The sequence below is a fragment of the Arvicola amphibius genome, chromosome 17, assembly GCF_903992535.2.
Source record: "Arvicola amphibius chromosome 17, mArvAmp1.2, whole genome shotgun sequence".
Taxonomy (NCBI): Eukaryota; Metazoa; Chordata; class Mammalia; order Rodentia; family Cricetidae; genus Arvicola; species Arvicola amphibius.
The window spans coordinates 24701703-24772949 of NC_052063.2; the positions used below are offsets into that span (position 1 = coordinate 24701703).

General features: G+C 43.4%; 2 protein-coding genes and 1 non-coding gene across 6 annotated transcripts; all 3 read left to right on the forward strand.

The window, feature by feature from the left end:
• The first annotated feature begins 20695 nt into the window (after positions 1-20695).
• Positions 20696-44751, forward strand: Nap1l1 (nucleosome assembly protein 1 like 1). 4 transcript variants are annotated; one of them, XM_038314807.2, is made up of 16 exons: positions 20696-20852; positions 28021-28057; positions 31997-32082; positions 33016-33118; positions 37877-38018; positions 38224-38304; positions 39079-39207; positions 39964-40035; positions 40625-40764; positions 41098-41243; positions 41343-41362; positions 41968-42090; positions 42518-42547; positions 43054-43104; positions 43731-43799; positions 44628-44751. In XM_038314807.2, exons 2-15 carry the CDS (start codon positions 28041-28043, stop codon positions 43764-43766), a joined length of 1176 nt encoding a protein of 391 aa, XP_038170735.1. In that variant the 5' UTR covers positions 20696-20852; positions 28021-28040; the 3' UTR covers positions 43767-43799; positions 44628-44751. The 4 variants fall into 4 exon arrangements, with proteins under 4 accessions (XP_038170735.1, XP_038170734.1, XP_038170736.1 ...); XM_038314806.2 differs by having other exon boundaries at positions 43731-44751; XM_038314808.1 differs by lacking the exons at positions 43054-43104; positions 43731-43799; positions 44628-44751 and adding an exon at positions 42778-42873.
• LOC119803767 lies at positions 28213-28354 on the forward strand. The gene has a single exon (XR_005283721.1). It is a non-coding gene; the product is annotated as a small nucleolar RNA SNORA48 (small nucleolar RNA).
• A 6671-nt stretch (positions 44752-51422) lies between the features above and the next one.
• Phlda1 (pleckstrin homology like domain family A member 1) lies at positions 51423-53574 on the forward strand. Its single transcript, XM_038314965.1, has 2 exons — positions 51423-52652; positions 53051-53574. The coding sequence occupies exon 1, from the start codon at positions 51423-51425 to the stop codon at positions 52623-52625; it is 1203 nt and encodes a 400-aa protein (XP_038170893.1). The 3' UTR covers positions 52626-52652; positions 53051-53574.
• The last annotated feature ends 17673 nt before the right edge of the window (positions 53575-71247 follow it).

Genomic DNA, 71247 nt, shown 5'->3' on the forward strand with positions numbered 1-71247 from the left:
AAGCTGGGAGAGTGAGAACTTGGCTAATATACTCAGGGCCCTGGATTCATTCTCCAGTACCAGTTTAAAAAATTTTAAAGAGGAGAGAAAGAAGGAAGAAAGGAAGGGTGAGAGGGAGGGAAGGAGGGAGGAAAGGATGAATAGTGGAGAATGAGAGAAAAGAGAGAAACCCAGAACTTATATGGGGAGATTCAACATTAAGGCTGGCCTGAACTATATAATGAGGCCATCTAATAATAATAATAATTAAAAATGAATAAAATAAATTCTGTTAAATAAATGTATTCGACACCTAGGGAACACACAGCCTTCACAGAATGGGATTCAGTTCAGTTGTTTGCAACCTGAACACTCACCATATAAACTAAGAGTTGCTGCGTGCCCGCATATTTTGTGCCAAACACTTTTTTTTTTTGCTTTAAGATCATAGGATGAATATTATTTAAAATAAGGGCCAGATCATTAAGCCCGTTTACCTAGCATAGGATAAACAGTGCCACAAATTGTGCAAGAAATTCTAACTCTGAGCCGTGGCATCAGCAGGTTCAGTTATGAGAAGGGAGGAGAGGAAGAGCAAAATTTTTTGGTCCCATCTGGCCACCCATTATCTCTGGACCAAATACTACATGGAGCAGGATGCCATATTACATGCTTTGAAGAAGTACTTGGTTTACTCAGCCTAAGTTGGGCCAGTATGTCATTAACCTGTCTTATCTGTTATTTAAAATACATATATATGTAGATATTAATAAATATATTTTATTATTCACCACATATTTTATTATTATATAATATGTTATATATTAATATAATATTAATTAGTAATATAAAATATATTATTTATTATATTTATTAATATCTGCATATTTATATAAATGTCCGAGTCCAGCTTCAGTAGAGCCAAGAAAGACATATAGTATCCCAGTCTCACGAATAGGCAGTTTCCAACATCCAAGATTCACAGGAGTTCAAAGGAAGAGGATAAAATAAAGAGCCTTCGTCTCTGGCTCATGGGGCTCTGTGAAGATGGCCATGGAGAGCAGTTAGTGCTTCCATGTTGATCGACTGATTTGAAATGGGCGTCTCTTTATGTAGCTTTGGCTGCCCTGAAACTCACTGTGTAGACCAGGCTGGTTTCAAACTCACTGAGGTCCTCCTGTCTCTGTCTTCTGATTGTTGGGATTAAAGGCATGCACCGCCATGCCTGACTCTTGAGTCTTTCTTAACTCTTGGGACACTTCTTTCCAAGGTGCTGGATCTATGTTAACCAAACTCCCCTGGATTCCAAGGTGTGTGTGTGTGTGTGTGTGTGTGTGCATGTAACTTTATGTGTACCAGAACCAACCTCCCCTGCAATCCAAGATGTGTGTGTGCCTGTGTGTGTGTACTAGAACCAATCTCCCCTGCATACCAAGTGTGTGTGTGTGTGTGTGTGTGTGTTTTCTTCTCAAGTTGTCTTCTGTGCTGTGTTACTCATGACAAATGCTTTCATTCTTTTGATTTAAAAATTCTATCAGATAGAACCAGAGAGACAGACTTTTGGCCTAAGTTCCATATTCCCTGCCTTGTGGGGCCATCCTGTGTAGACCTGTACTCTCTGTTCAGTACTGTCCTGGCCAGGCTACTCTCTCATGTGACCCATCCTCCAAAGTCCCTTGCCTTGCAGCCTCTCCACTTCAAAACTGCCATTGCCTCAGATGGTAGGATGGAATTTTCCACATGTGCTTTTATTGTCAAGGAGATGTTTCCTAAATCAAATGCATTTCTGGTGGTATTCCAGGCTGACGGATAGATATTAGCAGCACAGGGCAGGCAGGGGAGGCTCCTGGCAACTGAGGAGAAGGGTTGGCCCTCTCTACAGTCAGTCCCTGGAGGCCACAACTCAAAGCTGTTTTGATTCTTGCATCATCTTTCCTTCGCCACTTCTGAACACAAGAGAAACATAACACACACAGCTTCTCTGAGATTCTACAGAACATAAAGGAAGGGGAAGTAAAGGCTATTTTCTGTTATTATAACGCATTACCTAAGACCAAGTCATTTATAAGGCAAAAAAATTTGTTTGGCTTATACATTGAGAGGTTAGGATGTCCAAAAAGATGTATCCTGCATCTGCCCAGACCTGGGCCAGGGCTTCTTGCTGCATCATAATGTGATGGAGATCACACATGGCAATATTAAAGAGGGATGAACTTCATAAACCCCTCACCCATAGCAGCCTTTGACTACCTATGCATCCTCAGGAGGGGAGCAGCCTCACAGTTCCCCTTCCCCAATAAGGTCATGTTGCCAGGAGACCAGATTTTGTACAGGTCTTACTTAGCTAATCACAGTTTCTGAGGGTCCTGGAGTGGAAGGACCCTGTTGTGTCTAGAAGAAAGCATTCCACAACCTGTCTTCCTCTTTTAAAGCCACCCATCCTGCTACTGCATGACTTCACCTCATTATCTCCCAGAAGTTCCACTCCACCCCCCCGAAATCATTAGGATATGAATTTGAAGCTTAACTTGCCAGCATGTGAACTTAGGGGCACAGAGGTCTCCTGTGTGGCTCTTTCTTATTGTGACTGGCCAACGCCCATGTCAGCTGATTTCTGACTGACCCTTAGGAAAATTTACTTCCATTTATCTCGTTTTAGGGCAACTCAAAAGTTGAAAGCAAAGTCTCGAAAAACCAAAAAAAAAAAAAAAAAGAATGATTTCTGCCAATTCTGATTTGTGGACTAGGAACACCGTAATGGTTTTTGTTCTGTCCAGGACAATGGACAAGAGCCTTTGAAGACAGAAAGTGTTGGTTTTTCCTGCTCATCTTTCTGATGTAGGAATTAATCATCTTTAGTGCACACCTTTAATCCTGGCATTCAGGAGGCAGAGGTAGGCAGATCTCTGTGAGTTCAAGTCCAGCCCAGTCTACAAAGTGAGATCTGGTCCAGCTAGAGCTGTTACATAGAGAAACCCTGTCTCAAAAAACAAAAACAAATGAAATTAATCATCTGACAGAGATATGTTAGTCTTGACTTGTTTTACTTGTTAGTCTTCTAAATAGAAAGCTAAAACCTATAAGTCTTTGTGTTCTGTGAATTAATAATTTGTCAATGAATGTCAAAAGCAATGACGTTCAACTCAGTTTCTGTTATCATCATACTAAAACTGATTTGTATGTTTTCCTGGGGACTCTTAAAAATTAGAATTCTGCTGAAAGAAAAACTAGGTGCTCCTTGATAAATAAAAAAAACATATTTATGCCTCTTATTTAACTTTATGCCTTTTTATCATGGACTTATATGACATTATGTGCAGTGAACTATCAGTGCATAGAATTGCCGGATAAATCTATCTACAGTTTTCCTGCAGAGTTCCTTCTTAGTAACTGGCACATTAAGCCAGGCCTATCACCCAGAGAACTAGCACTACTTACTAGTTACCTTTTATAACTCTTAACACTGTGTAATTCTCCTCTGTGTCACCCTCTGAATCACCTAAAGAGCTCTGATGTGCTCTCTACTACCTCAGACCTCACCCTCATCTTGCTGGCCCTGGCAACATTCAACCTTATAATAAAATAATCACACCGTTGAGCAAACAAATGATATCAGTGGGCACCCGAGATAAGTTCATTGTGATAGCTAAGCAATAAATCTGGCATTTTCTTGGCAGCTAAGGCTCCAAGAAAAATCCTACAGGTTCTATGACATCTGTTCTAATGGCTAGTAGGGGGAGAACAAGAGGCAGGAGTAGAAATGACCAGAACTTTATAGAACCAAATACTGTCCAAATGAATTACTTTATGAACTCTTCCTAAAAGTTTATGTGACATTTTACCCATGAGAATGTTTTTGAAGATTAAATTATATACTGTCTGAATATGCTGATAGCAATCAAGTAATATAATGTATATTTTGGTATTGAATTGCGTAAGCTGCTGTCGGATATGGGTTTCAATCCCGCTTTACCAGTCGTATGCTTTGAGCTGGGCATTTTACTTCATTGGAACCTCGGCTTCCCACAGCTGCGGAGTGTGACAGCTTTACTCAATATCTGTAAATATGTGTCAATTAAATGATAATCTCTCAGAGCCTCTAGATCAGGAGTTCTCAGCCTGTGGGTCGCAACCCATTGGGGGTCAAACAACCCTTTCCCGGGGTCGCCTAAGGCCATCGAAAAACCCAGATATTTATATTGCGATTCATAATATTAGCAAAATTACAGTTATGAAGTAGCAAGAAAAATAATTTGATGGGTGGAGGTCATCACACCATGAGGAACTGTATTAAAGGGTCGCAGCATTAGGAAGGTTGAGGACCACTGCGCTAGATAAAAAGTTCTCATTGATGAATAACAAGGACCATTAACTAATAATACTGAAACAAAACTAGGAGAATCCAAAATGATCAAATAAAAATCTAGAGTCCATAACCACAAAACTATTCCTTTTAACCTCAGAGGATTAAGACTACATTTTGTAGGTGACATCTCTTGTGCAATTAATCCAAGTTGTCGGTTTGACAGACTTAGAGACCCAAAAACACTGGTAAAGCACACTTCTAAGTGTAGCTGAGGGTGTTTCCAGAGATTGGTGTAAAAGGCTCAGATGGTATGACAGATTGGAAGGGAGATGTTCACGGTACCACCCTTCCCCCAATGAGCAGTGTCTTCAACGATGCCCTTCTGTGGACATCACTAGGTTCTTCAGCCTTTGAATGTGGTCTTGCAGCATCAGGTCTGCAGTGAGCTTCAGCCTAGACTGGGGCCGCATCATTGCTTCATCTTGTCCCAATGTGAGCAGCAAGTGGTTTTGTCTAGCTCTTCAGCCTGCAGGCAGCCATTGTAGGGTTGTGCAGACCCTGACTGTATAGCCAGTCTAACAAATCTCTTCATGCACATATACATGCACACACGCACGTGCACACACACACGCACACAGATTGAGAGTGTGAGAGAAATTTTCCTCTGGAGACAACTTGACTACTACATTACTTCCTGATATCCAAACCATGGCTTTCTCTTTGACCAACTCCTCCACTTCCTGCATTTATGAGACAAGTTCAGTCAACAAGAAAGGAAGCGATGATGACTCACAACCACCTGCAACTCCAGTTCCAGGGGATCCAATGTTTTTCCTCACCTCTTTGGGCTCCTGTACACACTTGGTGTGCATCCATACACATTCAATGACACACACATTTTTTTTTTAAAGAAGCCAGAGGAGAAGGAAGAGGGGAAGGGAGAGGGGAGTATAACAATATAAAAATAATAAATTTTAAAATGTGCCCAGTGATCCAGTGGTGCTCTCTCTGAGATATCTTAGGCCAGGCGTGTCTGAGGACATTTTCCTGGCTGAGATAGAAGGGGATCATGATATTGAGCCTCAATGCTTAACCTCTTGGCCTTGAAGAAGCAATGCGGGTGGTCCTGCCAAGTCACAGGCGTGATGATGCCAAAGTGCAAAACGTCGGAGTTTATAGACTCCTTCATGCACCTCTCCTCTTGCTCCCCTCTGTAGGCAAAACTGCTCGTGGTTGTTTGTCGTGGACCTTCTGGTAGCAACGCTCCACCTCTAATGTGATAAATTGAGTTTCTCCATTTTTAAAATCTCTTTGTCATTTTTGACTCTGCTACATGTTTTGCGTCTAGGATCAAGTTGGTCAGATCTCTGCCCTGTGCCCTGGACCTCAAAACATTTGTCAAATATGCCATAGTCTTCCGTGGCAAAGGCAAATCTCCCATTGGCTGCTGTGAAGAATAGAATATGACCAGGACAATATGTGGTTATGAGGTGGGTGTGTGGGGTGCCAGCACCCCAGAGTGACCTGTCACTTAGGACATGCCCATGACTAGCAGGTCCCATGGATCTGGGAACTGAATCCAGTCCTGCAAAAGCTGCAAGTGCTCTTAAACACTGATCATCACCTGGCCCCTAACTCTGTTATTTCTTAGGATAACTTTGCTTCCAAAGAGGAACACCATCAGCATGGAAGAATGTTCCCCTTCCTGTTTCCCAAAGCAGGGTAGTATTTATTCTGCTCATTAAATGAAGCGATCCTATAACATTGTCTTAATTACCGTCTGTGGTTTCAAAATGTTTCTGAAACTTGTAGATTATAGAGAAAGCTATTGAAACCCTGATCTGCAAGGACAGACTAAAACAGGTCACATCTCAATACCTTCAAGATTGAGCTTATACAGCTCAGAATAAACAGTGAAGCAATTTTACGTTATGTTTAGTATTTGCAACAGGAACTGAAATCCTAATGCATTGTGGAATAACCTTTTCATACACTATGAAGATGTGTTGTAGCCAGGCGGTGGTGGCACACGCCTTTAATCCCAGCACTTGGGAGGCAGAGGCAGGCAGATCTCTGTAAGTTCGAGGCCAGCCTGGTCTACAAGAGCTAGTTCCAGGATGGGCTCCAAAGCAACAGAGAAACCCTGTCTTGAAAAACTAAAACCAAAACAAAAAAGAAGATGTGTTGCTCTCATTGGTTTATTTTTTTTAATATTTATTTATTTATTATGTATACAATATTCTGTCTGTGTGTATACCTGTAGGTCAGAAGAGGGCACCAGACCCCATTACAGATGGTTGTGAGCCACCATGTGGTTGCTGGGAATTGAACTCAGGACCTTTGGAAGAGCAGGCAATGCTCTTAACCTCTGAGCCATCTCTCCAGCCCCCTCTCATTGGTTTAATAAGAAGCTAAATGGCCAATAGCTAGGCAGGAAGAGGTTAGGTGGGACTCGTGGACAGGGAGAGAACACTGGGATGAAGGAAGGGCAGAGTCGTCAGGAGACACTGGGGAAAGCAAGATAAACATGCCATGCTGAAGAAAGGTACCAAGCTGCATGATAGAATATAGACAAGAAATATGGGTTAAGTTGTAAGAGCTAGTTAATAATAAGCCTAAGCTATCGGTCGAGCATTTATAATTAGCAAGTCTCTATGTGGTTATTTGGGAGTTGTCTGGTGGGGCAGAATATTTCACCTACACTAATGACTAGTGCATTTTTTCTTCAGATACTTAGAACTATTTTTGTTGCCTGTTATATAACTTCATAACAATCTTAACTTCCAGATTTAAATTAGATAAAATTAATAAAATTAGAATTAATTTCAGGTCTTTGCGCAAACTAACTACATTTCAAACATTAGAGAGCCACATGTGGCTAATGGCAACCATCTTGGACAGTATCAATAGGACACTTTCATTGTTGTAGATAATATTATTGTAAAGTACCCTTCTAGAATGGTTACAATATCTGGTTGCCAATCTGGAATGGTTTTTAGCCCCTGACAAAATACTAAGACCCTCCTAAGATTGTGTCGTTGAAGAGAATGACTTATCTAGCTCCCTGTGGAAATTCGAACTGTTTTAATTCCTCCTGCAAATGTCATTTTAAAGGTAACTTTGATATGACAGCTGAGAACAGTCTCTTCCAAAAATAATGTTGTGTTACCTCGGCTTCTTGTAAGGACTCTCAGCTTTTCTCATTAAATCTACACAATAGTCCTGTGGGGGAGGTATTACTTTCAGAATGCAGATGAGAAAAATGAAGATCGGATTGCTGATGAATTTACCTGCCTCAAATACTTTGGCTTCTAGGGAACAGGAATTTAAACTCTCTTCTGCAGAATTCCAAATCTCCTTGAACTTTTGTTTTTGAATTAAGGGTTCATCTATTGTCGCTCTAGTTCGCATCAAACTCACAATCCTCCTGCCTCAGCTTCTTGAATGTCTAGATTATAGGTGTTTGTCACCATAGCTAGGGTGTGTGTGTGTGTGTGTGTGTGTGTGTGTGTGTGTGTGTGTGTGTTACTGGAGATTGAACCTATGGCCTTGTACATGCTAAGTATTTGCCACTGAAGTCTATCTACAGCCTATACCTTCAATCTATAGCCTATTAGTGAAAGTATTAATGTCTCTTATATATGAGCCAATTCTGATATCTGGAACCAGATTCATGCTTAATAGCTATGTGACCTTGGACAAACAATTCATTCTCAGTTTCATGGTCTATACAGTGGGCATGGTGACCGCAGCAGCTACCTGCCTCACAGGGTTTCAGCATTTCCATGTGTGTGCATGAGGATCTGAATCTCAGGGCACTCAGAAGATGCTTGCTCTGATTATTTAAACAACATTCCAAGAAGAGATCGAGAAAACAGCTTTTAGTAGCTTTGACCTTGTTAATAACTTAGTCTGAACAAATACTTTTCTTTATTTTTTAATCTGTTTTAAGATATAAAACAGAGATTGGATAATCAAAATTTTTCTGGTCTGGCTTTCAGCCAGCCTAGGAAGCCTCTGCAAGTAGGCCAAGAGTTGATGCTGCTCCTGGCTCAGCAAAAGCTGGGCATACAGGAGAGGTTACCTTGACTGGCAGCTGCAACACAGTCTGCCTTGTGGCAAACAGAGATGGCAGAGGAAGAGGGTGTAGTGATAACTAACTGGCCTTGCTTGCCTCTGCTCTCTGGCCTCTTGCCAGGGTCTCCTTTGTAGATGATGAGAAAAAAGCAAATGGAAGCTGTTGTGTAATAGAATGTTTGTTTAGGTGGGCTGTGGTGGCGCACACCTTTAATCATAGCACTCAGGAAGTGGAGGCAGGCAGATCTCTGTGAGTTCGAGGCCAGCCTGGTCTAAGAGCAGGTTCCAGGACACCTAGGCCTGTTACACAGAGAAGCCCTGTCTCAAAAACTCAACAAAACAAAACTAAACAAAACAAAACAAGCAAGCAAACAAAAACTCTAACTATATAAAGATGTGTTGCATTTGTTTGTAACTATGAAAAATGTGTTGTCTGCCTACGGCACCTAGTTGGTCTAATAAAAAGCCAAACAGCCAATAGCTAAAGAGGAAGGATAGGCGGGGTTGGTGGACAGAGAGAATAAGAAGGGGGAAGAATCTAGGCTGGACAAAAACAGGATGTCCGTTGAGCATGTCTTACCACTTAGGACAGAAGACTGGATTTATGCCAAGAAGAAAAATGGAGTGTGCATAGGGATGCATATCTGTAGCCTCAGCATGTGGGTAGCTGAGGCAGGAGGATCAGGAGTTCAGTGACTACAGAGTGAAATCAAAGTCAGACTGTGCTGCATGAGAGCCTGCCTCTAAAAGGATAAGCTATGCTGACCTAGGGCCCAGTTCCTAAGGCAGTGGACACACACATGGACACACACACACACACACACACACACACTCTGTCTATGCAATTATTAGTAATAGCCCAACTTCAGAGAGGAAAGAGCCCTGAACCACTTAAGAGGGTGTAGAAAACATCAAGTTCCAACAACAAAGAACTCAAAATATTGCCAATGAAACAAGAATTAGCAGTGATCCTCAGGAGTTGATTATGTGGTTCAGCTCCTAGGATGATCTGTTCAGTGTGGGGCAGGAATGAAAGTCTTCCACATTAGGCCAGTAAAGGAAAGAACAAAGTCAAGGAGTTAGACTCTCCCACTAACATAACACCTGTTGGTTTTATAAATGCAGGTGTCTCTAATGTCAGAAAGACAGATGGAAGAGATGAGTGACAGAAAACTCATTAATTATCACACACCCTCATTTAATCTATTTTTGCTAGATAAGATTTAGGACCAATAAATAAATAAATAAATAGTCACTTCGTTTCCAGTTGTAGACAACACTACCATTTTTTTTTTTAAAAAAAACTGTTTCTACAAATGTACACTCTGAATTGTTCTGTAATTTGTTTATGAAAGAAAACAAGAAGTTTTGGAATATTGGCACGGGCTGGGTATTGAGTCAGTCACTTGGGCAAGGGTCCAGCTCATCTTCCCAACCCTTATGCAAGATCGTTAGCATGTGGCCTACCTTCATGTATGAGCCCAGGAGACCCCTTCTGTGTAGGGAGGATAGCACAGTAGGAAAAAAAAAAAAACCCGCCACATCGATTCCTATCTACCAGCCACACCAGGGCCCTAAGCTACAAATAATAGAAAGTTTGCTTTCAGGGATGTTTGCTTTGAACTTCTGCCAGCATGGGTCCCTTTCTATCCTTTTCAGTTCAAACAGGCCTCTCCCTCCCACCCACCCCCACCCCCACACCACACAGAGAGACACTTTGATGTTGATTTCCACCAGAGTTCCTTGAGGAAGAGTGTCGGGATTTGCAGATTGGCCCCACGTCTGGACTCCATTATGTCGGGGTCCGGTGTCAGCCCAGACCCTAAATTATTTTCTCTCGACCAGACCCCAACATAAACTATCTGTCTGTCTCTGGACCAGCATGGAAGCACAGGAATAAAGACACAACTCACGTGGCTTTATCGCGAGGGAGATTCTCAGTATTCCCTCAGTTCCCTCATGAAGTCCTAAGTTCACATCCTGAAGAATTTCTCCTTCTTTATTCTCCAAACAGCCTTATATATTCAAACATAAACTGAGGGGTAGAATCATTAGTATTCTGTTTCCTAGGAAACCAGGTGAATGGCTTTTAGTCCCATCTAAATCTACCTGTGTCTACAGTCACACGTCTTCCTGCTCTGTATGCTAGCTGTCAGGTAGGCTTGAATTAGCATCTCTATCAAGCATCCTCCAAATTACCAAGAAAGGAGCAAAACAACATCCTGACCTTTTTGTTAGGTTAGCAGCAGGCTGTCTGGAATGTTACTGACCACTTCAGATACTGACTATGGCTATGGAGCCTGGCGGCCATACCATATAGAAGTATGGGCCTACAATCCACTCTCTCTTATTAATTTATCAAAACCTGTGCTTCTGCAACAGGACATATGATCATGCCTGGCTTGGGCAAAGACCTCTTCATTTACCCAAATTTTCCCCTCTGTGGAACAGGCATTCATATAGGCGAGTTCCTGACTTAGGCATCTGGGGAGAAGAAGTGTCAAACCTGTCATTGACTGCTGATATCTGTGAAGAAAAGATTAATGGAGAGAGATACTTTTGGGGCTCTGTGTTTCAGAGCCATACTTTCTTGTCAGGATAAACTATAATGATTTATGAATAATCATGCTCCCAAAGGCTGTAGTCTCCTATTTAAAGGAGAAGAGATCACCTGAGTTGAAAATGCTTTTTCACCTACTTTAGAGCACCTCTTAAATTTTTTACATTGTATCAAAATCTAGAATTCTTTAACATATGCATTAACTCCCAACATTTACAGGTTGTGTCAAACTTTTCTTAGAAGTCGACAGGTCAATATCATAATTTTTAGCATTGTTGGTCAATACCAACGTTTCCAAATATCTTTAGGACAGTGCCATGATTCTCAGCATTATTGGTCAATACCAACTTTTCTCAGCATTTTATATGCAGTTACAAATACCAGGTCAATACCTGTAAGAGTACAATGACATTGCTGCTATCAAATACCAGTTCCAGTCCCCACCGTTGTAGAACCAGGAATGCCCTTGTGCCCTCCTAGTTACACCAAGAACAGGAAAGTTAGAGATTTCATCCCTGATCCCAAGGATGAAATGCCTACAATCCAGATCCAGATGCTGAGGCCATTAAGGGCAAGAGTTCAGTTAATAAGTATAGAGAAATCAGAAAGGTACATTTTAATGGAAAAGAGTAAGACGTCAGGACCTTCCCTTTTGGGAGTGTGTGAGGGGAAGAGGCCCACGGAGTCAGACTAAGACACAAAGGGACACAACTGGGGAACAGTTCAGTGCCCCTTAGGGAAGATTGCTTTTAAATTGTAGTAGTGTGTCTGGTCCCAGCAGAAGTCCTTTGCCCAAGGACAGGCATTTAGATAAGGGTCTCCATTTCCTCAGGGGCTTGAGAAAAGTTCCTGCTTGCTAAAAGCATCCTTTTTCCTTATCTCCTTATCAGGAGGAACCTGTGGGCTGCCTTGAGGCAAGAGAGCTCCTGGTAGGGTTACTGAACCTTTGAGAGCAATAGGGGTGTGGATAGGTCCTGAACTTACAGCTTTTGTCTCAGGAAAAGGGTTTCGATGAAGTTATGGCTGCTTTCCATCCATCCCTGGTGTGGGAGGTCCTTCTGCTTTTGTGTTGCTTTCATTGGTTAATGAATAAAGAAACTGCCTTGGCCTAGATGATAGGGCAGAACTTAGGTAGGTGGAGAGGACTGGACTGAATGTTGGGAGGAAGAAGGACAGAGCCAGAGAGACACCATGGAGCCGCCAGAGAGAGACATGCCTAATCTTTCCCAGTAAGCCACTGCCACGTAGCAATACATAGATTAATAGAAATGGGTTGAACTAAGATGTAAGAGTTAGCCAACAAGAAGTTAGAGCTAATGGGCCAAGCAGTATTTTAATTAATATAGTTTCTGTGTGGCTATTTTGGGTGTAAGCTAGCCTGGTAGCTGGACAAACAAGTGGCCCTCTCCCTGCACATCCCTGAATCTTTTTTTTTTTTTTTTTTTTTGGACCTGGTTTTCCAGAGACAGGGTTTCTCTGTAGCTTTGGAGCCTGTCCTGGAACTAGCTCTTGTAGACCAGGCTGGTCTCGAACTCACAAAGATCTGCCTGCCTCTGCCTCCCAAGTGCTGGGCCACCACTGCCAGGCCCATCCCTGAATCTTTGAGCCTGTTTTCCATCTTGCCTGTGGCTAAACTATTGCTACAGCAGTTGAGTACACAGAGTGTTCCTTTTTTAATAAGTGGCGCGGGCACCACCCCGATTCACCCTCAGATCCAGTCTGTTTCCTCCTTTCCCTCCACAGCTCCACACATTCTCTTTGGGACCTGAACATCCCCCCCTCCCCCACCACCACTGAAGCTGGTCCCTGACATTTCTCTCTTCCCACATGCCCATTACCCACAAGGTCCATCCCAGGGTGCTCATTCCTTCCTCAGCATCTAGGTTATTTAAAGGGATGGCTTTGGGATTGCCAATGGTGAGCTTTATCACCCCAGGTCCCATAGAGTAGCGTAAGTGTTTGTGGGAGAGAGGTGGGGTTGGAGGACACAGAGAAGCGCCTAGCAACCCCCGTTTCTGAAAGGAAGACAGAATGTGTGGACACAGCCCAGTAGGCACCTCTTGAGACCTCCCTACCAGACTGTGGGCTCAACCTCCTCCTTACCACTTATCCAGAGTGGATCCACTGGAGTCCTTCCTGCTCCCTTTCAGTCTCTCTGTCTCTCACTCCCTAAGAACCCCCCGACAATATTTGCACTTCTTAACTAATAATGAGGTTATCACACATGCTTATGTGTTTCAGTACCTGTAAATAATATAATTCAAAGATGCAGGAGATATATCTGAGTTACTGACAGCGGTAGCTGCCCCAAATTCTTCCAGACAGAGTACCATTCTGCACATCATTAGCTTAGGAAAAGAGCAAGATCCAGAATTCAAAGTATAGTTTTTACAGAATGTTTATAGCTTTTGCATTATTGCAAGTGTGTTCACGAGAGCCATCATAAGTTGGATCCTATACTGCTGTCCTTCTCCCACATATACATAGTTGAGAGGAGAGTTCTCCCTGAAGACTATGGTCTAGTACACTATTGAAATTACCTGGCAACAAACCCACTTAGGAGTTTATTAGAGGGGGCGTGTACAGGCCTGGGGAAGACAGTGTGCAGAGAGAGGAAGATGGTGCTTCTGCTTTTAAAAGCTGCCTAGTGCATGCACACAGGGGGTTGACATGGCTACGTCATATGCAGATGATGGGGCTCATGCATGCGTGCAAGGGCTTAGCTGAGTCATACATGGATGATGTAATCCATGCTGCTACACATGGGTCATGCAGTGGCCCTTTAACAACCCTGGGGGCCATTAGGCACTTCTGCCTGAGGGTTTGTCTGCACATGCATGACCCCTAGAACCAGGAAGCATCAGCCTTATGTGGCTAAAATCATTACAACTATGAAAAACAAAAGAGGCATTTCCCACCAAGTGCTCCATAATATATGTTTGCTTTCTTTCTTTCTTCCTTCCCTCCTTTCTTTTTTCCTTCCTTCCTTCCTTCCTTCCTTCCTTCCTTCCTTCCTTCCTTCCTTCCTTTCTTACTTTGGGTTTTGAGACAGCGTTTCTCTGTGTAACAGGTGTCTGGGAACTTGTTTTGTAGACCAGGCTGGCCTTGAACTCACAGAGATCTGCCTGCCTTCCGAGTGCTGGGATTAAAGACTGTGCTCCACCACCATCTGGGTGCTCTATAATTTGTAAGACTTCCTCACTGGATTCGAGGTTGCATGAGAGATTATGAACAGAGCAGTACAAATTCCTCTCCTTCATTTTTAACTTTTCATTCTCCAATTTCACTTGCTAAGGCTTGCCAAGAAGTACCTCCATTACTGAGCCAGGTGATTCTTATAGTTACCCCCTTGGGTTCCTTTTAGCATCTGGAAGCTTCTAAAGATGCCCTGAAAAATGAGGAATGAGAGCAGCAACTGAAATCCAACACTAGAGCAGCTTAAAGAGCATCATTTAGTTCTCAGTCGTGTGACTATCACAAAGATGGCTCAGATCCGCAGGGCCTCCTAGCTCTGCGGGACCACTCAGAAGCCTTCCAGTATGTCTACCACCAGCCTTTGGGACTCAGTTTCCTGCCCTGTTGAAGACTCAGCCACCCAAAACTGGTAGCTCAGAGTAGTGAAGCCTCCAACTATACTCTGAGCTACCAGTTTTGGAGTCTGGCTTGATGCGACACTAAGCATCCTGGGCCCTCACTGGGATTCCTCTTAGACATTCTGTTGTTGCCCGGTGTCATGGAGACCCTGCAGCTTCAGATCTGCAGGACTTGCCCTTCCACCTCTTCTAGCAGTTCACAGATCGGGTGGACATTGGACTGGGTCAACTTATGGACCTGCATGGTAGCTGGGTTGGTCAGCCTGTCACACCAGCTCTCTCCTCATTCTCACTGCCAGGGTGAGCTCTCCAGCACTGCCCAGAGCAGCTCCCTCAATGCCACAGGCAGCAGAGGGCAGGGCCAGGTCTCTTGCTCTTGAATCTTTGGAGGCTGGCTCCCCACACCCACACCACCAGGGCCAGCTCTACTGGGTTATCCAGGTGAGGTGCAGGGCCCAATCACCCATGTATGACAGCTGGTGAGGGGCAAGGCCAGCTCTCCCACAATCATGACCAGGGCCAGCTCTCCTGCCTACTGCAGGTGGGTCAGGAAATCTTTCCCTTGCCCACACCACCACATGGCAAATGGGGGTCAGCTCTACACTCCCAAGTCCTCAGGGTCAGCTTACCTGTGACCCGGCCAACAGGGTCAGTTCTACTGGGTAGCACATGCTTTTAATCCTAGCACTTGGGAGGCAAAGGCAGATGTCTTGTCAACATAGACAGCAAGTACTGCCCTACAGGCAGGGTTACATGGAGAGACCCTGCCTCAGTGAACGAAAGGCAAACAAGCAAAAAAGAAGTGATATTTAGAACAGGTTTCACATCAGAAAAAAGTGAATTATGAGTCAGTCCAAATTCAATTAACAAAATACTCAACACCAACCTGTATTAGTTACTTTTAAAAAATATTGCGTGACAATAAACCAAACAGAAGCAACAGAAGGAAGGAAGGACTCGTTTGGCTCAGAGTTTGAGGGTGCAGTCGGTCTTTCATGGTGAGGCGGCATGACAACGCCAATCATATTGCATCCAGTCAGGAACTAGGAAACGATTACTGCTGATGGTCTTGCTTTTGCTTTTTTATTTGGTTCAACACAGCCCATAACTTGAGTTTTTCTAAATATGAGTTCCGTGACTACGCAAAAAGGAGATCACCCTGTCAGCGCTTCTGGACTTGGTCCTAGATTTCCTATGTGACCTTCAACAACTTGACTAACCTTATTTCGTGTAGCTACTCTTTTGCTGGGAACATGTTTTTGTTTTATTTATTTTTTTTTGAAATTTATTTTGACACAGGATTTCAGCTGTCCTGAAACTTGCTCTGTAGACCACGCTGGCCTTGAACTCTCAGAGATCTGCCTGCCTCTGCCTTCTAAGTACTGGGATTAATAGCGTGCATGCAACACCACTGCCCAGCACTGCCCAGCCTGGAACACAGATGTTAATGTGTCACAAAGTAATGTTACAAAGTGTTGCCACTTCTTCTTTTTTTTTTTTTTTTAAAAAAAACTTTTATGTGCATTGGTGTTGCTGGGAGGCCACTTGTTTGTCCCAGCTGCCCAGAACCAAAATAATCACACAGAAACCATATTAATTAAATCTAATAGAGCCTATTAGCTCTAGCTTCTTATTGTTTGACTATTAAATATTAATTTAACCCATTTCTATTAATCTGTGTATTGTCACGTGGCTGTGGCTTAACAGCTAAGGTTCCCTCTGGCTCCAGTGGGGCTACATGGCTTCTCTCTGACTCCACCCTTCTTTCTCCCAGCATTCAGTTTAGTTTTCCCTGACTATCTAAGTTCTGCCCTGCTATAGGTCCAAAGTAGTTTCTTTATTCATTAATGGTAATCACAGCATGCAGAGGGAAATTCCACATCACTTCCCCTTTTCTGTTTAAGTAAAAAGGAAGGTTTTAACTTTAACATAGTAAAATTACATATAACAAGACAGGTATAAAGCAAGAATTACAGTTACAATATTTATATCTACTTTATCTTTTATCACAGCAAAGGAAAACTATAATAGTAACTATTCTTTAACTCCATCAACGACTCCAGAAGGATATAATATTACCTAAGTAAACAGTACATTGTAAGCAACTTCCAAAACTCTAGAGCTGACATCTTACTGCCTGGACAGTCACCCAAAGTTCTTCTGTATTGCTGGGGCATCCATCTTCAGCTTATAGGCCCATAGTATCCTGCAGACTTTTCCATGAAGCAGGAAATTTCAAAGACAGTTCCACCTATATTGGAAGTTAGTCAGTCACTTTTTCTGTGTCCTACAGAAAGTCTGGCATACTCTTTCATGAAGCAGGAACCCCGAAGGATTGTCTCACCTTTCAGTCATTTCTCTGTGGGTCCTGTATGTCCAGTCCATTAAGCAGTCCATGCAAGATCAGTTTCTTGCCCAGATGGCTAGCAAACTCCATAAGGAGCCTGTTGGATGCCCATCTTCCTCTTGAAGTAGACTGGTGCTTCCAGGAGCAGATGTGTCTCACTGTCATGAAAAGTCCTAAGTTCTTAAAACATTTTAAATGTCATATTCTGTAGTCTTTGAAAGGTTTGAAGAATGCCTATCCATCTGAAATATATCTCTAGAAAACTTAGCATGACTACACACTTGACTATTATAAATGATTTTCTATTAACCTATATTTCTTTTTTATTTTTTTTGGTTTTTCGAGACAGGGTTTCCCTGTAGTTTCTAGATCCTGTCCTGGATCTAGCTCTTGTAGACCAGGCTGGCCTCGAACTCAGAGATCCGCCTGCCTCTGCCTCCCAAGTGCTGAGATTATAACCTATATTTCTTAATTACATTATATTTTTAAATGAGCTACTTAAACACAATACCTTAATCAAGAGCAGAAATGTATATATACAATATAACAAAATTGACCTTAAATTTGTATCAATAAACCAAGATACATACCAGTGCAAATCTCTATAGCATATCCCTCTTTAAATATAAACAAACAGTTATAAACAATATTTGGGAATATGGGTGTAGTTGGTTTTATGTGGATGTAGTTACCCATGTTGGTGTACCAATTTGTTAGAGAAGGTCTGCTTGTTTGTCCCCGCTGCCCAGAACCAAAATAATCACTCAGAAACCATATTAATTAAATCACTATTTGGCTCATTAGCTCTAGCTTCTTATTGGCTGACCCTTATATATACCCATTTCTATTAATCTGTGTATTGCCACGTGGCTGTGGCTTAACAGCTAAAGTTCCATCTGGCTCCAGAGGGGCTACATGGCTTCTCTCTGACTTCACCCTTCTTTCTCCCAGCATTCAGCTTAGTTTTCCCTACCTACCTAAGTTCTGCCCTGCTATAGGTCAAAAGCAGTTTCTTTATTCATTAATGGTAATCACAGCATTACATTGGTGTTCTTCCTGCATGTATGTCTGTGTGAGGGTATCAGAACTTGGAGTTACAGACAGTTGTGAGCTGCCTTGTGGGTGCTGGGACTTGAACTTAGGTCCTCTGGGAGAGCAGTTAGTGCTCTTAACCACTGAGGCATCTCTCGAGCCCCTCATTGTTACTTCTTTTTGAGACTCTTTCGTGTCACTTTTTCAAAGGCTTGCCTGGTGTCTTCTCTGCAGAAAGCATGCCCGCTGAGCTCTAGAACTGATTGTTGGCATACCAGAACTCCATCCTATGCCTTTAACTGGGGAGACTATGAACACAGGCTCTAAAGCTAGGCTGCCTGCAGAGGAAGTCTGTCTTTGCCTCTGATTGGCTTGAAACAGGTCTTAGGTCAGCAAGAACTTACAATTTGTTCATCTACTTTACATACATATTAAGAAGACGTCATTTCGGGGGCTGGAGAGATGACTCAGAGGTTAAGAGCATTGATTGCTCTTCCAGAGGTTATGAGTTCAATTCCCAGCAACCACATGGTGGTTCACAACCATCTACAAAGAGATCCAATGCCCTCTTGTGGTGTGCAGGCAAACATACAGGCAGAACATTGTATATATGATAAATAATAATAAATAAATGATAAATAAATAAATCTTTAAAAAAAGAAGACATCGTTTCGATGCCAAACAAATAAAAGTCTCCCATACAAAGCACCCCAATGAGTGAGTAAATTGAAGCATATCTATCCAGCTAGAGAAATAACTTGTCTCACTATGGTTAGAGGGCACCAAAGAACAAATTCAAGCCTTTGAGACGGCTCAGTGTGTAAAGGTGCTTAGGACCAAGCCTGGTGACCTGAGTTAGATGCTGTGGGATCACATGGTACAAGAGAGCTGACTCCTTCAATGCTCTCTTCTGACCGGAATACCCACTTAGTGGTACATGTGCCTCTGCGAGCACACACATACACATAAATACATGTAGTTTTTTAAAAAATGGCATCCCCTAAAATGGAAGCGATCGTTGCTGTACATGAGGACTCTAATAGGAGAATCCCAAGACCTTTCCTTTCATATTTAAAAAATCTTAAGATTCCAAAAGCTGTTTAGCTTTGAGATGAGGTCTCACTATGTAGCCAGGTTGCACTGGAATTCATAAATCCTGTCTTTATCTCCCGAGTTCTGGCTTAACTGGTATGTGACTCCACATTCTACTTTCCCCTAAAGAACTGCTGTGTGTCATCTGGATACTGATAGTCATCTTGTGGGAGATTAGCAGTGATTCCTTTCTTTCTTTCTTTCTTTCTTTCTTTCTTTCTTTCTTCCTTTCTTTCTTTCTTTCTTTCTTTTTTGAGACAGTTTTTCCACACTGGCCTGGGATTCCCTGATCCTACGCTACTTATTCCTCTGCCTCCAGCTCTGGCGTGCTGCTGTTTCAGAAGTATGACCCCACATAAGGTTTATGTGTTGCTGGGCATTGAACCAGGGCCTCATGGATATTAAACAGGCACTCTTACCAAATGAGTTACACCCACAGGCCCCCACACTGACAAATCTTGAAGAGTAGTTATTTATTCCTGCATTCCTTCATTCAAAGAGTCATAGCACAAGGCCTTTTATATGAGCATATTATTTTTATTTATTTATATTTTTATTTTCTGTTTTTTTCGAGACAGGTTCTGTGTAACAGCTCTGGCTGTCCTCGAACTCTCTGGCCTTGCACTCACAGAGACCTATCTCCCTCTGCCTCCTGAGTGTTGGGATTAAAGGTATGCACCACCACTGCCCAGCTGAGAATATTACTTTTTTCTTCCATGCCTGATTGCTTGTATTTCCAATGCTGTTCTATTGTATGATGTATACAGTCCGGAATACTCCAGTGTAGGCTTGTGGGAGAACGGGAATGTAAAATGTTGGCAGTTCCTCAGTATTATAGACACTGATTGGATCGTCCCCCTTAAAGGGTGCATGGAAGGTCGGACCACACTTGTTTTGTGTATAGATTCTCAGCGTTGTGGCACATACCCACACTGTGGAAGAATTAAATTTTCATACCAGAGTGGACTACACAGTGCGGCCCTGCCTAAAACCAAAACAGCACAGTTAACAGGTGATCTATAGCCAGCTGAAAAAGAGCCACATGGTTTCACAAGCTTTAAGGGTTTTATATAGGATTTACTTTTTCTGGAAGATGAAAAATTGATACACTGGTTGTTGTCACTATAAAGCATTTTAATACACAAAATGTGCCCTTTTCTACCACCAGATGAACGAAAGCAGAAATGAAGGCTTGCACATCGTTGCAGAACACCCGACAAGGCGTGGAGGCCCCTTTGACTTAGAAGCAAAACCTGCAGAAGGTGCCGCTGCAGTGTTCACGGTGTTCACGAGGCAAGAGCTGTGGTTCTTAGCCGGGGTGGGAAAACGATTTCAGAGGAGAGGAGTGGGGGAAGACTTGCAGGAATTAGGCCTGGGTGCGGATGGGAATCCGAGTCGGGATATAGCAAGCCGGCGACTAGACTGTTGTCCCTAACCCAGCGGGCAAGGAGAACCAGGGTCGTCACAGTGAGTTCGGGATCTTCATCCCACCGCGGAGGGGAGAGGAGAGGAGACGGCGGGGTGCACGGCAAGCAGAGAACCCACTCTGGCGGGAAGCCTAGGGCTCCCGGGGAGAAGAAGGACGGCTCTGTTACTAGGCAACAGGGCCCGGGCCCGCCTCCCTCTCCCGTTGCTAGGCGACGCCGAGGCCAGGGGGCGGGGGGGGGGAGGAGGGCGGTGGAGCGGCCCTACGTGCTGACGCTAATTGTATATGAGCGCGAGCGGCGGGCTCTCGGGTCTCTTTTAGCGCCATCTGCTCGCGGCGCCGCCTCCCGCTCCTCCCGCCGCCGTCGCCGCCGCCGCCGCCCTGAGTCACTGCCTGCGCAGCTCCGGCCGCCCGGCTCCGCGTCCGAGCCTCCTGGAACGGTAACGGCTGGGCCCGGGAGGGTCGGGGATCGGGACCTGCGGGGTGTGTGTGTGTATGTCGGGGTGTCGGAGGCCGCGGGCAGTGCTCCGGAGGGGCCGTGCGGCCTGGGGAACCCCGGCCAGCGCCGCCGGCTGCGGGGCGCGCGGGACAGCGAGGCTGAGGGAGGAGCAGCAGGAGGAGGCCACGCCGCTGAGCGCACGGGTCTCCCGGGCCGCCGCTGCCTCGGTGTCCCCCCCCCCCAGTCTCCCCGACCCCCCCAGAGGAGCAGGGCGAGCAGGCCGCGGGGGTGGGGTGGGGGTGGATGGAAAAGAACGGTGGCCGCGAGTTCCGCCCGTGGCTGGAGGGAGGGATGGGGCTGCGCAGGCCGAGGCCTTTGCGCTCAGGAGCCGGGCACGTGGGGGACGCGCTGCGGCCGGCGGGAGACCCCAGGTCTCCCCCGCCATGCCCGGGCCCTCCCGACTTTCCTCCCCCACCCCACCAAAGAGTTATAGGCAAAGAGGGTCGCGACAAGGACCAGCCCTGAGGTTGCACAGGCTTCCCCGGAGGAGAATGTGCAAACGGATGGGAGGATGGCGCCGGGGTCGGTGGGGGTGGGGGTGGGGAGAAGCCTCGGCCAGGGTTGTTAAGGGGTTAACACGTGCAAAAGCACTTAGCTGTTTTTAACGAGAGCGTTTTGTGTCTCACAGGTACAGTTAGAAGTTCGCTGGGAACCTTGGCCCAGGGGTCTTATTTATGTGGCGAGAACTTGATCTTAAGTCTCTTTAGACCTCCAAATGGTTCGGGAGGCTGGCTTGTTTGGGGGGGGGGGGACGCATTCTAATAGAACAACAAGGTAGTTTTCCTCTCCCGGGATGATGAAGTGGATGGAGGATGAGATGGAGCAGGGCATTAATATATACCGAGTGAGCTCAGTGCACCACATTGCTGTGAAGATCTCAGGAGTGGCAATGAAGGGAGGAGACAGGTCCTGCTGGGAGGGCTATACTTCCAGAATCAATGGGTGAACCAGGCACAGCCTGCCCTCAAGGGCTCCCATTTCATACCATCTCCTGTTTCTAAAATTCCGAGAAGACAACGTTTTAAAGACTCCAAATACTAACCTGGTTTCAGGGGAACCAACACAAGAGTTCGTTATTTTTGAAAACAGTTCCCAGCAAAACATCTCTTCGCACTAATATCCAGAGAAATTTTCGTTGTGTTAGGGGAGAATGTTTCTTTAAAACTAACTGCAGGTAAAGGGGTTTTTCGGTGATCTTGGGTTACTCTTGTCTCTCAAGCTTGTTTACAGTTGAAATACACATCCCAGGTTTAAACTATACACCTACTTTTAATTCCAAATCTGGATTTGGAGGATTTAATTTAGCATTAGTAGGGACTTAGACATCTGTCATAAAATCTTGGCTTAACCAATAGGTGTTCTTTTCAAGTCAGCATTTAGATTAATAAAGACTCAACATATCAATGAGAATAGTTTTGTCAGGTTCTCCCTCCCCACCCCCACAGGGTTTCCCTGTAGCTTTGGAGCCTGTCCTGGAACTAGCTCTGGTAGACCTGGCCAGCCTGGAACTCACAAAGAAATCTGCCTGCCTCTGCCTCCTGAGCACTGGGATTAAAGGCCACCACTGCCAGGCAGTTTGTCGGTTTTATCTGTTACAAAATACCTGGGATTTTTTGTTTTTAGTCTTGGGTCCTATAATTGACAGTGTTTAATACTGAGTGTGGCACCTGATCTGGCCTTTCTTGAGATAAAAAAAAAAAAACTTTTGGCAGGGCCACTGTGACTAAAATTTTATGGCTTATTTCATTATTTGCTGCCTCGCAGAGCTAAAAGAAATTTCTTGTTGTGCGCACTGAGGTGGTGGGAATGGCTGTTTCATGCCTGATTAGTTCTTCATCAATCACGGACCACTGGACCATGTTACCTACTGGGTTTGTAGGCAGTAACTACTACACCAGGCAGGTCTGGTGGGACTGGCCTTTAATCAGGTGTTCGAGGCCAGCCTGGTCTACAGAGTGAGTTCCAGGACAGGCTCCAAAGCTACACAGAAACCCTGCCAAAAAGAAGTAACAGCTATACCTTGGAATAGCCTTTCGTCTCTAAAAATGTATATGGGCTCTTTTTTTTTTAAATCTTGAAAAGCTTTTCACATTTTTGTTTATATTCTTTTTACATTAGAAATGAGCTGTGATTTCCTTAGAATAGACTACAGGGGCTGGTGGGCTGGCTTGGGTTGAGCGCTGGTTGCTCTTCCAGAGGTCCTAGTTCTAATTCCCAGCACCCACATGGCAGCTCACAACTATATAACTCTGGTCCCAGAGAATCCAACAGGTACACGCATGGTGTCCAAACACACATGTAGGCAGAACACCCACTCACATAGGCGTAAAGATTAGAAAACTTTCAGGATTCCAGGGGGAGCAGATAGTCAAGGCACAATGATACTGAGGCTTGATTTGTTTTTAAAGCCTCTGACTACATGTCTGCTGTGTAGATGAAGCTGCCCCAGAACCAAGATCTGCCTGCCTCTGCCTGTGGAACGCAGAGATTAAAGGCACAGCATTGTTTAAATTCCATCCACATAGTTCATTCGTTTGTTTATTTAATGCTGTCAGGTAGCATTAACTTCTTTTGAAACTGTTTTACTGTACAACTTGGGTGGTGGTGCTAACATTTTAACTAGAACAGGTCTAGCGTGGCAAAAAGCTTATCTAGAGTTACTTAGTTTTGCCACTATGACTTTTTTTTTTAAATCGCGTTTTGCTCACATGTCTGCCTGGTAGCTGTAAAGGGTGTCAGATCCTAGCGTGAGTGGACACTGAGAGTGGACTCTTGGTCTCTGCAGGGAACACAAGTGCTCTTAGGCAGTGAGCCATGTCTCGAGCCCCTTTATGTTGGTGGGGTTTTTATTGTCTTTTGTTTTTCCAGACAGGTTTTTTCTGCATAGCCCTGGTTGTCCTAGAACTCAACTCTGTAGACCAGGCTGGTCTTGAACACATCCTCCCGCCTCTGCCTCCCGAGTGCTAGGATTAAAGGCTATATATTGAGTTATAAAGGATGTTATCAGACTGGAAGTTCTGGACATCAGTATGGAATTCAAAAGCACTGCTCTGGATTTTTCTGTGGCAGAAAGCTATAGTGTAGTCAGGTGATTTTGTTCCAACATGGAATTTGCTTACATGTAATTAAATAGTGACTGTTTAGAAGCCTTTGCATGTATAAGCTGTGTGTGTCACATAAAACTGAAAGCTGATTGTAGATAAATTGTTACTGGGAAGTGAGGGATTTTGCCAGATGCCTGTCTCTTGTATGTCTGCTGTTGTTCGAGGATACTCTACCCATGGGAAGCTTTTGTACATACAGAAGGAAATGTTCCAAATTGGTAGTCCATTTAGTTTGGGAGTTTAATATATGGCCTGGCCAGATTTCACCAGAGTGAAAAAGTGTTTAAACTGATGTTCAGCTGGAGCCACCTTGGTGCTGTGCCCTGAACTAGTGAGAGGACTCCAGAACAGCCACTTGTGACCTTCTTGGGGTGGGGTGAGGGCAAGAGAGAGAGAGAGAGAGAGAGAGAGAGAGAGAGAATATGAATCTCTAGTCATTGGGTTCCTGGAGTCTTATTAAAGTGACTGCTTTATCATAAGTCATTATTTTCTAAAGAGGAAATGTCTGCTGATGAATATCATGGGAATTTTTCCAGAAAAGGATTGACCAGAAGATAAGTTGGTGTATTTCAGTTCAGATTAATAATTGACTTAAATTAGAAACTCCCCATTGGGATGGTCTATGCAGTATTGGGTTACACATTGAACTTTGTCTGATAATGGTCCTAACATTTCTTCCTTTTGTGATAGTATATTTTGGTTAGGGGATTGTATTTTGTTTTTCTGCTGTAATGATAGCTGGATATGGGACATACGCCTGTAGCTCCCCACTGGGGTATCTGAGGCGGGGATCACTCCAGCAGTTTGAGCACATCCTGAGGATGTAGTGCGTGGTAAGCACACGTGGAAACAGACAGCTGTAAGTATTTGGGTACATAGGCAGCTCTTCCCCTGCATCACCTTTCCTAGACTGCCAGCCTGGAGTCACTCCTCTCTAGTGAAGGGTATATGTAATAGGATAGTCTAGTGAGGTTGCTTATGGTCTAAAATAATGAGTTATACTCTCGAGTGCTGGGATCAAACATGTATTGCGTCATTCATGGCAATAGTTTGTCTTTCTATTGCTATATCAGCATATTTCATTGAGTTTATCTTCAGCAGAAAAGTTGGATTTACAGGGCTTTTATCTGTGGACTGGGGTCTTTGATCACTTCAGGAATGTTTTAGTTGTTAATTTCTTAACATTAAATCATATACTTGTAGAATTTGTATTCAGTCTCAGATCTTGTTATATCCTAAATCTCTAATATTTTCTTTTTTTTCTGCCATGCTTTCAGTATGACTTGTAGCTTCTTTTAACTTAATTCATTCCTCAGTTGAACCTAATTTACTGTTAAGCCAGCCTATTTAGCTTGATGTCAATTTTTAATTTTTGTTCTGGAAGCTCTTTTTAGTTATTTGATATCTTCAATAGGTGGTTGTCTCTTGTTCCTTCCACCCCCTCCTCTCTTCCCTCCCATTATGGGGAGGAAGTCATGGTGGGTGTCGGGCTTGAACGACTGGTTAGGAAGATGAAGGCTAGCATTCCTTCACTTAGCCTGTAGAATGCTCCTATCTGCATTCAGGAAGGTTTTCTCTCTCTAGGCCATAATTGTCAAGCATGCTGAGAGGCTTGGCCTTAGGTGATTCTAGATCCTGCCCAGTTAACATTGTCAGTTGTCACAGTATCCCTTGCGGAGTATGCTCTTAACTGGCATATCATCCTGTCCTATTAGCTTGCAGAAACATTGACCCCCATGCTAACTGTGAATGACTAACAACCACAATGTTGGCTAGAATCAGTATTTAGTTAACCCAGCAAGTTCTAAGGTGGTACTTAATGACGTTGGTGCATATTGTAAAACAAAATAGTACAGAATGAAAAATAGTCTCAGCTTGGTTCATGTGTACTATGCTTGCGTTCAGAGTCTGAGGTAAGATTGCCAGCAGTTGGGAGTTTCCTGGGCTGTACAGTTCTAGGCCAGCCTAGGCTACAGGATAAAACCCTCTTAAGGAAAAAACTCCTTTGTCCTTACTATCTTGTTATGTGGAACTATTATTGTTTTTTATGCCTTTGTACAAAGGTCTTAGGGAACTGGAAGTGTAGCTTAGTGTAGTGCATTTAATTCCCGTGGCCAAATTACTTTCTAGGAAAAGTAACTTATGTTTAAGAACATGTGTTCATCCCGGGTTTTCCTGTCTCGAAAGAAATCTTTAGTGATTTAATAGGCAGAACATATAATCCCAGTTGCTTTCATTAGAGATTAAGAATCAATGTTCTTCACAATTTTAAATTAGTATTTGTAATTGTTTACTAAACATTTTATAAACTGCTGCTAGAGACAATTTCAGCATAAAGCAAATGGGAAGGGGTGGAGAGATGAGAACCAGTACTCATTGCTCAGTGATGAGGGCCAACGTTCTGATTCCTACAGCACCCGTGATCCCCTGTGCCTGAGACACTCAACACCCATGTACTCCCATTATGAGATGTGTGTTGCTAAGTTCTTGCCATACAGTGTGAGCAGCAATGACAAGTGCTGTCTGGGCTTCAGTTTGAAGGCATTCCCAGTGCCCTCTTTGTTCTCACTGTCCCTGCTGATGCTGTGTGGATGTTTTTGGTGGCTGAGTCTTCAACAGGGCAGGGAAACCGATTCCCAAAAGCTGGTGGTAGACATTCTGGAAGGCTTCTGAGTGGTCCCGCAGAGCTAGGCGGCCCTGCGGATCTGAGCCACCTGTGTGATGGTCACAGGACTGAGAACTAAACTGTGCACTTTAAGTGCTGTAGTGTTGGGTTTTGTTACTGCTCTTTCCTCATCCAAACCCTGATTCAGTGGACATCTTTTAGAAGTTTCTAGATCCCAAGGGGATGGCCATAAGAGATAGGTTTTTGGCAGTCTTATTAGCTCAGGCTGTCGTCTACCTCTCAGTAATATTCCTGCGTCAGCTTTCAAAGTACTTGGGCCATTCAGTTTTCATAAAATAGTTGAAAGATGCAGGAACTATTAGATTTTCAAAGCCTTCTAGACTTATAAAAAGGATAGTAGTTAGGCAAAAAAAAATTTTTTTTGTTTTGTTTTTTGGGAGGGTTTGAAATAGGGTTTCTCTGTAGCTTTGGAGCTTGTCCTGGAACTACTAGCTCTTGTAGACCAGGCTGGCCTCGAACTCACAAAGAGATCCCCCTGCCTCTGCCTCCTGAGTGCTGGGATTAGAGGGCCGCCACCACCACACAGCTAAGCAACATTTTTGAAATGAATTAGAGTTAAAAAGTATTTGGCTTACTGGGTGAAGTTGTAAGTTCTAATATCTACGCATGCCATGGGACACACACAATAAATAAATGTCATTTTTAAAATAAAAGGGATCAAAACACAAAGTTTCAGCAGTAGGGAAGCAGGCAGATACCTGTTCTGAAGCTAGCCTGGTTGACATAGTGAGTTCCAGACCGTCCAGGGTTACATGATGAAAACCTCTTTTTTTTTTTTTTTTTTTTTTTTTTTTAAAGGTGGTGTATTTGCACACCTTTAATCCCAGCACTCAGGTGGCAGAGGCAGGTGAACCTCTTAAGTTAGAGGACAGCCAGGGCTGTTACACAGAGAAACACCCTGTCTTCCGAAAACAACAAAAAATGATTCTGTGGGGCTAAGTAAAAATTGACCATTGTCATTAGTAGTTTTTGCGTAAAGACAACTAATATTTGGTGTGCATTCTTTGTCTGTGAAATTGCAACACCTCACCTCTGAATATTGTTGTCTTCTCCATAAATGGGGGTGCCGTTCAAGACAGGATTTCTCTGTAATAGTCCTGACTGTCTGTGGAGCAGGCTGGCCTCGAATTCACACTGAGAGATCTGCCTTCTTCTAACTCAGTGCTGGGATTAAAGGTGCCATTTTTTTTATCACATGCTATTTTAAAGGGAATACACAATTACTGGATTATGTTGTATTGATTTATAGTGTTCCACTTCAAGTTTTTCTTAGCTTTAAATCATGCTTATTTATAATACTGATTCTTTTTTTTTCTTAGATATTTGGAGTTCTTACAAGATGGCAGACATTGACAAGTAAGTGGCAGATATTTCTTTGTATTGTGGCGTAGTTAGTGGCAGTACAAATTGTGAAAATGCGTTCCTGACGTCCTCTGGTACCTGATCTGTGGGAAGTTGGGTAGAATATCTAATCTAAAATACTTCATATGTAATCACTCCTTCAGTAAACCAGTCCCTGGCAATGGGCAGAGAGACACCTTGGTGGTGGTGTTGTCTTAAATCAGCCAGGGGCAGAGCAGATGGAGTCCTTTGTTCATCCTAGCTTGATGCCTGTCTTGGTGGCCAAAGCTGTTTCATGCCTAGGGCACATAAGAAAAAAAACCCAGATGTGCTAGCACATGCCTTTAATCCCAGCAATTGGGAGGCCAAAACAGGCAGATATTTGTGAGTTGGGGGCCAGCCTGGTCTACAGGGTGTGTTCCAGAACAAATGACAGTAAACCGTTTGTCAGTGTTTGGTCCTAAAAAAGTGCTGCGCCCTGGACAGGGTGGTACACACCAGCCCTTGGGAGGCAGTCAGGCTGTGAGTTCAAGGACAGCCTGGTCTACAACCCAAAGAAAGAAGTGCTGATTATGGTGGTAGATCATATAAATACTTGGGAGAATTTTTTGCCTGTATGTATTTCTCAGCCTTTTTCCTATTAACACTGTGTAAACACGTGTAGAATTGGAAGAGCAACAGCATGCACACAAGTTCCAGTGAGAAGGTTGCTTGGCCTCTTTCCCCGCTGAGCCCTTCAGCTGCTCCACCTTCTTCCCCGGTGTGGGGCTCTTCACTTTTGTTTGCATTTCTTCACTGGTTGAGAACGCGACTGTTGGTTTGGGAGGGGGTGGGACTGTACTAGGAATTGAATTACACCAAGCTGTCCCCTCAAGCTGACTGTTGAATTTTAAGAACTGAGTAGGAAGCACTGACTTAGCTTTGTAAAGCGGTGTTGCTTCAGTGAACACAGGTGTAAGCAGGTTTCCATGTAGTATGGGTGAATGTCTTGTAAGATTATCGTCAGGGAGGATGGGATAGGCTGCTCTGTCATGTTTAATTTGACAGTAGTCTTACCAGCTCCTCAACAATAGTTAACTACAACACTGGTGATTAAGATTGCCCGTGGTTTTAGATAATGAGGGCATGGAGTTGGGAGGGACAGAAACTTTACCAGAAGTTGAACAAATACAAATTTATGTCTATTTCCCATGTCTTTGTACATGTTTGCTGTCTTTAGAAGAGGGCAAGGAAGGCAATTACTTTGACATGTAGCATGACTGTTCCCCTGTATACTTGATGGTTAGGGTTTAGAATTCTAAGGAATTCTTTTTATGCAGGATTTTGAAGGAGCTGCCTCCAGTGTGATGTTGAAATTCAGAAGCCACACTTCTTTGATCACATACGCATTGCATTTGTTTTTGTTAAGTTTCACAGGGTCCTGGAACTAGCTCTTGTAGACCAGGCTGGCCTCGAACTCACAGATCCACCTTCCTCTGCCTCCTGATTGCTGGGATTAAAGGCATGTGCCACTATTGTCCAGCTTGATACATTTCTTTAGTTTGTCTTTGGTTTTGAAGATACTCAGTTTTGTCTAATATTTATCACTTAATGCAGCGTTCAGTAGTGGCCCTTCAGTTGCCCAGTCCAGTGGCCCATTCTGTCGAGGGCCACTTTGCTCACTTGCCTCTCCTCTCTGCAGCTCTTGTTAGATGTCTGTCTTCGAGTGTCTTCAACTTCTTATCTTCAGTTCTTCATCTTTGCTCTTTCTGGACAGATACAGAAACTTTATATTTCTGTTTGTATCCTCGAGTCTTGCTTTACTTCTTTCTTGGTCTTCGTTCACTGTCTTTCTCTGGATGTCGCTTTCCTATTTAGTCTTGTTTACTCTTCTCCTTTTGGTTTTGATTAATTTGTAATCTTTCTTCCTAATGAGTTAGTGCTTGATCATCTGCTTGTTAAAATTGGTGTTGAGGGATCTGGGCTTGAGCGCTTTGAAAGATATTAGCAGTATTTGGTCTTTTTTCTGTGGGACTCTGCTGTAGTCATTGCTATGACTTCTTGGTGAGCAGTGTCTGGGAGTTGATCGGGGTCCACTGTTGGCATCAAGGAGGCAGCTCGGGAGGTTTTCAGTGTCTGTTATAAGCAGTCATATTAGGCACTCAAAATAATGTTACAAATACTGTTAGCTTGGATTCTCCTGAAGACTGTCCTGTCATTTCCTACTTAGATTTTAATAAATTTGATTGTCACTTCTTTTTTCTGGCTTCAAAATTTGGTTCCCCTTTCCTTGATAGTTAGTCTTAACCCTTTAAATACTTTCATCCTTTTTTTGTTTTGAGTTGATTTTGAAAGAGTTAAGCTTACCTGTCATTAATCTGCAGTCTTAGCCATCATTTTTTTAAACAATTAAAACTGCAAATTGATTATAACAGCTTGATTCCCCTCCCCCACTCCATTTAATTCTGTATGGCTGTTAGTCCTGGGAAGGTGAGAGAAGGGGCCCTCAAAGGAAGAGCCAGTAAACTGAGAAAGGAAGGCCTAGGAGTGTTTTTAATTACTGTGAGCCTTAAAAGTGCTTGTAGTGTCCTTGCTGTTTTGTTACTATATCTATGTCCTGATACAAATTTGTGGTATTTATAGAAACAGAAGTAGGCTGGATTTGGCCATATGATAAGGTTTGTGAAATCTCTTTTAAAGACTTGGAGTAAATATTTGAGCATTAAATACGAGCAGTGGCTGCGTGTTACCTAACAGCAGCCCCTGGCTGTGCATGCACAGATCATAAGGAGTCCGTCCTGGAACTAGCCCTGAGTTCATAGGGTCATAGATTCCACTCGAGTTCGGTACTCTGGTGTGTAGGCTGCCCTGTTACATATGACAAAACAAAACCAAAATATAACCTTAACCCCACCCTCTTTATTGCTAAATGGAATTTCATGTCCACAAAGTAGTGTTTTGCCAAGACAGTGAGAAAGATGTCTGCAACTGTCCTGGCTAAAATTTAAGCAAGGAGTTGGCTCAAAGGTCTAAACATTACTTCTCCATCTTTGCTGCGACGTAAAATATTTATAAGCAGAGATTTTTTTTTCTCCCCAAAATGGGGTTCCTCTGTGTAGTCCTGTCCTGAAACTCACTCTGTAGACCATGCTGGTCTTGAAGTCACAGAGATCTGCCTGCCTCTGCTTCCCAAGTGCTGGGATTAAAGGTGTGCACCACCACTACCTGGCTTGTTTTTGAGATAGGATATCTGTCACCATGCCATCCTGACTATGACAGTGAAATCTTATAAGCCAAATCATTTAAAGCTTTAAGGGTCATTATCAAATGGGAGGTAGTCTGAGCTTGATCATCCTCTGGGTTCCAGGACAGCTAGAGAAGTACACAGGGAAACTGTCCAAAGCAAAAAACAAACCGCTACCACCAACAAGTAAAAACAAAGAATCCTACAAGTCCCTGCCATAGATTGGGCATGTTGGTGTAGGCCTGTAACCCTAGCACTCTGGAAGGTAGAGGCAGAAGCATCAAGTTCAGAGCCTTCAGCTGCATAGGAAGTTAGGTGCCAGCATAGGCTACATGAAACAAATGTACAAAACAAAAGCAAATAAAATGTCATTGCCAAAGCCTGCCCAATGTTTTAGTTATAGAATGGACTAGGCAGCGGACTTGGTCTTGGTAATTTGCTGTCCTAACTGATAATGCAGTCATTGAAAGCTTGCTTCCTGGGGGCGCAGACCTACCAGACTGCATTTCTGAAGCTTGAAGCTGGCTTGTTGTTCCTAGATGGTTTAAGTGGATGTGTGAAGTACTTCAGTTAGTACTTGTCTACGTATTAGAGTTAGAAAACAGAATCACTTTTGAATTTCTATCCTTTGAAAGAACAAAGATTTTTTTTAATTGGAAAATGAAGTTTCTCTGTAATTTTGTTTTGTAATTCATACGTTTAAACTATGGTGTGATGCTATGACATTGTAGCAAAGAACAGTCTGAACTTGATCAAGATTTGGATGACGTTGAAGAAGTAGAAGAAGAAGAAACGGGTGAAGAAACAAAAATCAAAGGTATTCTTTTACATTACTTCAGGAGCCGGCAGTTGCTGGCATGTGTGCTCTAGAGAAGAGTAATAGGAACTGTCTCTTCCCCCCTTTTTTGGGCCCCCCTCCCTGTCCATTGTCCCTTATCTCCCGATCCATTCCTTGAGTGTATGTAGTAACTGTTCCTGTGTAAGCAGGGACGATAGTGGATGTAATAACATTGCACCTGTTACTGGAGTTGGAGCACCTAGCTGGGTCGGAAGTGGGAGTAACGTGGCAGTGCTTCTAAACTATGTTTGCTATTTAATTAAGGTAGAAAGTGTTGTGTCTGTCTTTAAGATGTACCCTAGTAAACACCAAAAGGGCACATAGAAATGTATGTGGATTTAGTGAGTTTACCTAGCAGATAATGAAAATACTGAGTTCCAGTGTTTTTCAGTTGCTATAATTGCTGCTGCTAAATGTCTGTTAATATACTTGTGTATCATCGAGTTACTGAACTACTTTTAAAAGCAAATTGATCTCTAAGAATACAATTGAAAATGATTTTGTTATAGTCTCAAAATTAAATGTATGTAAAGTAAAAGCCCATTTTTATTACGCATCAAACATAAACATCCAGATAACACCTTCAGTTTTCTCTAGCCTAAAGTGCACTTGGAGTTTTCTGGTAAGTGTGACTAGTGGAGACTGTAGGCATCGGCACAAGGCGCTGAGCGTCCCCGTGTGAACTGAAATGACAGGGGAGGAAGGATTTTGTTCACTGCTTACAGTAATGGTCTAGGGAAATCCTGGGCTCTTTCTCTGCGTGCTGGGTTGTCTTTAGCCTTCTGTACCATCTACTCCTCAGACCAACATTTTTATGGGCCTGTTAGCAAGACTTCGTGATTGGGTGAACCGTGGAAACGGCAGAAACGGTTTTACAAATCCTTCTTTCAATGCTCCCTTTCTTTTCAAAAGCGCGTCAGCTGACTGTTCAGATGATGCAAAATCCTCAGATTCTTGCAGCCCTTCAGGAAAGACTGGATGGTCTGGTAGACACACCAACAGGATACATTGAAAGGTACAAATTCTTTTTTTCCCCTACTCCTAATTTATCTTTTCTATAAAAAGAACATTGAAGCTTACCTGTGTGATCATGGAACGCTAATGTCTGTTAATATCTAGTATAAGGTTTTCCGGAGTTAAGGATTATTAGATTGGGTCTTGATTTATTTAGTTCAAGTCTGTAGGAAGTAAACATCTTAGCCATTTCTATGATTTGTTTAGAACTTTGTCAGGAATGTACAGAATTAGAAATAGGGGTTTTTAAAATACAGATTACTTCGTGTGCTACCTAACTCAGCTTTATGATTTGAAGGTCTCCTATCCTGGCTTACTGGAAATGTTCCATGGTTCTGCGTGTCTGCCCTTATGTTGCCTGCTTTGCTTTTGGACTCCTGTCCAAAAAGATTGTACTGGGATGGGACCCATCGTTCCTTATTGCCTCTTAGGGCCTCTTTGGACTGTTACTTGATGGTAGAATTTCTGCTTAGAGAGCAAACATTCTTTAGGGCTTGTAACAAGATTTCTAGAGGTGCTGGAGCTTCTTTCCGGAGATGTCTAGTCAGAAGGTGGCTTTATCTGCCATGCCTCTGCCATCCAGGTTTGTGGATTATTTTCTTTTCAGCCAGTTTAGAAAGTATGCTCTTGGACTGTCTAGTAAACTTGTGCCCTCTGTCCATTTTCTTACTGGGGTTACTGTCGTCTCTCATATTTTCTGGAATTCTTAATGTATTCATTCCTTCTTAAATTACTGTAAATGATATTCTTACCTATGAAGTCCTTCAGTAAACAGAAATCCTTAATTTCTATATTAGCAAAATGGATAGTGCTTTGTTTTTCTTTTTGTGCTCATGACATGTGGGCTCTAATTGGGGAATCTTTCTGAGCACCCGCTTTCTTGTCGCTCATTTGGACCTCACACGTTTAGGTCTTTAATTTCCTTCAAAGTCCAGCTTTGTGCTTGCTACAGGTCAACATCCATTCCTTCTTTTTCAGTAAGTTCTTATTAAACTATTAGCTATGAACTTTGATTTATACATGTACCATCTGTTAACACAGGAAGTTCTTTTAAATAAATAAGTGTGAGTAGAACACTGTGATCTCGCTGGTCTTTCCGTCTGTTTTTGTCTTTGACACATGTAGTAGCTGTAGCGTCATAGTGTTGACAGCACCTGCGATGGGGCTCCGGGACCCCAGCTCTAGGCACGGTCTTCATGTTGATCAAGACAGGATTCTTCATTCCTTGACAGATGCTTCCTTTCACACGGTCCTAAGTATAAATGGAATCAGGGTCACCTGCCTGCAGCTCTCCCGTGGTTGACAAGGCTGTCAGTTTTTAACTCAGAAAGTTAGAGTGACGTTCATATCACAGATGGACAGAGCAGTGTATCTTTATCATCCATATGTTTGTATTGATAATTACATGCTATCTTTCAGTTTTGTGATTTTTCTTAGAATATTGGTTATATTCATTTCTGTATATTTAGCTTGTGGTAAACCTATTGTGAGTAGTATTCTTTTATGTTGTATTCCTGCTTATATGAAGAAATGCTGGATTTTAAAAGATAGTGTATTCAGTAATACTGCTAAAATCATTTGTAGCCCCCCCATTCAAAGTCAAACTAGCCTCATCACCAAGGAATAAACATAATTAATATGTTAACGTCACTTGTGAGATAAGCTTATGTTTATACTTACGTGTACAAAGAAACTTCAATGGGTTGCTTATAGTTAGAAGCCAAGATTTGCTTAACAATGGGCAGGAATGTTTTTATTTTTCTTTGTCTTCCTGCCAGAACTTTGGAAAGTAACAAAAAACCTTGTAATTTTAAATTTGGAGTTTAATGCTTTTGGGGAGATTGAGGCTACTTTTTAAGTAATTGTTTTTGAGTGTATGGCTGTCACGTTTGTGCGAGAAATTGTGTGCTGACTATGGAGGTCAGAAAGTCTTGGATGCCTCTTTAGCCACCATGAAAATGCTGGGAACATAACCTTGGGCCTCTCCAGGATCAGCAAGTGCTCCAAACGCCTGAGACTTTTCTAGCCTCATAGTCCATATCCCCCGCCCCCCATACACTTAGAGGGGAGGTGGCTGTCCTGGAACTTGGTATGCAGAGCAGGCTGACCTAGAATTCAGACGTCCCACCTGCCTCTGCCTCAAGTACTGATGGATGAGGACTGACACTGTCACACCCATTTTAAAGTCTTACTCGGTCTGTTCCGAGTTTTCTTTAGTGTAATTTTGGTTTGCTGTTTTCTGAACATACATGTATGTATGTATGTATGTAGTTTAGGATTTAAAATCCTCTAGAGCACCCAGGTTCAGTTCCACACACCAATGGTGGGTCACAACATCTGTAACTCCAGTTCCAGGTCATCTGACTCCATATATTCAGGCAAAACACACATAAAAATCTTCAGTTATCTTGCTAAAGTTTCTTAGAGCCTTTATTTTATTTATTTTTTTTTTTTTGTTGTTGTTGTTCTTTTTTAGTTTTTTGAGACTGGGCTTCTCTGTAGCACTGGTTGCCCTGGAGCTTGTTTTGTAGAGCAGGCTAGACTTGAACCCAGATTCGCCTGCCTCTGCCTCTTGAGTGCCCGGCCCTTAATTTTAATTTGGATTTCTTTTGCATATTTCTGTGACTGCTCTCTTAGATGTCTCTGGCCATAGTGTGTACTTGCTTTGCTTTGCCTCTCGGTCTAATCTGTCCTTCATAGCCTTGGCATTCTTTTTTCTTAAGATTTATTTTTTTATTTATATGCATATGTAGTTGCCCAGGGAGGCTAGAAAAGGAAACTAGATCCTCTGGAACTGGATTTACCAGTGGTTGTGAGCAGTCCAACATGGGTGCTGCAAGGTGAACTTGCGTCCTGTGTAAGAGCAGTCTACACTCTTAATCACTGAGCCATGCCTTCGCTTCCCCTCTTTTGTAAATTCCAGTGGGGAGAAGTGAGATAGAAACCTGACTACCTGAATTGAATCCCTGGCACCACTCAGAAGTGGAGAGAGCTATCTCTAGTGTTGTCATGCCTGTGCACAGCTCCCCACTGTGGAGGGGAGAAGATATCCTGACCATAGTAATGTTCAACGTGATTGAATTGCTTAAGCTTTCTGCTTCTTTATAGTAACTGTTTCTTTGGTCTGGAGGTTTCTAGGAAGGATATGTGGGAAACATGGGCTCCTGTTCCCGCTGTAGACTGAATTTAATTCACTTATGACTGTGTGTGCCTGTGTACTTTTGTCTTTGTACTCTGTAGTTTTCTTTGGCCATACTTTATCCATTGAGACATACTCTAGCTTTCTTATATTAATTATGTCTTTCTGTCTGGTACCATAAGTTAAAATTTTTTTTATATTAAGTTCAGCCTTTTGAGACATGAACCCAATTTGACTATTCTGGTCTCTGGTTTCCTATGTAGCTTCTTGATATGTCTGTCTTTAACCTCTGCAAGTGTGCGCCATGTGTATGGTTCTAAGGGAAGCCAGAAGAGGGTATCATCCTGAGGAAAGTTCTGTTTACTATGCTGAGCTAACTGGGGCTGTCTTTCTCTTAGTGCCTTCGGGCTCAGACAGCTGTATTTATACTGCATAGCTTGTAGAATATTCTAAAGATAGGTATTGTTTATAAATTAATAGTTTAATTTACTACCATGTTTTATATAGTATTACTTGAATTTTTCGCTTTAAATAATATGGTTTGCCTCTTGCAAAAGCCTAATGTATCCAATACATTTATCTTGACCAGTAGCTCACAGCATTGTGAAGACAGTTTTTCAAACTACAAGTCTTTTTCTCATAAACCGTGTTTAGCTTTGAAGACAGGTATAAATTTGATTCCTTTTCCTCTGTGACTTAATTTTTTTCCTTTGGAATTTTGTCTTTAATATTATTGAATAGGAAGAGGCAGTGGTTCTCCAGGGCAGGAACTGATTTAAGGATTTCTTACAAAATGGTTTCCCCTGACTTGCCATCAGCTTGTTTCCCGGGATCTTCTCTAGGCTGCAGTTGGTGTACTAATGAGGGGCAGCAAACAGTCTTGCTTGGCGTTGACTGGAGGCGTGTGCCAGCTTTCTGGAGTTTTGTGACTTGCTCTAAAATTTCTAGGGTTAATTTTGCAATGAGGAAAAACGCTAGCAGCTTTGCTACTCCATTACTCTGAGGAGGTGTGGCAGTGTATGGGGTTGGTCCTCCACCTTGCACTGCAGGGTGTCAGGCTTCTGTAGAATTATTTGTAAGAAATAGAGAGCTGATCTAGTTGAATGTTAATTCTTTGATTTTACTAATTCAAAAAAGAGCACCAACCAGGTATGATGTACACACCTCATCATCCCAGCACTTGAAAGGCAGAAGTGGGATGATCAGGAGGGCAACGGATATGTCCTCGAGACGGCCAGTGGGCAATAGGAGACCTTTGTACCCTCTAAGAACAGGAAACCGCATTGTGTATTGTATTATGTCAGTTGAGTTAGGTATGAACGGGCATATTTATCATAATAGTTCTTAATGTCATTTCAAGTTGCAATTTAAATACAGAAAGTGCTGGAAAATACCCATTTCTCCAAAGTACACTCCTTTCCCCTAGTTAATACAGATGAGGTAGCGCCTACACACAAGTCAAGTTCGGCTGTCGCTCCGACTTGTTATGCATTGTCACATATCACTGAGGTTCTATTCAGACTGAACTTTTATAAAAAACTTACGTTTCAGTTTTCATGTGAATAAAATGTGCATTCTGTTTTTCTGTGATTCTTATGTATCTGGTTTCTAAACTTTCAGCTTGCCTAAAGTAGTCAAGAGACGAGTGAACGCTCTCAAGAATCTTCAAGTTAAATGTGCACAGATAGAAGCCAAGTTCTATGAGGAAGTTCATGATCTCGAAAGGAAGTATGCTGTTCTCTATCAGCCTTTATTTGATAAGGTAACGAATTATGCTATTTATTTAATTCAGGAAAATGGTTGATACTTAGTGAATGGTATGGGTAGTGAAACTATTAAACTTTGTGCTATTAACTATTAAAACTTGTGCTATGTACTAGTTAAATCTATGAGGCATTAATTAGAAACCAGTAGTTTTAAGCTGGGGCGCTAATTAATGTTTTTACACACTTTTCATTTTACTTTAGCGATTTGAGATCATTAATGCAATTTATGAGCCTACAGAAGAAGAGTGTGAGTGGAAACCAGACGAGGAGGAGGAAGTTTCGGTGAGTGCCAGCGGCCTTCTCCTGTCTCTTGCGACAAGGACTTCTCAGAAGTGCATTTCTTTTTCTTTTTTTTTTTTTTTTAATTTTTATTGCTTTTCAAGACAGGGCTTCTGTAGCTTCAGGACCTGTCCTGGAACTAGCTTTTGTAGACCAGGCTGGCCACAAACTCAGAGATCCACCTGACTCTGCCTTCCAAGTGCTGGGATTAAAAGCACCACCGCCCAGTTGAGAAGTGTGTTTATTGATGGTGTGAGGCATTATATAAATGACTTTGTAGGTTCTGGCTCTCAGTGGTGTTCTCACACTTAGGGAATGCCCTTTTCTTTTGTATGTGGATAATACAGTGAGCTGCTCTTCAATCTGGCATTGTCTTTTATACTATTTTGAGCTTTTTGTGTGGTTTCCTTTGAACTTTATGATGATGGGCAAGGAGCCAGACAGCTTTCAATTTCCCTGCCTGCAGTGAATAATGGCAGCTGTGTCGAATCTGTGCCGTGTTACGTGTCCTTGCTGCTTTTAAGAGAGTCTGATCAGTACATTATTCTGATTCAGAGTGCAAGGCTGAACATGGGCGCTTTCTGCGGTATCCCTACAGCCCTGATCTGCCTGGTGGTTCTTGGTTTCTGTGGAAGTGAGCTTTGGATGAGGACAGCACTTGCACAGCTAAACCAGAACATTGAAGGCTGAAAGTCACCCGTAGTGAAATAGGGGTCGTCATAAAGCCTATCCAGAGACCCAGTGTAGTCATTTAGTTGTTTGCTGTCGTTTTTCAAGGAGGAACTGAAAGAAAAGGTCAAGATTGAAGATGAGAAAAAGGATGAAGAAAAAGAAGACCCTAAAGGGATTCCGGAATTTTGGTTGACAGTTTTTAAGAATGTTGATTTGCTCAGTGATATGGTTCAGGTAATTTAATTCACAAAACAACCTGTTTACCTAAAAAAAAAAGTCTGACATTTAAATATCGGTGGTTGCTAATTTCTTCACTTTACTTATAGATTTATAGAAAGAATTTGACTTTGATCAAAGTATTTGGTCAAATTTAATAATAAAATAGTATCTTTGGTGATTGATCACTATCAGTTGATTCTTTCCCATAGTTTATAGTACCTTCTTGGTTTCCTATGCTTTAGTATCTCAAGGCAGGGTGGTGAGAAAACTTGGGTATTTCATTTGTATTGCCCTGAAATATTTTCAGTTTGAAATTTGCTAATCCAGGGGATATTTGCGCCTTAGAATATAAAGCTATTTAACTCATTCACAAATATCTTATTCCCCAGAAAAGCAGAGATGTTAGCCTTCGCTGGGAAATTGCCTCACTTCTTGAGCCCTTGGCCTGGGTTTTAGTGGTTACTGGGCGGGGACAGCAGCAGAAGGGGTGGGCTTGATGAGTGTATTGCATTCCTGCTTTACCAGTGTGGAAAGGGAGCCGTGTGCAGGGCATCAGATCTAATCGGGAAACATTTGGTTAAAGAAGGCCTTTCATAGACTTTCTGTATTTTTTAGATGGGTCTGTCAGTATGAGGTAGCTTCAGTTCCCTAAACGATAATATTCCGGTGGAGAAGCTTTAGGGTTCATAGTTCCTATACAAAACTTCACTGTAGTAACAGTATTGAGCCTAAAATGCCAAGTTAGATAACAATGTTTATTTTAATTTGCAGGAGCATGATGAGCCCATTCTGAAGCACTTGAAAGATATTAAAGTGAAGTTCTCGGATGCTGGCCAACCCATGGTAAGACAGCTTAAATATTTAGTTTTGTAGTGTTTACAAGCAGGTTTAAACCTTCAAGGCTTAGGGGTGGATGTGAGGGATTGCAGCAGACACTGGGTGTTCTCTAAATTAAATACATTCGTTTTGGTGATGGGATTCTATACGGATACTCAGTGATCCTAGGTCAGAGTGGATAAAATAGAACAAAATGTGTGCCTGGAATGCCTTCAGGTAGATGGTGCCAAGGGGCTTCTCTGAGGAGAGATCAGCTAACTGTCCCTCCTGTGCCTGTTACCTATGGATGGAGCTGTGAATAGTCTTTTCGTGTTGTTGAAGTCCACCTTCATATTTAAAATTAGTGTCTCTGGGAGATGGAAAGAAGGGGCACTTGGTCATTTATTTAGATTTACCTAACAAATTTAATTTGAAACCATATTTATCTTGGCGCCTCATTTACTTTTAGCTTTAACGTAATTAGGGGTTCCCTGTTAGGATTATATTTCAATGGGAGGACAGCATTACATGCTTATCAAACCATGGGTCAGGCTGTGTATTAATGCATTGAAATTCACGGTTTAAGAATTTAACTCACTTTTGTTTTCTTTTAAAGAGTTTTATCTTAGAATTTCACTTTGAACCCAATGAATATTTCACAAATGAAGTGTTAACAAAGACTTACAGGATGAGGTCAGAACCGGATGATTCTGATCCCTTTTCTTTTGATGGACCAGAAATTATGGGCTGTACAGGGTGAGTTAATTGTGCTGCTGTGTTTTTCCTTTAATTGTAGGCAGAGCTTACAGTGTGACATTCCCTTGTGTAGCCTGCTAGGTTGCAGTCTCTGCTATTTTCCTCTGGGTCTGGCTATAGCATGGGTATTTTTGGGAAAGAATACATTATTCACTTTCTTTACATCATGTGTTATTGCTATTGTAAATCTGTAAACTTTAATGTTTTGTTTAGAAAGTTTTCCCATTATTTAAGTTTAATTATCCTAAAAATTTAATTTTAAATATACGCTTCTAAAATCTAGCAGTCAAGTGTAGCAAAATAGCATGAATTCTATATATTTTGTTTCCTAAGGTGCCAGATAGATTGGAAAAAAGGAAAGAATGTTACTTTGAAAACCATTAAAAAGAAGCAGAAACACAAGGGACGTGGGACATTTCGTACTGTGACTAAAACAGTATCCAACGATTCTTTCTTTAATTTTTTTACCCCTCCTGAAGGTGAGTAGTGTCTTAGTTTTGGTTTTGTATGTCGGTGCTTATTTTAAATATTGATGTTTTTCTTTTTTCACATTTGGATTTCTTTTCTTAATTTTGCAGTTCCTGAAAATGGAGATCTGGTGAGTTGAATAAAATTGTTTATTCAATTTAGCATGCATGAAATCAAAAGGCTAGACTTTTTTTTTTTTTGTTTGTTAAGGCAGTATTTCTGTGGCACTGGGTGACCTAGAACTCAGTTATTTAGACCAGGCTGGCTTGAATTCACAAAGAGTCACCTGCCTCTGTTTCCTGGGTCCTGGGATTAAAGGCGTGCGCCACCATCCCTGCTGAAGATTCAATACTGTTTTATGTGCAGTAGTCGGGATCGTGTGTGCATTCCACTTGTGTGCACGATGCCTGTAGTAGTCAGAAGAGGGTATAGAATCTGCTTGAACTGGAGTCTTAAAACTAGGTGTGGGTGGCTTGTGGGTGTTTACCACAGAATCCAGTGCTATTAACCACTGAACCTTACCTGCTGAGCCATCTTGTCAGCCCTATTTCCGGTCTTTCCAAAGGGGATGTCACAAAGTTGCTTTTTTGCCTTTTTGCTCTTTAAACAAGAAGCCATATATAATAAATGATTTGATCCAGTTTTTATTTAGTATAATTTTTTTTAATATGCTGGCCTGCTAACCACTTGATCTAAGAGCAAAGTTAACTTGCACTTGACAATTTTTCTTCATAGGATGATGATTCTGAGGCTATACTGGCTGCAGACTTTGAAATTGGTCACTTTTTACGGGAGCGGATAATCCCGAGATCAGTGCTGTACTTTACTGGGGAGGCTATCGAGGATGATGACGATGATGTGAGTGTGCTTGAATCCTGCCGTGGGCTCGCTGGGGAGGGCACCATAGCCGAACTTTGACGGTTAGATTGTTTAGTAAGTTAGAACAGGTGAGTTCATAATTAAGCAAATCATGGCTTTTCTCAGTTTAGAAGTGTCTAGGATATCTGGATTTATTATTTTCAGGTTTTTTTTAGAAAAATTATTGAGTTGATACAACTTTGTTACCAGTGGGTGGATTTCACTCTTGATGTCGTGAAACAGCAGGGTGCTTTGAGTGTTCATAGGTTGTATAGAGTATAAAGAAATAAGGAAATGCTACAACCTGTAGCTAGCATAGAGCTGGGGAATTTTTCTGCAGTTTTTGGCTTTTTTAAACTTACTACATTTGCTGTTGGTGACGGGTGCTACTGATGTAATACTCATTCACACTTTGTCCTCTTTTCAGTACGATGAAGAAGGTGAAGAAGCTGATGAGGTAATGTTTACCAAATGAACAAATAATTCACTGTATGACAGATTGAGGAGAAAATTATTGAATGATTAATGTATTCCTTTGCCATAATCATTCTGTGATTTGGGATAATTTTGGAAAATATGATTTTAGAATTCTACAGCCAAACAATGTATGTATAAGGTTTCAATAAATAAATTGCAAAACTCAGCAACATTTTTTTTTTTATTTCAAATAATTTTGTTCTGCTGCAGGGTTATCAGCTCTTTGAAGAAGTCAAAAGCTGCAGTAAACTTTTCCAACGTTGGCTGCAGTAAATCTTTTCAATAAAAGCTGTCTGGATGTCTCAAGTTGTGTTGGGAAATTTTTCATGTTAGACGCTTTCAAATTAAATTGTATTATCAACAAACTCTGTAATCATGAAAATCTGTTGACCCATAGAGTAACTTGTACTAAAATTTCCGTACGTTATGAGTTAATATTTCCTAATATGTACCTACTTCATGGATGCATTTTGAACTTTAATATAGGAAGGGGAAGAAGAAGGAGATGAGGAAAATGACCCTGACTATGACCCAAAGGTGAGCAAAGCCAGTGCTTCTTTTCAGTTTAACTTAGACTGAAGTTAGTAGACGAGACTCCTAAATGGCTCTTTCTAAGGATTAATACTTTATTGCTCAGATTGGTTTCTTCCCAAAGGAAAATTACAATTAGTGTTTAATTGGCTAGCTAACGGAAATCTGGATGCAGGAGTGCTTTGAACTCTAGCAGTGCTGTGTGCTGGATTCTTCCAACCACTGTTACTGTTATTTAATCCCTAAAAGCTGCTTCTCTTCAGAGATTGATTTGATTTCATTCATCAGCCATATGCTGTGAAGTAACAGGAAGGTACTTTTTAATAAGCAAGTATAAGGGAAATAAAAAATACTTGGATAGGTATGAGTCTAATAATAGCTAAATATAAACAGGTTATCTTTGAAAATAAAAAGACTTAGTTAAATGTCCAACAGGGTGATTATTTTAAAGATTACTTATCTCAGATAAAGCTTCATTGTATGCGTAAGTGACTTGCTAACATCCAGCAATTTGTTACTAACCCACATCACTTGTTTTCGCGCTCATTTTTCTAATACTGTGATGAAGTAACTATTGTTGAACAATTCCAAGTAGGCAGAAGCTAGATTGACGTATTGTTTTCCTTTAACAGAAGGATCAGAACCCCGCAGAGTGCAAGCAGCAGTGACCAGAAGGCCTGGCCTTGAGGACGGCCTGCCCTGTAATAGCCTAAGCTCGACTCAGTTACTCACAGCCTTATGGTTTTGTATTTTCTTGGTAGAATCAGTAAGTTTTTAAAGGAAAGGAAATTGATATTTTAAAGACCAATTTGTTCTGCTAGACTCCTTACTATAGTTCTGTCAGATATGTTGAATGCATATAAATCCTCTCTATTGCATGTTCATTTATTGCTGCAGCTTGGTTCTTCTGGAATATTTTCATCATGTAGCTATTGTAATACAATTATGAAAATCAACTGTTGAACTCATTTGGTTTAGCTGCTGCCTTCCTAAAGAACCAAAGTTGGTTGTAGCTGGTAGAAGAACAAATTGAAGTTGGCCTGCATCCACTAATGCTTCCATAGTGTTGCTAGGGGATGCGGTGACTGACACGTTGGAGAAAGGAAAATTGTGGTTAAGAATTTCCAGTAAGGCCGGGCCGTGGTGGCGCACGCCTTTAATCCCAGCACTCGGGAGGCAGAGGCAGGCGGATCTCTGAGTTCGAGGCCAGCCTGGTCTACAAGAGCTAGTTCCAGGACAGGCTCTAGAAACTACAAGGAAACCCTGTCTCGAAAAACCAAAAAAAAAAAAAAAAAATAAAATAAAATAAAAAGAATTTCCAGTAAGATCCAACCTAATAACTGAGATTATTGAGAGAGTTTTGTATTTTAGATGCTGTAACAGATGTCAGTTCATGGCTATTAGTTAAGCAAGCTGAACAAATGCTAGGCGTTGGTTTTTCTTGTTTTGTTTTTTCCAGAACTTAATCTGATAGTATTTAAATGTACTTTGAAAACCTCCATTAATGAAATATCTTTTCTTTGTGGTAGGGACTACCTTCTGCTTTCCTGGAAAGGATGGACTTACATCATTTGAACCTATTTTGAATTTTTCTCTTGTTTGTTTGCCTAATTTTGTTTTTATAGCCTAAAATAAAAATGTCACACAGTTTGAGCTGTCGCAGGATGATGTCTCAGTTTGTGCTGATTGAGGCTTGCAGAGGATTAGCTTGAGTTCAGGGAGGCCTAGTTTTCCATGTTGACCATGGAGGAAGGAATACATACACATGCTTTGAAAACTAACAAGTGTTGTACCATACTTTTTTTGAACAAAGGTTAAATTCTATTTGTTAGAACTAAGTATCTTTGCGACTGTTTATTTGAACACTCAGTGCTCAAGGATGGGTAGTGTGTCACTCAGCCGTGCTTCTGTTTACTGTGGAGAATTGAGGATGAGTGGAACTATTGATTTAACTACCTCACAGATATGTTAAGGCATATTGGGGTAATTCTCACATCTTCTCAGTCTTACTAAGTGCTCAAAAGAATCAGGCCTCTGTACCACAAGTGTGATGGTCAGCATTCTATTCACACTGAGCTTGAATCATTAAACTGGAGAATATGTAGCTCCTGCTGTAGTGGGAATGGATGAAATAGTACATGACTTCAAGAGAGTCAAGGGTTTCTGTCTTTATTTAGTGCCCCCCCCCTTGAGTCTTTCAAGTGACTACGTGTAATAAATCCCAAAGTGGTAATGAGGCCATTGCAGGGGGTGATGACATTAAACTTTTAGATGCTAAGAGCCACGTTTAAAATACCTCAGGCTAATTACTGTTCATTTTGGGGAAAGGGACTTTGCCTCCCAGGGTATGGTAATTGGGTTGTGCTTGGAGGACAGTCTTTCATGTCATTCCTGCTGTTAATCAAATTGACATCAAGCTTTTTTTTCCCTTTTGTGGAGAGCTGATTTTTTTTTTTGTGAAATTTCAGTATTAAGGTCTTAGGATGTGAACACATTCTATAACTAACCTCTTCCTAAGATTTTTAACTACTGGAAATCCTTAACCAATTACATTATTTCCTTTATTTTGAAAATGATTTGGTTGCTTTATATTAGATTGTTTGTGCTAATTTCTGTAATCATAGTTCATCTAAACACAGCTTATTTTCTTGGACATTAAAGTGTGTAATCTAAAGATAGAATCCCGTTTTCAGTGAACTTAAAGAGCTAGCACAGTCTTTTCCCTTCCTTACTTAGGAAGTAGCTGTTGCCAAAGTGAACAGGTAGCTGGTTCTTGTTGTATGATCGGAATGTGCTTTGGACATGGGGGTCAGTGTTCATTATGACATTTTGTCAGTCCCCAAATGGTTCTATTCCATTCTAGAAGTCTGAAATATGTTATTTGAAATCCTTAATAAAATTGGATCTAATTTTATAAAATACTGGTGATACTTGAAGTTTTTACAACTACACATAATTTCTTTGAAGATTGGAGAGCAGCTATTCTGTTAAACCACTATGACCTGTTAAAATAAAATTGATTTTCAGAGAATCTTAGCCACGTGAGTTTGTGATATGAAGAACAAAGATTCCACGGTGCAATTCTGATTTTACATTCTCAGTGCTATTCTATGCATGTGATGTCAAGAAGTTCTTTGCCCCTAAGACATGATGTAAGCCCTGTATAGTTCTTTATAAACACAAACTTTGAGAAAGTAGTTGGAAGGCTGATGATCTTTCAGGTCCGGTAATGGACAGAGTAGTAGACTCAGCTGAGAGTCAGGTGCGTTGCAGTTTCCCGCCGTGTCTGACAGCTGTCAGGTAGTGCTGTCACTGCTCTGTCTGGGCAGACCACATCATTCTTTGCTAGTGGTGAGTGGGCAACAGAAGAATGGGGTCTGCCTCTTTGTAAGTTCATTTACAAATACGTAAGAAAAGACATTAGCTTTGACAGATTTTTTTTGTGTGTAGGTATGGTGGAGTTGGGTTAGGAGTTAGAGTTAGTTGAAAGTCTTTATATTACTATTTGTAAGGCTAAATTCGTGGGATTAGCTGAGTTACAAACTGAATACCTTATCTTGCAGAGATATTTGAATGTTGTGATTTCAGGTTTGGTTTAAGCTTATAGTTCATTTTTAATGGTTAGTGTATTAAGACAGCCTTTAATTTTGACTTTAAATAAATTTCCAGAATATATAATTTAGAAGAAACATATATAGGGACTTTGAGAAACAAATGTGCTACGCAGTTTTTAAATGCTCTTATATAAACTTGGTGTTTATAGTTACCAATGTTTATAATACCAGTGTTTGGTAACTGGCCACTTAAACCACTGAGTAAGTAAAAGTCAATGCATCTGGCAGTGGCAGAGTTTAACAGTATTATCTGGTATGAAGATGTGCTGGTTTACCATTCTACACATTAAACTGTAACCTGGGTTTAAAGAAAAAAACAAGTTCTTGGACTACTTAAGGTTTATTACACGTTTTTAGAGAAACGGAAATGGTCTAGAAATTTTCATTTCAAGATGTTTGCATCAGTCCCCTCAAGATTTACATTTAGTAGCCTGCTCCATGTTGACATCCTACTGTAGTTTCAGGATTTTCAGCTTACTTCAAAAAGTAAGTTGATAGGTTCTTTGATATCAAAACAAATTGGGCACCACAACGTAAAAGCTGTTGACAGGAAGTGAGACTTTCATGAAATAAAGCTCATGGTCAGGCAGTGCTTTCAGACAGTGTCTCACTGAAGGAGTTTGGACAGGGACACCCAGCAGGTTTATTTAGTGCCTATGGGTCAGCAAAATAGTTTCTGCCAGGATAAAAACTTGCGACTGGTGGGTGGCTGGAATTTTGAAGGTGAACCGGAAATGGATGACATTTGGCTAGGGGAACCGAGCTGACACACTGAGATAGAGGCTAGGGAGAGTCCTGGGCTCACCGGAAACGGAAACGGAAGACAAGGCTAGAGTGAGGGAGCAGCAGAGAAGTGGTAAGTATGCCAGTTACGGCCTGGGTGTCGCTGCCCCAGTGAGTGCAGCACAAGCAGGGTGCCTTCTCTGCGGCTTTTTTCCCTCCTGACTTTGGAGCTAGGAGATTTCCTGGGCATTTTACTGCCATTTTGTGTGCTCGCTTACATGCACAGTCTTTGTTTTTCCTGAGTAACTTGACAGAAAGTTAAACCTGGTGTGAGGAGCAGTAAGAAAATACATCTAGCGCCAGGTGTGATGTAACCACGGAATTCATTAAGTTCTCAACACAACTTAAAATTAATAGTTTACTTTGTGAACATAATTTGGAAAATAATTCTGGAACTTGGTGTGATTTCTTTTTCAGCGTTTAAAAAAATTATAATTGTTCTGCCTATGTGTATCCATGCACACCAGAAGAGGGCACCAGATATGCATGGTTGAGAGCCACCATTTGGCCGCTGGAAATTGATCTCACTGAGGACTTGGAAGAGCGGCCAGTGCTTTTAGCCCCCAGGGTTTAAAATTTTTGCATAGTGTTTTAAGAGTTTTGCCTAGCCCCCCCCCCCCCCAAAAAATAAATAGAGAATAAAAACAGCAGTAAAAGAAAAAATAGAAAAAAAAAGCCTTCCTTAGGTAACAGGTGCCTAATAGACTAGGTAATATTACTTAAAGCAATGGCCCTACTGAAAGTTTTTCATGTTTGCTACCCTTACTTAAAATGAGACATAAGAACGCCTGTGTGATCTCTTTGGTATCCAGAGAAGACAAGGAAAGTGAATTAATCTCACCATTCCATCTTCATCCTAATGGGCTGGGCTCCTGGGCTCTGAGCCTTGCTTAGATGACTGTGTCTCGGTCAGGTGTGATTGTGGGGAGGGTGCTTATATATGCCTGCCATCTACTGATTGGGAAAGAATTGACAGTGGCCAGTAAAGCTGCTGCCATTTAGACTGAAGAAGGCTGAAACAGTTACTTGAGTATCTAGTGAAACAGATTTTAAAACTACAGCTTTGGTTTCTATTTAGAGGAGGCTTTCATTCTGTGGGCCTGACTGGTCTTTAGATCCAGCTGGGGTCTGAAGACCTCTTCTGGTCTGCAAATGTGCTGTACATATGGAAACTCCCCTCCCCCATACTCCCATTGCCTGAAAGGAGCAAAAAAATAAAGGATAAGTGCAGGGGTTTGGGGTAGGAATTGGAGTGTCACAACGAGGACCTTCAACTGTAGGAGCTGTACGGTGAAGCTGGTCTGCATCCCTGTAATTAGAACAATTGGCCTTAACTCGGAAGAGGCAGTGAGCTGTTGGTCACTAGGGGGCACCTGTTCATCAGCTAATACTGCAAAAAATCTGAGCCGTGCATCTTGAAAAATGAGAATAACATGGTTAGAAATGAGGTATTTTTGAGGGTTTCTTTAAGAAAATTTGAAAATTGCGAAAGTTCATGTGGATGAGACAATCTCTTCTATGTACTTGACATTTTCCTGGTACAGTACCGTTTAGCTTTTCTCTTTTGAGATAGTGTCATGCTGTAGCACAGACTGATCTCGTTCCATCTTCCTGCCCTAGCCTCCAAGATGCTTAGATAACTTGAAAGGAAAATTTTGTCTTGGTGTGCATGTAATGGGGTGGGTGGTACAGTTCGGTGCAATGGCTTGAGAAGCCAGCAAGCACCCTCACCTCCTGAGCCATTTTACCAGTTCTTTAACTCTTGCAGACAAATACCTCACAATATTGCTTAGAAAAAGACTGATTCAATGTGACCCAATCTAGATGGACTTTAGAATGTAAGAGTCAGACTTGCACGTTGTGTGACATCTTGGAGTTTTACACCATCTCCATAGCCTACACCTTGAACTCATGGTATTGCTGTTTACACCCCGAGAGCCCAGCCTTGGAAGGTTTCTGTTCCAGTAAAGAACAGAAACAATGGGCAGCCCCACACATCTCTGTCCCTGCTCTCACCTCTGCATTGAACTGCTGTAAGCTGGCTGCATGTTTGTATATCCAGACCCCTTACACATCTATGTATGGGGTGATAACGATGCATCCACTCCTTCATTCAGTCCTGGAACTGTTTGGATGTCATTTAGATAGGGCCCTTACGAATCGTTTTTCAATTCAGAAGTCTGTTTCTCTTTGGCAATAAATACTTGTGTGTGCCAGACAGGCGGAAAACAGCAATGCCCTCAAAAGTTGAATGAGCTATCAGTTATGTAAAGCAAAACATTTTTTAAACGATTTTCTGCATTGCGCTTTCTGACCATTGATCTTTTGGTTTTGCTCTTTCTTAAAAAGACCATGATTGCCAGAGAGGGGGTAATGATGGCTGCTGAAATAAACCGAGCAGCGTTTCAGTCAATCTACAACATTCTAAAGTTCACTGTGGTTCATTTTCTTAAGTCTAGTCAGAATTAGGTGGGTACATTTGAAATCTGTGTTGGCTGTTGGGGCATTTGCAAGTAATTTAGGAAAAGAGCAAATGTTTTGAATGTCTTTGTCAACTATATCTGGCTTCAGGTACTCAAGTTTCCTTTACGAATGCCATTCTGCCAAGAAGATGGACAGTTGGTCATGCAGGAACTGGACTGCTCACTTGTTCTACACTGGCGGGGGAGGGGAGAAGAAAGATGTTTAGTAGGCATAGACCTACAAGGAGATAGTCTTCGTGTTTAATCACATTAGAAATCTTTACACAATTCTGATCCTTTACTGAAAAAGTATGCTAGACCCTGCAATACTGCCAAATACATTTTAGGACTCATACTGTTTTTTTTTTTTTTAAAGACATTTCTGTTAGAAATATAAAAAGGTTGGGGTTTTTTTTGTTTGTTTTTTCGAGGCAGGGTTTCCCTGTAGCTTTGAAACCTGTCTTGGAGTCTAGACTGGCCTCGAACTCACAGAGATCCACCTGCCTCCTGAGTGCTGGTATTAAAGGAGTGCGACTAGAAATGCTTGCTACTTTTTAATTTCTTAGTGTGGTACACAAGGACTTCGAATACTTGGTGTTTCACTTTCTCTTTGCTTCCATTCTTGTATATTGCCGTGTGACAGCAACCCGACTCTTAGGTCCTACCCTATGGTGACAGTAGACTTAGGGGTTATTTTTCCCAAACCAGAGAATGTCTCGGGAGTAGGATCTTCCCTAAGTTAGATTCTAATAGGTGTTTGTAAGACATCTACCAAGGCTTACAAATGAGACTGCTAACTACTGGCAGCTACGCTGCTGCTACAGAGGGATGGTCCAGCAGTTAAGAGCTCCTCTCGCAGAGGACACTGGTTCAATTCTTAGAATCCACATGGCGGCTCACAACCTAAATTCCAGTACCAGGGCAACTGCTGACTTCTGTCTCGCGTTCACACACATGACATAAGAGAACAAAACCCGAACAGGGTGCCGGGGTTAATCTTACTACTGCCTGTACCCTGGGTGGAAAGAGAAGATGATACCTGGCATGAGTCCACCCTTTCCCTGCCATATGTCCAACCGGTAGCCGTACTGTTTTAATGGCTGAAAAAAAGTACGGAGCATTCTTGGGCTTTGTTCCCTCTGCTGTTTACGTGGCCATCTGTAAAGTCACGCCGGGGAACCCTCTCCGCGCTAACCCTGGCTCCCCAGGTTACCGCCCGAAGAGCGGAGAGCCCACCCGCCAGGGAAGGGCGGGACCGTGGGGGAAATGGCCTTTCGGCGCCCTCTGGGTGTAGGCATTCGTCGCCTGGCCGCCTGGCAGTCGCGGCGACCGACCGCGTGGAGCCACCAGGAGTTTCCGGAGCTCGGTGCCGGCTGGGAAGGCCGTGGGTGGCGGAGGTGGAGTCGGGGGCGGGGCCAGGGCTCGGGGGCGTGGTTGCGGCGGGCTCTGGGAAGGCCCCAAGTTAATGAGGCGGACGCCGGCATCCGAGCGCCTCTCGGAGCTGGGTTTTCCCCCGCGGCGCGGGCGCCAGGAGCCGCCTTTTCCGCTGGGTGTCACTAGGGGGTGGGGTGGGTGGCCCATTGAAAAGCGCCGCGAGGGAGCCCGGCCAGTGCCCTTCGGTGAGCGCTCGTGGGAGGACGGCGGAGAGCAGCCTGCTCGCGGCTCCGGGATCTTGTGGCGCATCAGGACGCGGTTGTCCCTTTGCCGGGACCCCGAGCCGCCACCGCCGCCACCAGCACCCCTCTGCCTCCTGCGAGTCAGCCTCCTCTGCGCGCTCCGGGCAGGCGGCCGCGGAAGCCGCTGGGGTGAGGACAGCGCGCGGCGGCTGCTGCTGCCCCAAACCCGGGCGTCTGGAAGCCGAAAGGCCGAGCCGAGCATCGGCACCCCTTATGCCGGAAGGATGCTGGAGAGCAGCGGCTGCAAGGCGCTGAAGGAAGGAGTGCTGGAGAAGCGCAGCGACGGGCTGCTGCAGCTCTGGAAGAAAAAGTGCTGCATCCTCACCGAGGAAGGGCTGCTGCTTATCCCGCCCAAGCAGCTGCAACATCAGCAGCAACAGCAGCAGCAGCCCGGGCAAGGGACAGCTGAATCGTCCCAACCTATTGGCCCCACCGTCGCCGGCCTTGAGCCACCAGTCAAGCTCAAGGAATTGCACTTTTCAAACATGAAGACTGTAGACTGCGTGGAGCGCAAGGGCAAGTACATGTACTTCACTGTGGTGATGGCGGAGGGCAAAGAGATCGACTTTCGGTGCCCCCAGGACCAGGGCTGGAACGCGGAGATCACGTTGCAGATGGTGCAGTACAAAAATCGGCAGGCCATACTGGCCGTCAAGTCTACGCGGCAGAAGCAGCAACACCTGGTCCAGCAGCAGCCTCCGCAGACGCAGCAGATCCAGCCCCAGCCCCAACCCCAGCCGCAGCCCCAGCTCCAGCCCCAGCCGCAGATCCAGCCTCAACCGCAGATGCCGCCTCAACCTCAACCCAAGCCTCAGTCCCAACAGCTCCACTCCTACCCGCATCCGCATCCTCATCCTCATCCCCACCCGCACCAGCACCCGCACCCTCACCCTCACCCTCATCCACACCAACTCCAGCACGCGCACCAGCCAGCTCACTCGCAGCCGCCGCTCGGCCACCGGCTTCTCCGCAGCACCTCCAACTCCGCCTGAAGAGGGCGGCACCCAGGGCCCCTCTAGGTAAGGTCCTAGCAACTTGGGACACCAAGAAACGTTGTCAGCGTGGTTGTTGGGAAGGGTAGAGCTTGTTCACCTGTTCCGCCCTCGAGGCAAAATGAAAGATCCTTGCAAGTTTCTGGAGAGGTGACGAGAAGATGGGCAAGCTGTAACTGGTAGAGGCCATGCGGGGAGGGAAGGACAGCAACTCGGCCAGGGAGCCGGCGCGGTGGATGGACCACTTTCCCACCATCGTGATCGCCCTTGGTCAGTGCCGTATACCCTCGTACTGCTTTATCGTGTGTCTCTGCACCAAGATAACGACGTGGTGTCTTTCTGGACACCATCCTTTGGGCTGGCGGGAGGGAACTGACTTCTTGACTTCTGAACCACTCATTTCATTCCGTGTCATTTCTTTCCAGGTTTCGAGGACTTCGGGGAAGTGGGACAAATGCATTGCTATTGTGTTTCACTTGGATCAAAAACAAGTCTCCCCACCCGTGCCCGCTCAAGTAGTTTGGACATCACCCGACCGATAACTTGCTTGCAGTTCACTTAGGTTTCTGCATAATCTCCATCACCGTGCAGGAAGCGATTTTGAGTCAAGACGACTTTATTTATGAACCTTGGGAAGGATCTTCTAACGTAATGGACCTTGTAGGAGCAATTTATGTACTGTAATTTTATTTTAATGTATTTTGGTTTATGATTATTTATTAGTTTTTTTATGCCTATTCTAAGACATTTCTGAATGTAGGCCAACCCCTCCCCCCAATGAAACTTTATTTTCAGAAACCTTTTTCCTAGTAAGGCTACTCGGAAAAGAAAAGGGGTAGTGGAGGGGGCAAACACTAAAAACTGATTCCTTATTCCTGTGACCTTCTCAGAAAGTAGGCTCTTTCATTGTATTTGAAGAGGTTGAAATTAAACTCTGACATTACTTTTACTTGTTTAGGTCTCTTTCATAGATGTGTAGTTTGTACAGTTTCTTTTTTTAAGGCAAAGGGTCAGAATGTATAATTATGAAAATCTGAAGGTCGGGGTCATACTCTTCTATAAAGAACTCAGTAGGAATGACACTGGATTTCAAAATGTTTCAATCCTGCCCAGCCGAGGACACTATGGCTGGCTTGGTACCGTGGTAAACTGAGTCTGCGGAAGGGAGGAAACTTACTGAGTCTTTATGGAGCCGAGAGCAGGACTCAACCGATAGAGAGGCCCCTGGGATTCAGTCCTGGCACCCCCCCAAAAAATGTCATTTTGGTTGTGACTATCAGTGCACCCACATTTTTATTTTAAAATGTAGGGGTTGCTCCTCTTAGCCGTGACGGTATTTCTACCACTGTTCAGAATGCCGTGCCGCTCACCAAGAGCTCTGCATGCTGGGCTCGGACCATGTTTTACCCCCTCGCCGTGTACCCTGAAAACAGTCTGTGAATATGACCAGGAGTCATAACATCTGTCAGCCTGGAAATAATACTGAGCAGAGCTAGCAACTCTTTCCTCTGCATTGCTCTGGGAGAAAGCGGAACCTTCCCCGTTTTGGTTAGACGGCTAAAGTCTCTGGCAAGAAGGAGGGCTCAACCTGTGGGTCGCGACCCCCTTGAGGTTGACCGGCCTTTTCACAGGGGTGGCATACCAGATACCCTGTATAGCAGATATTTGCATTATGATTCACAACAGCAGCAGAATTAGAGTAATGAAGTAGCATTGAATATAATCTTTTAGTTGGGGGAGGTCACCACGACATGAAGAGCTAATATAAAAGGGTCACAGCTTTAAAGCCTGAGGACCACCGCTTCTAAATTTGTCAGGAAGAAAACTCTTGCTTTCGCGGCCTCACGTTAAGGATGCCGAGGGGGTGGAGGAGGAGAATGTGCTTTTAAAAGGTAGAACAAACCCTCCTCAGTGTAGAATCAGAGGGATGATCAAGAGCCACAAAGGCCGGCAGACAGACACCGCTTTAGTGGAGCAGTCTCCGGTAATACCAAAGTCTCTTGGGGCTGAAAATCACTTCCTAGCTGCCTGGCTTTATTTCGCCCTGACCTTTTCAAGGCGCCAGTGTTTTTCCAGCTTCCAGATTGCAACGCTCTTTTCCAGAACGGAGAACAGAAAGATTTGGTGAGGGGAACGCTGCGATTGGAAAGTCGTAAATTTAGTTAGAAAGTTGCAGGGGGAAATGAGAACTCCAAACAGGAAATTTCGAAAGGCTGACCAAGTTCCCACTTTCAGGGCTGTCTAATGCATTGTTGTGAAAATACCCTGCCAAGGTTTAAAGCATACCGCGTGTGTAGCACGGCCCCGGGAGCCCATCTTGACACATTTGCCAGGTTTGATTTGGCTTCCTTGGAGCTAGCTTCTGATAGCCTGCCCTCAGGTAGTAGAGTAGTTTATACATACAGATCATATAACCCAGGTTAGCCCACTGCTCTTCCCAGCTGCAGCGTTTTCCTTCTGAAATTTATGGATTATCAGGATAGTAGAACCCATCCCAAATGAGGGGGAAATTAAGATTAATGTAGGTTTTTTTTTTTAAAGATACATCTATTGTTGGATTAAATATAGAACTAGGTCATCTCATTGAAAAACCAAAACCAGGCTCCAGCTGGGTGGCTAGAATGTTTTCTTTCTTACGGTAGCCATGACTCTTGATGGGATCAACACAACTGTGGCCTCTTGTCTTGTAGCCTTGTATCTGCAATGACATTTTAAACTGACCCTCTCCAAAGGTTTCTCTGGAAACTTAAACTGTGAAATCTCAGAGACTGGAAAGATGAGCTTTTTGAGATGGTTTTTTGTTTTGTTTTTCAAGACAGAGTTTCTCTGTCTAACAGTCCTGGCTATGCTGGAACTTGCTCTGTAGTCTAGGCTGGCTTTGAACTCACAGAGATCTGAACTCACAGAGATCTGCCTGCTTTAATCCCAAGTGCTGGGATTAAAGATGTGTGCCACCACCACCCAACTTCTTTAAATTGTTTTGATACTCTGAAATTACTACCTTTTGGGGGAGGGCAGGGGAGGTAAGCATACTCAACAAAACAAAATAGAAGTGTGCCTGATAGCTTCATTCTACCTGTAGAAAAGTGATATAAACCACCCAAGACACTAGGAAACCTGTCTGGGCAGGAAGGTGGTTTCATCACGGAAAAGTTTGAAAATAGGTTTACCCCAAGAAAGAGCAAAGGGGGGCAGGCCCAATTAATATATATGTGTGTGTGTGTGTGTGTGTGTGTGTGTGTACACACACATATATATATGTATACACACATATGTATTCATTGAAAAATGAAAAGGAACGTCCCATCTGGAACTTGAACTATTGTCCTTGAATTTGTGTTGGCTGCCAACCTCGCACCCAGCTTAATAACTCGAAGAAAGGAAGGGTGAGTGATGCCTCAGCACCCAGGAGGTGGTCTCTTGCTTTACTGTTTCCTTTATTTGCTCTCATGTGTCCCGAGACACTGAGGGAACAGGCTGGATGCTGTGACCTTCCTCAGATGTACTTTCTCAGTAGAAATCCGGTTGGATCTGCTTTGTCCTGAAGTCTGAGAATAAATGTGCGTGAGATCCTTGCAGAAAGCCTGACTTTATCAAACAAGCAAGGACTTCTGAATCCTGGATGGATCGAACCAACTTTCTCGTTTCAATTCATGTATTTTTTCCAGTGACAGTTAAAAAGGAAGTAGTGTATATTAGCGTTTCCTCTGAACGTAAACAGTGTCAGCAAGTCTGGCTGCTCCTGAAAGGCCTGTCTGTGTTAGTTCTTTTTCCCGCCTTCTCTAATTCTCTTAAGTCCCAATTTTAAACCCGATAGAGAGAAAGTATGGTCCGCCTGTGTTTCCAGCTTTGTTTCTGTCCACAGGGAAGGGCACATGATTTATCCGGGGGGGCACTGTGTTAACATATCATATTTGGGGCCGGATTGGAAGGGTCTGAGATTCGAATGGACATAGAGCGATTCTGCAGCTGACAGACAGTGCTATGTGGGACTGAGCGGTTTGTGAACATTTATTTCTTTTCATGTAACTGGCAATCTGCTTGGGTTTGGCTCACTGAAGAAACACCCTCAGCAGAATCAATTTTAAGTGATTCTAGATCAAGCAACCCAAGGACCCTTCCACAGGAGTTGCCTAAGCCCGTTAGAAAACACAGGTACATTCTGATTCATACCAGCGGCAAAATTACAGTTATGAAGTAGCAACAAAACTCATTTTGTGGTTGGAGGTCACTACAACATAAAGGGTCACAGCATGAGGAAGGCTGAAAACCACTGAACTAGATATTGAGGAGGAGGCTCATATAGTGCGGCTGGCCCCACACTTGGTAGGTACCTGAGGATGACTTCTGAACCGTTTATTTTCACTTCCGGGACCTTGTACATGCTAAGCAAGCACTTTCTAACTGATCTACATCCCCAGCTCTAATTGTTAAATTCTTGACCTAGTTTTGAAAAGTGACTTTTTCTTTTTCTTTTTCTTTTTTATCTGCAGTTTGAATAAGCAGCCAGTGTATAAGATCGGGTGCCAAAGATATCTGTGACTTTGTCAGCAAGTTATTCGCTAAAGAGAAAAGGGGGCATTCTCAGGCCTGGGGCTGTAAGTGTAGGGGTAGAATATAAAGCCCTGGGTTTGATCACTCTGAAAGGAATTTTTCTCCAGTGGAGGAAAGATCTCATCTTTAAACACATCCTCCTTGGTCCTCAGTAGCTGACTGTGACTGTCTAGGTAGTGGGGAAGCAGGTTCATGTTTGTTTGTTTTTTCTTTAAAGGTAACTCTGCTGATGGTTACCTTTCTGTGTCTAGCTGCGTAATTCAGGTTTTCAGAAAATGGAAGTACCACCTTTCCTAAAGCAAGCACCACCTTGCTGTGCCAAGGGCTTTACACACAACTGGTTTGTAAACCTAAGAACATGGTCAGATCAAAATTTGTGTGAGTGTGTAGAAAGGAGTTATTTTTCATGCTTTCAGAATGCATTCCCTTTCAAATAAAGTATCTTTTGAGATGACTTGCTTGTGTGTCTTGGAAGGCCTTAGTTCCCTGGCAGGTCCACTGAATTCCTGTGTGACAGAGTTTCTGAAGAGCGTAGCTTATAAAGACCATGACCATTCTCAGATGGAAGAGGTATCTTTAAGGTTGATTTTATATTCACTTTTTTTTTTAAAGATTGAGAACTTTGAATCTAGAAATTCACTCATCTTTTGGTGAAATAATTAGCTTTCCAAATATTAATTAGGTTTTGGGGCTAAGCCCACTCCGGTTCCTGGGGAGGGGGGGTTTCTCTTTCTATATTTCTACTTCTAAAGAGGAGAAGCAATGGAGAAAATGCTAATGAATTTGAGCTGAATTATTTTTATCTCAGATGATGAGAAACAGTGCCTAGGGAATTATCTGGAAAGTAGTTTTTGTCTTGAGCCTTAAGTTTCCAGGAAGAGTAAAGGTTTGATCAGAGAATCATCCTTCAAAGAGGTATTTACAAAACATTCTGTTTAGAGTTGAGAGCTGTGATGTGGGAGGTCCTTCTGTATATGTGTTGCTTTTATTGGTTTATGAATAAAGCTGTTTTGGCCAGTGACTTAGTAGAATAGAGCTAGGCAGGAAAACTAAACTGAATGCTGGGAGAAAGAAGGCAGAGCCATGTAGCTGCCAAAGGAGAAAGCTGCCAGGCAGAACCTTGCTGGTAGTCCACAAGCCTCATGATAAACTATAAAATAATAGGAATGGGTTAATTTAAGACATAAGAGCCAGCTAAAAATACTCCTAAGCCACAGTTGAAGAATAACTATCCATCTGAAATATATCTCTGTACATCAAGAAAAATCTAACATGACTACACACTTGACTATTATAGATGATTATCTATTAACCTATATTTCTTAATTATATATTACATTTTTAAATGAGCTGCACAAACACAATACTTTAATCAAGAGCAGAAATATATGTAAAACAAAATTGATCTTAAATTTGTATCAATAAATCAAGATCCACACCAATGCAATTTTCATCTCTAAGGCCTCCAATCTCTATTGGCATCTAAATGCTTTTAAATACCAAAAAACTTTAAAGTAGATCTTTGAAGACATTTTAAAAATCCTATAGCATAGTCTTAACATTGGCAGCTTTTCCTACTATTTCTCTGAAGAACTTCAATCAGAAGGTACATTACTGATAGAGAAGGAACTTCAAGGCCACTTGAAATAGATGTATAGACGTTATCAAACAGGGTTGGTAAAAGGCAAGACCGGGAGTCGTGGATTCAAGCCTTAGTTCTGCCATTTACCTACGATATAGATCTTGACTCACTTAATCAAATCTTCTGTAAAATGGACTTAATAAACGCTTACCGGAGAGTTCTAGAGATTGTTTGTGTTTAAACCACATAGCATTTCTACAGAAGGGAGTTTCCAGTGTTTCAGGCCAGGTGACACAGGTTTGAAATCATTGCAGCCATAAGACTATGTACTACAGTATTATGAAGCCATGAACTGCATTTCTTGAGGCTGTAGCACATCTCAAGAGATGGCAGGAATGACGTCATTGTTGAGACAGGACCTCACTGTATAGCCTAGGCTGTCCTTGAACAAGCAATCCTTCTGTCTCCTCCAAGAGGCTGGGATTACAGGTGTGAACCATCATGCCAGACCTTGAAAAAAAGAGGAAAATAAAGTATTCATAGTGCCAGAGTCCTAAAAATGTTTTTGCATGTATTTACTTACTATGCAGAGGAAGTGGAAACAGCATGCTTTGAAAGCCAAAAGATTATTTGTGTGACTCAGTTCTCTTCTGCCATGTAGGCCCTGGGATCCAACCCATGTCCTCATGGCTGATCAGTCGGACCTCCGAAGTCCTGAGCCATCTCACCTCCCCCAGCACAATCAATGTGATGACTATTTGGATATTATTTTACATCCCTCATCTATGGACTCATGTATTCTACTGTCTATGGTTATATAATCGATATCATCTCTATGACAACCGAGCTCTACCCAGATGGCCAGTTAGACAGAGGGCTGACACTAAGGTGTTGTCGCTGTTGTGCTCCCCAGAATTGCCTTCATGGAATGTCACCTTGTTTGAAAACACACACCTTCCTTGGGTGTCGCCCATATCTAGATAGCTGTGTAAAGGGAAGGAAATAGGGCAAGCCCCCCCCCCCCCCGTCTCTCCAGTCAACCCAGCTCTAAAGGGTCACTAGCCCCAGATGCCCCTGTTGGGGTTGGCACGGTTGTTCAACTCTGCCCAATCCTGCTTCCCTTGTCCTTCTCAAAATTTCTGTGCCCCACCCCCATCTCTTGTAGATACATCGTAGTCTCTGAGCCTGTTCCTCAAGGAATGCCATGTATGACTGTGTCTGTCACAGCCACCACTAGGCCTTGGATGCGGGGAAGGAGTCTATAACATTGCAAGAAGATTAAACTTGAAAGGGTAGTCTTAACTTGGGATGATTCTATTCTGCAGGAACATTTATCAGTGTTTGGAGGCTTTTTTAGTTTTCTTTTTTCCTCTTCTTTTTGTTTTTTTGAGACAGGGTTTCTTGGTGTAGCTCTGGTGCCTGTTCTGGAACTAGCTCTTGTAGACCAGGCTGGCCTTGAACTCACAGACATCCACCTGCCTCTGCCTCCCGAGCGCTGGGATTAAAGGTGTGCGCCACTACCACCCGGCTGCCCTACCTCCTTTTGCCTACATATCTGTCTGTTTGTGTAAAGGTGTTACACATAATATATTATACATATATATGTATATGTATTTATGTATGTATTGGAGTTATAGACAGCTGTGAGCTGTCATGCGGGTGTTGGGAATTGAACTCAGGTCCTCTGGAAGAGCAGTCAGTAGTCTTCACTGCTGAGCCATCTCTCCAGCACTGCCCTTCCTCATATGAAGTGGGCCATGCCGGTGATGAGGGACTAAGACGCTGCCTGTGCCTGTCTCTTCAGCAGGACGCTTTGTCTTATTCCACCAACAACAGAGGAAGACTGTAGAGAAGTCAGTGTCGTGGCACGCATGTCCTAGAACTCGAGCCTTACTACACAGTGAGCCGGAACCTGAGGACAAAGATTCCGCTGTGCTGTCCTTTGAAAGAGTCAGATTCACTGCCCCCAAGACAGAAAACCTGTGAGAACGGCTCGCTCCCTGCCGGTCCATCCATTCACCTGAAGCGTTCCATGTTTACTCCGGAAATGGAAACTTGAAAAAACACTCGGATCATGTTGCATTTTCTCAAGCCCTGCCAAAGTCATTTACAAAAGAGTGAGCCAACCCATTCCTCGGTCCCTAAGACCACACATCCTGTGCTCCCAAAGCCGCTGGATGGTAACTCAGCTAGCGCCTAGACAGAAACAGGAAATGAGTCTCCCAAGTTTTGAAGGTTTTATGATGTCCCTGTCTTCTGCTGCCTTTCTCCTGAAGCTGGTGGTTCATTCAAGTCAGTTCTGTTGAAGCCGATCGCTCACTGTTTTGAACAAGTCTGAGTTCTGCGGCTTCTAGCCAGTTAGCCAGGAGTGTGGCTCTGGTCAGGGAAGACTCATTGCCTCAGAAGGGCAGACCGGCTTCATGATTCACTTAGGCCAAAGAAGCCTCCCTCTGTGTGTGTGTGTGTGTGTGTGCGCGCGCATGTGCATGTGTGTGTCTTTGTCTGTCTTTATGCCTCTGCCTGTCTCTGCCTCTCTCTCTCTCTCTCTCTCTCTCTCTCTCTCTCTCTCGTTCTATAAGTCTTGGCCACAGGAAGTAAATATTCTTCCAAGTGACTCCAAATCCATACATTTTGGGGTGTGTGTTGTGTTGTGTTGTGTGTGTGTTGGGTGGAATGTTATTTTTTCCACCCCCACCCCCCAGTAATTTTCATGGCCCAGTAAGACAGACAGGCCAACTCCATGGTGTGCAATTTACACCTTAGACACCTTGGGACAGCACTGAGAAAAGAGCTGGCTTCTTCAGAGGTTTGCACACGCTTGCTCTGAGGGTTGATCCTACTCACTCTAAACATTCATTACAAAACAGGGACCTGTTTTGTAGCAGAGGTGCAGGTCCCATGTAATTTCCTGTGATGAAATTTCAAGACTTGGCTGGAGGGAATGGGCTCTTCCCAGTAGGATGAGAATTCCGTGACTCACTCTTAGACACGGGCAGCGGAGGAGACTCTTAAGGTGTCTATCACTACACAAGCTGTATCACAGCCGTGAGAATGAACGTGGTCCTTCCGACAGCATACACAAGCTTAGAACGGAGTGATTGTAACTGTTGCCAGAGGTTTACAGGTCATTCCTGATGCGAGTGCCAGGGAGCTCCTGGGGGGCCCGAGTTTCATGAATGTCTCCACAGGTAGCCCCTGGTTTGTATTCATTTTGTTTTGTCTTTAATATAAAATGTTAGGTAGTCTTACTTTTCCTCGATCCAAATAAAAGGTGATTTTGAAGTCAAAACCCTAATGACAGTTTAGGAGTTGAGCCAAAGCATCATTCAACCTCATCCTGTCACAGAGGAGGAAAAGAAGCATTGCAGTACCAGTTACCCACCCAGGGGGGGTCCAGTGCGTGCGTGAATGCATGCGTGTGCGTGTGCGTGCGTGCGCGTGTGTGTGTGTGTGTGTGTGTGTGTGTGAGTGTGTGTGAACAACTTCCTGGTGTCAATTCTCTTATTCCACCTTTATTGGTATTTCAGGGGTTGAGTTCCGGTCACAAGATTTGCAAGGTAAGAACCCTTACTCTCTGAGCATGTCATGTCGCTGTCCCTGAAGGTGATTATTCTTTATTTTTGAATTACTTTACTTATTTTTAATTTCATTTTACATTCCAACCAAAGTTCTCCCTCCTAACCCACCTCCGGCTCCCCCTCGCCCTCCCACTCACCCCATCCACTTCTCCCAACAGGTGATTTTTCTTACACAATTATCCTTACCCAGAACCACTTGCAGCTTTTAGACTCGTTTGTGGTCTTCTCAGCATTCAGAGAAAGATTCATCAAAATTATTTTCCCTCCTGAGTGTAGATTTTTATTTTAATCTCATGAAGTCTTTAAGATTCTTATAAATATTGACAATAATCTATTTAATTTTACAGTTTTTGCAGTGACTCAGCCCTTTCAAATATAATCTGCCAGCGTGAACAAAAACCTCAAACGTGGGACCAATTCACAACAGAAACTAAAAGCATAATTTTTAAAAATAGACATATTTTCTTTCTTTAGGTAGCTATTTTTGATTTTTCAAGGGTTTCTCTGTGCAGTCCTGGTTGTCCCAGAACTCGTTCTGTAAACCAGTCTGTCCTCGACCTCAGAGATCTGCCTGTTTCTGCCTCCTAAGTGGTGGGATTAAAGGCCTGTACTACCCCTGCTGGGCAAACAGACATGTATCTTAAGTGTGATTTTTAGACTACATCCTTTAAATTTTTTTTCATTGAAAACAACTTATTTAGAAACTGGGTTTAAAAAGCTGCTTGGAATTTACTTTTTCTTATGACAAAATGTTCATGGGTTGCTTCGGTGTTGTTAGTCACCCTGAGGTCTTGGAATTCCATGTGGAATTTAAGAAAACGGTGGCATGCCAACACCGTTTATTCTGTTACTTGAGGACATAGCTGACAAGATGTCTTTGCTTCACTGGTTGTCAGAGAAAATGGTGCCTGAGAAAGGCTTTCAGGTTTTGTTTATTTTTGTGTTTTGTTTTGGTGGCAGAGATTTAACTTGGAGTCCCACCACAGGCTAGGAAGACACTACCTCTTAGCTACACCCCGTCACCAAAAAGGTTTGTTGAGCCGTAATAGCTCTAAGAGCACCTATGAGATCCTCATGTATCACTGTGATGGCCCTTCTGAAGAACTAGGTGAATGCCCTGTGCCTAACACCAAATTAAACTATCAGCAACACTTTCTTTAGCTGGATGTTCCAGCATGCGCACGCAGGAGCCAGAAGTAGGAGAATCTCTGTGAATTCAAGACCAGCTGGGGCTACGAGACCCTGTCTTTAACTGAAGGAAAGAAGGAAGGAAGGAAGGAAGGAAGGAAGGAAGGAAGGAAGGAAGGAAGGAAGGGGGGATTAAAAAAAAACAAAAACAAAAACAAAACTCCCCTACCTAAAACATCAATAGCCCCAAATAACGCGTTTCCTCTTTCCTTTGACTGAAGAGTTCAGACTTAAGCAGTTCGGAACTCCGAGATTATAGAAAGGAGATGGGTCCCCAGTAAGTGTATTGTCCTTGGGTTCGCAGTAACCCACTTTTTAATTCAGAATTGTGTATGTGCCGCAGGCGACACCATATTTCCTCTGGCGAACAATGACCTTTGCCGGGGGTTTCATTCACAGCACTTGGCTCCCTCAGGAGTCACAGCGGTTGTCACGAGGCAGCAGGTTGCCTGCTTGTTCTTGTTGGAGTGACGGCTGGGCCCTGTGACAGGGGGCAATGCTGACAGGCTCTCTCTGTGACAGCAGATTGTCAGCGTTCTTGACCCGGGCACTCGAAGAGCCTGGGAAAACTCTTTGATTTCAATGTGGCTTTCACACAGAATATCCAGCGCCGCCAAATGACTGTAGAATTGGACGGCGGGACAGCTTTTGTGAAATTAGCCGGTTCTCAGTGTCTTCAACCCACTGATGGCTGTGTCAGTGGCCTAATCAGGGGGACAGTCTCATGCACACGTATTTTCATTTTGAATTTGCCAGCTAGAAATCAGCACAAAATAAAAATATGGATTTTACATGTCTCGTGTGTTTCTGAACCAAAAAGAGAGACACGGAAAATATAAAATTAGAAGCTCATGAGTTGCGAGATGGGAGGGAGGACTCACTCACCCTCCAGCCACAGAGGAAGGGCAAGGGTTGCTGAAGCCCTGCGAAGGACACAGAGAGGAAGGAACTTTCCTCAAGACTTCCTCGGCTCACACTTTCCGAAGTGCCCAGGACACTGCCCTTTTGTCAGAGGGAAAACAACCTTTTCTTAGGACGCAAACTCCCTCTAAAGACTTCGGTTGGCTTCTAACAACTGATTCGGTAGCTGCGTTCTGAACAACTGACTGCTAACAGTGGTTGTCTAGTAGTGGAGTCTACTGTAGAAGACTAGGGAAGAGAAGGAGCAAACACTCCCCAGTGATCCAGCCGTGTGTGTACTGAGCACACACCGATTCTAATGCATCTGTTAGATGTCAGCAACGCCATAAAAATAGAATTCAACCTTTCTCCCCTAACAAGTCACTGGAAAAGGAAATAAACATTAAATTCCTTTTTTGTGTATTTTTTTTTTTTTTTGGACACACATCCCTTAAGAAATGTTTGCTGCGATGTGATTTGATTTGGAAAAGCTGCCGTCCGTTAGACGTTGCTGCCTGGATCCTAACCCTCCTGTAAGAGACCAGGGAATTGTACCTCTCCAGCAGCAGCTGTCCGGGAGACTACTTCCAACACAGCTAGCTTAGCCTAGCCCGGAGCTCCTTGTGAGTAATCCATAAAGGAAGGTGACAGTCATTATAAGGCTGCTAGAGACACCTGACAGGGGGCAGCAGTTGGTGTTCCCAGTTTAGTTTGCCAGCCTCCTTAGGATTTTATTCTATACGTTAATTTTTCTGCAGAAAGAAGACATTTCATATATTAATAATAATAATAATAATAATAATAATAATAATAAACCACAGTAACAAAACTAAACAAAATGAAGCAGACCATAAAACAAAAACCAGGGAGTATAGACCTCCATACTGGAATTTTTGTCTTTTGGTTCTCATTATTAATGCTTGATAAATTTGATTTCATGTTCTACATTTAACCAAAAATGTAAATCAAAGATGTGTTCATCTTAGAACTCTGCAGGACACACTGGGTGTGAGGTTATGGATACATGTGTTTGACTCATTACAATAACCGTTTCCTCACTTTTTAAAAAATATTTGTTATGTATACAGTATTCTGTCTGTTGTGTATGTCTGCAGGCCAGAAGCGGGCACCAGACCTCATTACAGATGGTTGTGAGCCACCATGTGGTTGCCGGGAATTGAACTCAGGACCTTTGGAAGAGCAGGCAATGCTCTTAACCACTGAGCCATCTCTCCAGACCCCCGTTTCCTCACTTTTACCACTAAGTGTTAAATATTAGCTACTTCTCCCATTGCTGTAAAAACACCAGACAAAAGCGTCTTCAGGAAGGAGGGAAGGTAAGCTTTATTTGGGCTCAGGGTTTGAGACCATAGGCTGCCATGGCAGGGAGAGTATGGCAGCCGGAGTGAGGGACAATGGCTCACGGTGCATCCACAGATGGGAAGTGGTGGTGGTGGGGCGGGGGACATGCTTGCTCCACTCACGTTTAGTCTGGACCACAGTCCATGGGGCGGTGCCACCCACACTTAAGGCTGATGGTTCCTCCTCAGCTAAGCCTCTCCGGAAAGACCCTCATAGGCACACCTAGGGGTGTGTTTCCATGGTGATTACACACACACACACACACACCCCTTCCTTCCTTAAGTTGCTTTTGACTGGTATTTTGCCACTGCAATGGGAAAATTAGCTAATATTTTAATACTGGTAAAAGTGAGGAAATGGCCATTGTGTGTGTATATACATATATGTGTGTGTGTATGTGTGTGTGTATATATATGTGTGTGTATGTGTGTGTGTATATATATGTGTGTGTGTATATATGTGTGACGATATATATGTATATATAATATATACATAATCATGTTGTATAACAACAATATACACAATAAAATTTGTTAACTTATCTACAAGCTTAATATGCCCCCAAAGGTGTTTTGTCTTGCCGGAAGCCTGTCTTCCTCCAGGCAGAATATCTAGGGAGCATGTGCAACAGCAGCCCCATTTCACCCCTGGAGTTCCAAGCTGCAGAAAGTGCAACCATTTGTGAGCTCATTCCTTGCCCTCTGTTTTCCTCTCCTCCCTTAAGAAACACGAGGAGACAAGTTACTTTCTGGGGTTGGGTTTGGCTAGGGTTCGGATGAATCTGTAAGCGTGCAGTGCGCATGTGCAATGAAAACTGCTGTTGTGTGGAAATAGAGGCAGAGATCCACATCGGAGCACTGGACTGTGCTCCCCAGATCCAGTTGAAGAGTGGAAGGAGTGAGAGTATGAGCAAGGAAGTCAGGACCAAGAGGGGTTCATCCACTGAAACAGTTTGCCTGAGCTAATGGTAGCTCACCAACTCTAACTGAACTGGGAGTGAAAGAGCATGGGATCAAACTAGCCCCTCTGAAGGGGGCTGACAGTGGGGCAGACTGAGGGGCCACTGATAGTGACACTGGGATTTGTCTCTACTGCATATACCAGCTTTATGGGATCCTATTCTCTTTGGATGTAAACTTTGCTCAACCTAGACGTAGTAGGGAGGGCCTTGGACTTTCCACAGGGTGGGGTGCATTGCCCTCTCTTAGGATTGGAGTGGGGTGGGGTGGGAGGGTGTATGGAGGGAGTGGGAGGGGAATGGGAGAAGAGGATGGAGTAGGGATTTGGATTGTTATTTTTTTAAAGTAATAAAATAAACTGCTGTTGGGAGCACTAGAGTTTGGCAAAGGACTGAATGTCTAATTACTCAGCGTCCTATTTAGTTTTTGTTTGTTTGTTTGCTTGTTTTCGGCACAAGAGGAACCTCAGCTAAGAAAAATATTTCCACTGGATAGCCTGTGGGCAACTCTGTAGGGCATTTTCCTGTTTAATGATTGTTATGGGAGGGTCCAGTGGTGTATAAGACAGCAAATGCAGCAAGCCAGTAAGTTGTAGCTCTCTGTACTAGTTCCTCCCTCCAGGTTCCTGCACTGAGTGCCTGCCCTCTTTCCCCTTCATGATGTACTGTGATCAGAATGAGCCAGCCAAATAAACCCTTTCTTTCCCGAGTTGCTTTTGGTCATGTTTTATCACAGTGATAGAAAGCAAACTAAGCCACCCAATAAAGCTGAAACATATTCTAATGTGGTCTAGAATTATTCCCCACACTGTGGCCCAGACTATAAACATGGTTGCTTCTAAATGATAGGATTTAGTCAAATGGCGGGTTGCAGTTCGATCTCCTATTACCTGAACGTTCTGTGAGCAGTGTTTTACTTCCATGTGGAACTAGAGACAGGAACGGTTGAGGAAATAATAGAGAAACTTCAGCAGCACCCGTTAACATCTTCCCCAGCACTCCGGGCCCTCCCAATAGATTGGTTCCCTCTTGCATTGCTGTAGCTTACAGAGGTCGCCCAGGAACAGAAGGTGGTGACACAGTAAAGTATCTACGGAGACAGCTAAAGCAGCCTTGGAGGCCCTGCTCCTCCAGACCGAAGACTGGCAGACTCCCAACCCCCTGGGAGCAGAACGGCACGGGATGAGTGCCAAGTGTGGAGCTGCAGGTCATCTTGGAGGCTGCTGAGCCCCGTTCCCAGACCACTACTTCAGAAATCCTTGGAGAGCCTCGGATGCATCCGTTCCCTTGAATGATGCCTGGGTTGCAAGTCAAGTGGGAAAACACGAAAACCAATTTCATTTCACGTCCGGTCAAGAGAAACGCATGACTTTATAAGGAGCGGAATGGACTCCATTCTTCAAGGGCACTGCCTGGGGAACTCAAGAAAGCATCATCCCAAACCGCTGCCCGTCACTGACCTTTCTAGTCGAGGGAAATGAGTGAAGCCAGCTGCCTGTGAAGAACAGATGCAGGACCGCCCAGCCAATGGGCAAGGGCGACCTGTGCACCCACATGGGCAGGAAAGAGCTAAAACTCTCAGCAGTGGCGTGAGGTCTCAAGAGTCCATTCAACCCCCATTTGTTTGAGGCCAGCCTGGTTTACATAGCAAGCTTCATCAAGCCAGTGCTACACAGAGAACTTTCCCAAAGTGATGCTAGAATCGATCTCGCCCTACCCCAGGGGGATGTGTTGGCAGTGGCATCGTCACTGAGTCCTTTTCTCATCATTCCTACCTGAGTACCAGGCTCAGACCTAACTCTCCGGGTCCCTGGTCATGAAGGAAGGGCTGCTTCCCAAGCAGAGACGGTGCTGAGGCTCGGGTTGGAGTGGCAGAAGGGGAGCGGTTCCTGTCCCCACTTCCCCATCCCTACCAGATTTTTTTTCTTTCAGAGACTGCATACAGAGCCTTCAAACTACCCGAGTCTGCAGAAGGAAAGCTCCAAAGGCTACGGAATGCATGGTTGTGTCCAGTTAGGAAGGACACGCTCTTTCCATAAAGCAGTAAAGGAACTTTCCAGAGAACGAGCAGAGGGTGAGAGAGCATGGGTAGGGCCACTTTCCGAGGAGGATTCGTTGTCTAAGGAGTGACGTGGAAGATAGAGGCACCAGAGGCAGAACACGCAACAACTCCCAGGAAATCAAAAAGTGGCCCGTGGTTTCACAAGTAGATGAGAAACACGTGACCAGGAGGAGTTGGGAAGTACTGACACTCTGGGGTCCTATCTGGGTCCTCTAGAGGTGGGGTACCTCTGCCCGGCAGGCAATGCCAGCGAGAAGGCGGTGTGAATTCTTCCCAGCATGCCATCCCGATCTGCCTGGAATCCATTGCCCCTGGAGTCTCGCCCTTGCTGTTGGACACTGTCTACTGTGTTTGGCAAGGCCTTCATCTTTGGTTTTTGTCCAGTGCCCCTGCCTTGCTTTTACCCAGACAGTGGCACCGTCCTTCTCCTTGTGCATGGACTCCCGGCTCAAGATGCCCACAATGCTCTGGGGGAAGGAAGCCTCCCTGGTGGAATGCCTGGGCTAGAAGCAGGCCAGGACCCCAGCAGTAGAGTGACTCGTGTGGTGGCCTGTGGGGGCCTGTGTGGTGGCTCGTCCCCCACAAAGAAAGTGGAGATGGAGAATACAGTGTGGAGACAGTTCAGCTAAGGAAAGATGGAGGTCATGTAGGGGTCACAGAGAAGAAGTCAAGGGTGGCAGGAAGTGAACGGGCTGCTACCATCTTCACTAAGGCTGTAGCTGGCATTAAGAACCCAGTCATCTCAGATCGCTGAGGCTATGGCAACCTTTCCTGGGTTGATCCTTCTATCCACATTGACTCCTGCTCTTGGGGGGTGGAGGGGTCCTAAGCTGTTTGTCAGTCTTTTTTTTCTTTTATTGAAAATGGATTATTTTTCATGCAATATATAATCTGATTACATTTTCCCCTCCCCCTAATCCTCCCAGTTTCTCCCCACCTCCTATCACTTTGGGTTCCACACCCTTTCTGTCTATTGTTAGGAACCTAAGGTATAATAATAAAATAAGATAAAGCAAAAGCAAACAAATCAGAATAGGGCAAAGCAATCAAGCAAGGAAAAGAGCCAGAGAAAAGGCACAGGAAATGCGTATCAGTGCAGAGACACACCCATCGACACACACAGGAATCCCACGAAAACATAAACCCTGAAGCCATAATGTATATGCCAAGGACCTAAAAGGTTTAAAAAAAAAAGTCCTGACTTAACATCATTGTATAAACTGACACCATGGGCTTTCTCCACAGTGTGGTTAATGGGAAGACTTTTATTGTAGATATGAGACAGAGAGAGAGAGAGAGAGGAGGGAGTGAGAGAGAGCACATTGCTGAAATAGCAGGGTTATAAGGAGAATGAGTGGGGGAGGGGTTAGGGCAGAGGAGGCGGTGAGAAGAGCAGGAGGCTAGCATCGGCCAGCCTGGGCCTCAACACCACAAACAGGCCATTTGTCTCTTCTGCCTTCTAGAATCTGGGGTGGCAAAATTTCCTTAGGATCTGACAATTATGAGACAGAGAACCACCAAAGATGTTGAGTTCGTTTTGTGTTGGCCATCCACTGCTGGGTATGGGACCTGTTCTTAAGAGCGTTCTGATCTCCTAGTGAGACTTCCTTGGGGAAAACTAATTTGAAAATCATTTTCCTTTGCTAGTGGCTATCGGTGGGAGACAGCTTCTGGGCTAGGAATGGGTGTCTGTGTCCACTTCTCCTCCTAGCTCTAGGACCCCATCTAATGCAGACTTATGCAGGCCCTGTGCCTGCTGCCACAGTCTCTGTGAATTCATACGTGTGCCAGCCCTGCAGTGTCTAGAAGGCTTTGATTCCTTGGTCTCCTCCATCTTCTCTCGCTCCTCCGCTCTTTCCACCTCCTGTTCTGCAGTGTACCCTTAGCCCCGAGGGGAGGGATTCAATGGAGACTTCCCTTTTGGGGCTGAGCATTCCAAGGATTCTCACTCTGTACATTGTCTGGCTGTGGCTCTCTGTATTTCTTCCCATCTGCTGCAGGAGGAAGCTTCTCTGATGATGGCTGAGCAGCCACTGATCTCTGAGTACAGTCGCATGCAGTAGAGTCACTTGCTATGTTCCTTTAGCAAAACAATGGTGTTTGGTTTCCCCTAGGGCCCTGGGTTATCTAGTCTCAGGTTCTTGCCCACCCACCCAAGCAGCCTTGGGTATGGGTCCATCTCATGGAGTGGGTCTTAAAGCTGATGTGGGTTGGTTGCTCCCATAGGCTTTGCGCCACTATTGTACCACTGTATCTTGCAGGCAGGTCACCAGGGTAGTTTAAGGTTTTGTAGCAGTGTTGGTATTTAGCTTTCTTCTTTGGTACCGTGCAGAACACCTTCCAGCACCACGAACACCAGTCCATAGGGGCGGGGTTTCTAAGTGGGTTGCTCCCCATTTCCAAGGAGTTGCGCAGGCTCTGTCTTCAGCAATAGGGCC

Coding starts and splice junctions, on each gene's coding strand:
- Nap1l1 (XM_038314806.2), top strand. Junction 41,363..41,967: donor TTCCTGAAAATGGAGATCTG/GTGAGTTGAATA, acceptor TTTTCTTCATAG/GATGATGATTCTGAGGCTAT. Junction 42,091..42,517: donor TCGAGGATGATGACGATGAT/GTGAGTGTGCTT, acceptor TCCTCTTTTCAG/TACGATGAAGAAGGTGAAGA.
- Phlda1 (XM_038314965.1), top strand. CDS start 51,423: ATGAGGCGGACGCCGGCATCCGAGCGCCTCTCGGAGCTGGGTTTTCCC.